General features: G+C 38.2%; 4 protein-coding genes across 10 annotated transcripts; 3 read left to right on the top strand and 1 right to left on the bottom strand.

Annotated features, from left to right (window-relative positions):
- Positions 1-16952: 16952 nt before the first annotated feature.
- bdh2 (3-hydroxybutyrate dehydrogenase, type 2) lies at positions 16953-23916 on the top strand. Its single transcript, XM_023418459.2, has 10 exons — positions 16953-17021; positions 19394-19486; positions 20711-20789; positions 21812-21816; positions 21858-21995; positions 22348-22408; positions 22595-22708; positions 22986-23044; positions 23202-23294; positions 23500-23916. Exons 2-10 carry the CDS (start codon positions 19415-19417, stop codon positions 23551-23553), a joined length of 675 nt encoding a protein of 224 aa, XP_023274227.1. The 5' UTR covers positions 16953-17021; positions 19394-19414; the 3' UTR covers positions 23554-23916.
- Positions 23917-23964: 48 nt separating this feature from the next.
- Positions 23965-35298, top strand: LOC111664034 (sodium/hydrogen exchanger 9B2). 7 transcript variants are annotated; one of them, XM_023418478.2, is made up of 13 exons: positions 23965-24105; positions 25450-25685; positions 26646-26847; positions 27435-27605; positions 29258-29400; positions 29781-29908; positions 31175-31350; positions 31742-31848; positions 32245-32394; positions 32620-32728; positions 33398-33534; positions 33795-33978; positions 34414-35298. In XM_023418478.2, the coding sequence occupies exons 2-13, from the start codon at positions 25581-25583 to the stop codon at positions 34473-34475; spliced, it is 1674 nt and encodes a 557-aa protein (XP_023274246.1). In that variant the 5' UTR covers positions 23965-24105; positions 25450-25580; the 3' UTR covers positions 34476-35298. The 7 variants fall into 7 exon arrangements, with proteins under 7 accessions (XP_023274246.1, XP_023274242.1, XP_023274244.1 ...); XM_023418474.2 differs by having other exon boundaries at positions 33795-34017; XM_023418476.2 differs by lacking the exon at positions 23965-24105 and adding an exon at positions 24232-24518 and having other exon boundaries at positions 33795-34017.
- A 604-nt stretch (positions 35299-35902) lies between these two features.
- cisd2 (CDGSH iron sulfur domain 2) lies at positions 35903-39923 on the bottom strand. Its single transcript, XM_023418479.2, has 3 exons — positions 39722-39923; positions 37253-37467; positions 35903-37129 (listed from the first exon to the last, which is right to left on the bottom strand). Exons 1-3 carry the CDS (start codon positions 39822-39824, stop codon positions 37040-37042), a joined length of 408 nt encoding a protein of 135 aa, XP_023274247.1. The 5' UTR covers positions 39825-39923; the 3' UTR covers positions 35903-37039.
- Positions 39924-41591: 1668 nt separating this feature from the next.
- On the top strand, positions 41592-62060 carry suclg1 (succinate-CoA ligase GDP/ADP-forming subunit alph). Its single transcript, XM_023418524.2, has 9 exons — positions 41592-41733; positions 44165-44265; positions 46994-47110; positions 47354-47566; positions 48105-48162; positions 48741-48824; positions 51563-51714; positions 56727-56915; positions 61638-62060. The coding sequence occupies exons 1-9, from the start codon at positions 41700-41702 to the stop codon at positions 61662-61664; spliced, it is 975 nt and encodes a 324-aa protein (XP_023274292.1). The 5' UTR covers positions 41592-41699; the 3' UTR covers positions 61665-62060.
- Positions 62061-72089: the final 10029 nt, after the last annotated feature.

The raw sequence follows: 72089 nt of genomic DNA, 5'->3' as shown, positions 1-72089 counted from the left end.
TCTAACCAATATATTCACATATTTAACTATTATATACTCACTTTAACAAACTTGATGCAGTTGAAAGTTAAACACATACAGTAAAAGATAATCACCATGCTGTGTGGAAGCGTCTCAGTTCCAACCAGTCACCAAAGTGAAGAAAGAAGTGAGCTCACCCTGACAGGTACTTTTTCTTTAAAATAAACATTTGTATTTTAATGTTGTGGATCTCAATAAACAACAGCAAATATGGGTAAATATTGACCTCATTTCAATTTTTTTTACGCTGACTGTGACTTCAGACATGTTTACAGGGAAATGTCATGTTTTGTTTTTTTTTTCCTAAAAGTCCTTTGTGAATTTGAAAAGTGTAAATACGAAGTCGGTCAACACCCGCTGAAACTCAGAGTTGTGGTGAATCATGGCCCTTTTAATCAGCTTGGTGGGGAACAACTGGGGGGTAAGGCCATTTGAGTGATACTGACTGTTGTCTGTTGTTACATAGCTGCTTTTGTTATTAGTACGACCTCTGCTGTCTCTGCCTTTACAAAGGAAAATGTCTGCTGTGAAAAAGGCCCATGGAGTCGGGGGGGGGGGCGACACACGAAGAAATGCTTTGGAGACACTTGAGTGAAGACTACAATGCTGCATGAGAGCGATACTGGGCAGCAGAGGTGAGCCAACCTGACCTCCAACTCAGATATTGTGGATGCATAAGAAAACACGGGGATTGACCCTGGGTTGCAAACTTGCAAGACCTAAGGTAGGTTTTATTTATGAGTGATAATACAAGCAGGCAGGTCTGGCATTGTCCTCTTATTCTGGCCAGTGAAAAAGTTAACCTGATAAATCTGTTTGTGCTCTCCTGCAGTTTACAGTTTCTACACACTGAAGGCGGTGTTGTCAAGAGATGTGAGTGTTGTATGAATCTCTGGACACAAGACACCTTTCTCACAACAGACATTGTGCGTTGTCAAACACAGATTTAATTAATAACACAGATAGTGGCTCCATTACATTTAGGTATTTTAGCTCCAGGGACATAGCTATGCACCTGATGTCAACAGAGCCATCATTAATGTTATTAGTTACGCCTTTGCTTTTGCTGCGACGACAAGACAAAATGCCTGCTGGAAGAAAGGCTACAAAAGGAGAATTTTAAGTGTATCTATTTATGTGGGACAAAAAAAAAAAGAGCAAGTGATGAAGAGCTTAAATTAAACTGTGTCTGTCTGCAACACATTGTTTGGAAAAAAAGGTACTTGTGGATCTGTTCATGGGTTGTAGCCCCAGGAAAAATGTTTAAGCTCAGCTGCATCTACTTGACGGTGCCCCCATGAGCACTTGATTTGAGAGTAGGAATGTAGAATAATGAGTCTTCAGTGTGAGTTAAATCTTGCGTGACGTGCCAGGAGCCTCAAACTATGGTGAGTCCAGGGGTAATTACAGAGCAACACAGTACATTTTAGCGAGGAGCACCAAAGGATGCAATTAGTGGTTGCTTGAACTGAACAGATGTTTATAAATGTAAATATTACTTAACAAGTTGTGTTTAAAGGTGGAGCCTTGAAACCTCCATATTCACCCATGCTAAACATTGTTCAATCTAGATACAAAAGACAGCATATATACATTTTGCGGATGTTACTATTCAAAATAAGGTACATCTTTTAATTACATACGGTGCAGTTCATATATTCTTGCATGATGTTATTATTCTAAAATTAAAACAGCAGGTCAATTTATAATCGTAATATTATCAACCAACAAATAGAACTGTGAACGCAACAGAGGATTTGCATCTATCTTGTTTAAACACTGTTAAAATTAATCCTCTGCCTAATCGTCTGTGGGTTTTCCGCTGTCGCTGCCACAGTATTCATCATTCGTTTGCCAACATGAATTATCCGCCGTACAAGGATAGTTAAAACAGATTCCATCTATAATCTAACCATAAATTTATTATAGTGTATGAATAAGCACTGGCTTGACACAAACTTTGAAATAATATTTATTAAAATGAATCAGTAAGAGGCAGAGTTCCACATACAGAGTTCCTGTATAATTTACAATAGTGTGGTAACACCCTGGTCATGTCACCGGTCTACCACAGGGCTAAACTGTAAGGCAGGCGGAATACAAATGTCCAGACTGTGCTGCATTTACAGACTCATCAGCCCTCTGCTGATGTAACAGCAGAGGGCTACAAGTTCATACTTGCTGATTGATTTTGATTCCCTAGGCCGTCTGACATACGTGTATGGACTGCGTACATCCCCATTCCTTGAAAACCCTTATATGTAAGGTTTCAGTTGTATACCCTGATGTGCATTATATTTTTATAATGGGACAATATGTCTGAAAACAACCATAATGGGCAAGAGATGTTAATCTATGAATGCAAATATTATGTTTATATTTATGTGGCTTTTCAAAGTAATAGCAGTCCATTAAAGTTGAAATGTTATGCAAGCATCATGCAGGCGCAACAGTGGGTGGTAAATAGTGGTATTTCTCTGAAAAATTAAACTTGAAATCTCATAGCAGTATCACATAAAATTCATGTTCATTAAGGACTCTTAAGGACATTTCTGTTTCAGTGATTAGATTTGTGACTGCTACACAAGACCACCAGTACTCTCCTTCCCCCTGTATATGTAACAGGGATCCGGGCCATCCCTTCCCAGTGAGGAGAATGACACTGATGTTGAGAATGATAAAAAAAATTGTCTCTTCCATGCATGGTGCACATTTACAACTAGCCGAAAATACTGATCTTTTAACAGATCAAATCTCAGTCGGAAAGATGCCTACTCTTTAAACAGGAGTGCAGCAACTTTTCTGTGTGATGCGCTTGTGATGATTGAGCAATGTTGAAAACATAATGCGTAATACATCCACACTCATCACACACACTGCAACATATGAATATGATGATATCTGCATTCATTTATAATACAGCTTTTTCAGAATTTTACCAATATGGTGTTTATCTGTGGGTTTTTTTCAGCGGAAATTGTTTGAATCCTTGAATGGGAATCTGTGTTTTGTGATTTTATATCAGGTTTAAAATAGGTGTGACAGTCATGCACAAACACAAGCACAGCAATGATATGCATGACTAACAACAATCACTTCAATCATACAAGATATATTAAGAGCTTTTATAAAAATTAAATCCATAGTGGTGCTTTTTACAGTGCCATATACCCAGTCAGTCCAACATTATTCAGAATGCAGGAGAATATTTTAACTATGCTGTCATTAGGGTTTATCAATACGAGTATTAACATTTCCAACAATGACTGTCAGAACATACCCAAATGATTCTGCAACATTATCAAAAGAGTGTATCAAAATGTTTTGATGGTCTGTATATAGAGGAGAACCAGCTTGTTTTTAATAAGAGTCAGAGCAGCTTCTACTCTTATTATAATTCCGATTTTATGATTGAGGTTAGGGTCTAACCTCTTCAACCTGTCTGGGCTGTCGCCAAAGTAGAGGCAAACTCTTTTGGTAACCTTGTTAACCTTATCAGTCTCGCCTGCCTGGGCAGACAGAGCTATTCTCTCATTCCGTCATGTTCATTATTAGCAGGGCTCGTGGTGTAGAATGTGCTTGACACAGCCGGTGAAGGTCGGAGAGGTGGTGGACAATGTGGCAGGGCCCAGGGGTAAGCTGGGGAAAGATGAGGAGTTAAGGGGATGTGGTGAGTTGTTGGATGAGGTGTCGGGCTGGGTGAGTTTTTTTTTTGTTTTTGTTTTTTTAATTAATTGTGGAAGGAATCAAGCTGGTGGTTAATTTAACGCCAGCTTTCGTTTCCTCTGTGAATCCTAAAGGTGTGGACGGAGGGGAATAGGAGTAATAAAACAGATCCACAAGCTGATTATCAATGAACTGAGGTTCTATTGTTTGCCTTCTTGGTGCAGAGACTGCTCTGTGAAATGTGTATGAGAGCACTGACTCGTGTATATGAGTGGATGGATGTCGTTATACCAGTACATACCAGTGGCCTGCTGTCAGGGCAATGGATGCAAGCAGTGCTTTCCCAGTTAAATCTAAAAATTGACATTAATTAGGAGATACTGAAGTGATGCAATTTACCGCCCACTTGTGTTGGCAGCAGGGTATTATCTCTGCAAGCTACCTTGAACATCAAACAATAGGTACAACGGCCTGTCATTTTTTTTGTGGGCGTGACTGTGTCTCGTAGACAAAGGCTAGAGCTTGTCATGTGGAGTGGACGCATTGCACATTGAGGATAATCCTCAGATCGTCGACTGGTGATTAGCTGTGGCCAAACTGTGCTTGTCAAGCTGTCCTTGAATCAGTTTCTACCGTTCTGAGTTAAGATGGGTTATGATATTTGAAGCATTATACGCATGTGTAGACGTGTGTGGAAACTAAACCTGCACATTAAACCTTAGAAGGCGGCAGTAGCTAGTAAATGAGGAAACTGCACTGAATTATCATCTCTGTGCACTATCTACAGTAAAGTTTGAAAAGTTTGAGACAGATTATTGTTACACAAGTAGAGCAGCTCCTTTCAGGAATAGCTCAGTACGTAGGTTGTGTGCATGAGAGAGAGCGGTGCAGTGAGCAGTAAAGCTGTGAGCGTACAGCACAAAGTATGAACACTTCAGGCTGTTTGTCAGTAAATAAAAGCTACGACTCCTCAGGGACCAAGTTCCCATGTCTCCCCTGAGCTTCCCAACTACAGTCCAGACAATGAGCCAGGTAAGGAACACTGAGGCAGATAAATGCAGGATTTTGCATTGTCATTGGAGTGTGTCATTGTCAGTTAGTGGTAAATATGTTGAAGATTACCATAAAAAGTGATATTTTTCCTCCATGCTGCACATTTGATATGTTTTAATGTCAGTTTAGAAACAATCCTAAAACTTCTTCAGCCAGGAAGGTGAAAGGTGAAGATGGACTTACAAGTCTAGGATAATTACATTTTAGCATGTTTTGGACAAGTCAGCACAGACAGACAGAGACATTTTTGTGTTACAGCAGCTGGGTAGATATTCATAATAGAAAATAAATAATAATAATACTAATAATAAATTAAATAATAATAGCTTAGCATACCAAGTGGGGAAAATAAACAAAACTCCAGTATAAACAATAAATCGTGCTTTGTACTTGATGGCGCCAAAAAAAAGAAACTGAAAAAATCCCATTGAGTTTCAAGTGACGTTTTGGTCAAGCGCTATGAAGCCTCTCAAAGTCTGTTGCAAACCTTCCTCTAATGCTTGTTCTACAAGATCCCCATCACAAATATTTTTTTCTGTGAGAGGGCTCGTACTGCAAAACCAAAGGAAAGGGAGGTTTCAAGCGTACTCTCGAGCCAATCACTATGTTGGTACTCAAGAACAAAGCCTCTTGTAGAAATTAAGGAAATGTTGTAGTGTGGTATGGGACCTTTTGACATGATTCCCAGGTTGCTAAAATGTTGCTGGCATGGCTTGTTTAAAGCTTAATGCTTCTATCCACAGTTACAGTTCAGCGGTCTTGCAGGAATAATTGTCACTGCTGACATGGAAACAGAAGCCGCATCTGTATTTGACATTAAACTGCCCAGCGCTTCTGCACTTAGTGGGGAGTTGGATGGGTGACTGCATTCACTTTATTTATATGTTCTACATCGTTCCCATCTGTCCATTTTATCTCAGATGTTTCCTCCACTGTTTTAAGTTCATCCACAGAAGCATTTAAATAGTAGAGCTGCTGACATGGTATACATGCTATGTGTTTGCAGTGCTTTGGAGTTTGACAATCTATTTTTTCGCTCAGTTCCACTTTAGTGCAAAGCCACACTCAGATTCAGACTCAATATCTCAATAATGACATTAACTGAAATTTCTGGCTCATTACTCCTTTTAATCTTTTTTTGTCTTGGTAAGATTAAATTGCTGAGTCAACATCTACAGTGTATTCCAATTGTCTGCTTTTCAATCACAGGTTTATGTAAAGAAAAAAATACTATATAATATGCTCTAGTGCATAATTTCATTTAAACTACATTATGGAGCTCATAAAGTAGATTCAGGCGGGAATTTGAGGTCAGGAAGCAGACACACAAATATTAAGTGGCTGCTGAGCACCCCACTGAGCATCTAGCAACTTTAATACAGTATTATTCTCTGTATGATATGCATAATATTTTTCTCAGCAGTTGGTGAAGACCCAGCCACAGCTAAAGAAAGAGTGAAGATTAGATTTACATTCATCAGGCGGTGGTCTGCTGGATTTATACTGTAAGGAGGGAACTGTTCGCTAACATAATAAACTCGTGACAGTTTGAAATATCAGCTTTGTTTTAAGGTTTGCTGCCTCCTAGTGGTCATTGAACCCATGAATGCAGGTTCCAAACACACTATTACAATATTATCAAAGGATATGCTTTTTTTTTTCAATACTTTGTTTATTAGCATTTGTTCATTTCAAATTAACAGAGTAAAAAGAACAAACATACATAAAGACCCTCCCTTGTGCATAGATAGTACTGAACGCTGGGTACTTTATTCTCATTAGCAGGGTTTACCTTTGCCCTGCCTGATATGAAATGGATTTCTGAAGAGAAAAGAAAGCTGCTTTGAACTGAGGCTTTGTGCTAAGGCCAGTTGTTTTCTGGCATAATAAACTATGCCAATAGCCTTTCTGAGTTGCAAACTTTATGCATTTTTCATGAAACTGGTTGTCGTTGGTTTGGTGGCCTTGCAATCAATTCAAAGAAGTGTCAGCTCTAGCATGCCACTCTGTCAGCTTATGTTCCTGGAACCAAAGGGAATAGGAAGTCTGTCAGCTCTGCATTACTATGCAGGAAGGTTTCCAAATATGGACTACTGTTCCTCCCTGGGTGCTGCCTTTAATGTGTGATTGTCAAGTTCATTCATTAGCTAGTTAGACATGTAATAATGCAGACTTGCCTATAGCGTTAGTAATACAAGTGTTGGCAGTACAAGGACAGGAGGAGAAGCCTTTCTGTACACAGTGACTGTAATATTTCATATAGAAAATGCAATTCTATTATCACATCAAAGGATATTTATCAGCAGTGCACAGGACTAAATGGGCAGTATCAAATCACTGACATCACTGGTAATGGTTACTCTTCTGGTTCTGCTTGGCTGCGGACGTGAAGGATTTTCAGAGAACGGCACAGCTTTGCTCAGCTCCTCTGACTGGAACATGTAGTATATGGATGTGAAATTCTGCTACATGCACAATAGTGCAGAATGGCAGCAACCACAAATGTGTGCCTGTTCTTTGATGATGCTGACAGCATTTACATGGTCACCCTGGTTTAACATGTAAATAAAATCAACACTAAAATAAAATAATTTTTACATGCTTTTCTGATAAGGTGGATAACGTTCATATTCACCGACAGCGAGTGTTCAGGATATTAGGCATCCTGTCCTCCTCCATCAGACTTTGTTTGTCCACTGAAGGATGAAAGAGCTCCTTGGATTTTCATCCTGCTGTTTGTCCCCAGCTTAAAATAAAGATGAGACAGGACAAGTTAGTTCAACAACAATAAGCAACACCGTCAAAAAACCCTTTTCTCGATAAGATTAACCTGTGGTTTGTGTTATAAAACATCTAGCACATCCCAAAAACCTCTTGTCAGAGAGGTTTATCATGAAATCTACATTTCTGGAAAAGGTAACAGATAAATTATAAATACAATATATACTAAGACATTCAGGTGCTGCATGAGGCAACACTTTTTCATTAATTATTTAAAAAAGTTACATTGTGACTTTTGTGATATAATGATTTTATGTTACTGCCCTCAAAATTGTTTGCAGCATCCTCCACCTCACGATCAGAATCATTTGCTTGTCCTGTGAACGTTCAGTGTTGCCAGGCTGCATTAGTGGTCAATGTACTTTTCATTTTCTTAGTCACATTAAACTTCAGTCTCTCCACCTGAGAAGACTAATACTTGACTGCTGTTTTGTATTGGAAATCAGAGAGGACAAGAATGAAGTCAGAGGAAAATGAAGTTAAGATATTTTTGGAACATAATTCTTCACCATGGCCACCTTCAAGTCATCATTTCAGTTTTTATTGATATGGCCCCAAACCACAAATCTACAAGAGCACATACTTAGATACCATCTACTGCAGCTTGTTTTCTTCCACATTCATGATATCCACCGATGCCAGGGGTATAAGGTCTGTGGGTGACTTGGTGAAAGATGGCATTGTGATGTCTGTTGATTAGAGAGAAATGCAATCTTCCTCAGAATACTAACATTATTAAGTTGCATCGCAATGGTTCTTCTCTCTGGGCTGTGGAGGGGTGCAACTGTTCTGGGCCACATGACTGTATTTGTCATACAAGCTGGGTGCTCTGTCTCACTCCCTCGTGGAAGGCTGGTGCCGTTCAGGGTTTGGTTTGTGTTTAGTTAAGGCCTGACATTACAGGAAGTTTAGGTTAGCACCATTTTTCCTCGCACCCAACACCCACACTTCACTACTGATTGACCTACTTTGTTCTGCTCATGTGGAGTTATCCTTAATACATTTCTTGTTGACTTATGTTTCACATCAGGTCTCTTTGAAAAGTTGACTTTGGAAAGACTATCCTGGATGAGTTTGGCCAACCCCTTCAGGTTGTTTATCTACAAGAGGGAGCTGCTATTTAAGGTTATACACAAGCTTCAGATTACTCCAGTGAAACAATAAAAGGATTTTTTTTTTTGACTTGTGTGGAGAATGTTTCCTGTGTTGAGGTTAAGTTGGAAAAGAAGGCACATATATTATTTTTGTCATGTTCCTTCATTCTTAATTGTTTGACCCTTGGAAATCAATAAAAACAATTCTGAAAAAGTGTGTGTTTTCGAGTGAGCTATTCTTACGTGTACTTCTGAAACTGCACCCAGAGATTGTGTTTTCACTCTTGCCCTTTATATGACACCCAAAGAAACTTTTAATCCTGATTGTCGGCAAAATGTGCATTATTTTCAGATAAACTGTTCTTAGATAAATACCGTTAGCAGCCAAGTGTCTCATGGCATGAAGATACTGACATGTTAAAGCTCCTTGTTGCCCCTTAAGAATCTCGGTAAGTTCCTGTTCTGTTCAAAAACAACAGGAAAGTATCAGTGGAAAACACACAACCCCAAACTCTGAGACTTCTACATAGAATTTTAATTTTCTGTTTCTGTTGATTTTCTGTTTACTCGATTTCCCTCAGCATCCAATTTGAAGAGCCTGGACTATGCTCCAAGGGCAATGATTTTATTTTGGAATCTATTCACTGTGTTCAAAGCTGCACATTTGTTTTGATTTATGCAGCTTTATCTCTCCCTTTTTGAAAATTCAATTAATGTTGTCACAGTGAAATCTGTGTGCCACATATTTATGACAGAAAAATAAGAATTATATTCAATTGAGAGAAACGTGGCTTAAATGTTTGGCAGTTTACCATTATAACCCTTTATCTTAAGTTAATGCAGTTCTGAAAGCATGTATGTAATTCCCACATGAAAACGGCTACCTAGATTTATTTTCTCTGAAAACACACAGTCAAGTGTTATGTCCTTTTTTATTGCAGTGCAAGATAGTTCCTGATCAACAGTGACAAATAAAGCACAGGATCTTTGTCTGATTTCTCACATTTGGAGCAGCGTATGGAACGACAGAAACATTAATCACAACAGTTTTTCTAAGTGATTACAATCAGTATGATAAATAGACCTCTGAGTAGAAGGCATTGATTTTTTACATAGATGTCCTCAGAGGCAGGGGAGAAGTTATGTCAGGGGTAAGTTTGCCAACTCTGTATAGAAGATGAACCGAGGGGAAAAATCGTCTCTGTTATTTTGGAAGTTTTCCACTTACTGTATTTTTAGTGAGGGTGCACACATCCTTCAACAATGGTGCTTTTTGCTTTCACTTCAAATCTAACTTTGTCAAGCTTGAGTGATTCAAACACAAATGTTATTGTTAAAAGACACACAACTCATCATGTGCCAAACCTTCTCCCCTGGAGCTGCCTCGACTGTTTTGGCCTGTTCCCCAAAGCCCTCGAGAAAAAGTTATGGATAGAGATCCTGACAGCCAAATGTCTCACAGAGCAAATTTAACTACAGTTTAAAATTGTGAAAGGACAATATACATAAATGTGTATAGGTGGTTCTTTGCCAGAAACATATATTCATATCTAAATGTTACCATATATACAGCCGCAGTCTTCCTTCCTCCATTGTGGCAGTTGGAGATTAAAGGAAGAGTTACACGTTTTCAGAAATGCTCTTATTTTCCTTTTTACCCAGAGTAGATGAGATGATTGACACCAAGGGAAAAAGCAGACAGAACAGGAAAAAGGCATGAGCGTGTGGGAGCTAGTGCAGCTAGTGGCCTATAGCGTCCCACACAAGTCGAATATTGCAACTGGCTATTGTTTGCCAAAAAAAATATTTACAGCACCGAACTCCCCTTAAAAACACAAATTGTTGTTTTAAAATATTTATTTGTGAATGGATTAAACAAAGAAGCAGTATATATATATATATAGATATTTATTTTTTATTTTTTTACTGTGGACAGTTCTCTTGTTTCCCTGTGTTTTCAGTCTTTATGCTGTGATAAGATAATCACATCCCAGCTCTAGCGCCACACTTAACACCCTGACAAGAGAGTTGGTATTGTTCATTTCATCTAACTTGCATCATGAATGCAAAATAGCGCATTTCCCAAAAATAGCGCATTGAAACGATGCCTTTAAGTACATTACACCTAAAGTACTACAGCTGTTGTAGACTGTAGCAAGGTTTTATTTATTTGTCCCAACTCACCACTTATAGCATTTAAACCATGTCCAGCAACAAGCCTGCTTCACTGACATCTGGCTCACCACTGTCCATAATCCCATCTCTCAGTGTTCACAGCACTGAAGCAGATATGAGTATTAGTATGAAAACAGCTTGTCAGATGCCAGTGTGAGGAAAATAGCAAACAAATGAAGGCCTCAGTACAACAGATGGGGTTATTTATTAAAGCTGGTGATATATTTCTGCTTTGGAATCAAGTGACATTTGAAGCCGGAAATCTAAATTTCTCACGCTCCAAATGTCCTGGCGCTGCTTGAAATAAGCCTGTGTAAACGGTAGCTGTGTGACTTTTGGGTGGTAATTTTGATGTAACAGGAGAAATACAAACAATCAATCTTTACTCAGTCTTCTCATATTCCCCCACTGATAGAATCCAACTCTGGCAGATTGGAAATTGTTGATGGGAAAGCTGAAGTTGATGGATCCAGCAAATCTATAGCAATCAATGTCAGTTCTCTGTCCAAGGTTGCTGCCGGATCCCTTTGCAAGACACTGAGCCTCTTACATAACCTGTCCTCTCTGAAACCTTTTAACAGTTGAGGTCATCTAAAATGGAAAGTCTCATGCCTTTATAAGTGAAACAGACAAAAATGAAAATAATAAAAGCTCAAACTCATTATGTCAACATGTGTTTCAGTACACACAATATAATTTATAGTTCACATGCAAATTATTGCATACATCAAATAGGAAACAACATTGTAGCTTAATTAAGCAGATATTTACCATCTTCCAACACTACATGTATACTTCTTGGCATTGAGTTGCCTTTAAGTTAAGCACTATGACACTCAAGAGTCAACATACTGTATATGAAAATGTGCTGGAAGTAGCTTCAAAGCTGCTTGAATCAATATTTTTACAGTAACAATGGGTCAGAGAATTATTCATTATTTAATAGGCAATTAATTAGGGATGCTAACACATTCACCATCAAGAATATAAGGTGGTTATGTCAGGGGTTGTTTTTCCAGCTTGTTGTGATTCAGCAGGATTAAGCTAATTATTATTACTACAGTACATTACATTTAGACATGTATGTCTAAAAATAGCCCAAAATAATGAATAATTAATCATTTCTTTGGTGTCTCATCTGTATTATTTATGCTGCTTAAGTCAACAATTCTTTTTCAAGATGACAAATGAAATTGGTTTAAGATTAGATTGCATGTCATATTGCCAAAAGTGTGATTAGCACACCCGTCGCTATGGGCGGGCCATAGGGGGCCTGGCCCGCCCCCAAAAATGCTTGTGCACCCCCACTTGAGGCACAGATCTCTTAAAGAGATTACTTTAATTCTTATCTTATATTATCATAGTAGCCAATTTTGTGTTGAGAAATACTAATGTTGTATTATTTATCATTAAAACATTAAAAATATAAAGAAACAATGGTGTGATTTTGTTTGATTGATGGGAATGTACACTGCAACAGCCTATCACGGCCTTACTGAAAAGAAAGTTACGCTATGTACGTGACGTAGCCTGCGTCAATGTAGCCGCTCAACAGTAACCGCGCATTTTTGAAAGTGAAGCTGGATGAGTTTTCACCGGCTTACTATTACATTTCTAGTTCATCATGGATATTCGTAAGTGGTTGAAAAGCCCACCAACAGTCTCCTCTGCCAAATCGGATACGACACCGACGCCTCCTGATGTCGTTGGAGAAGGAGACCGTGGACGACAGTCTGAGCCCGTTGCTAGATGCTCCGTGGAGCCCGACCCTGGGCCTGGCAGGACCTGCAGCGGCCACGGAGCGGAGGCTACCAGCAGGTCAAGTGCAACCGCGACTGGGGCACAACTGCCTGTTGGATCAGTGGGTGTGAGTGACCTCGGCACGGACAAACCCAAACAGGTTGTGTTGAAGAAATATCCAGGCAAAATGTTTGGTTCAAAAAAACGATCATTTTCCTCTAGCTGGTATTTGAACAGGGACTGGCTTGTGTACTCGGTGGAAAAGGACGCTGCATTTTGTTATGCCTGCAGGAAATTCAAATCTGTATCATCGGACGCGACCTTCTCCATTAAGGGATTTAATGATTGGAAACATGCAATTGAAACAGGCAAGGACTTAAATAAGCATGCAGCTTCAAAAGAACATTTAGCCTGTGAAGCAATGTGGAGAGATTCAGAAACACGTAGAGAGACAGGGAACGAGATTTCCACTCTCTTAAATTCAGAACAACTGGCTCCCAACAGATTCTACATGTCAGCCGTAATAGATATGCTGGAGGTTTTAGTGGTGAATCAATTGCCGCTACGTGGAGATAATGCTGGTTTTAGATAGGTTTAAAGTCTCTGTGCGTGTGTATGTGCGTGCGTGTGTCTGTGTCTAATGGCAATGCATATCCCTCTGTTGACTACTTTAAAATGCAATGTTTGAGAGATGCTTCTGGTGTTACATCTAATATGTTATATAGTTCAGTGTTTTATGGATATTCATAACGTTGCTTCTATGTAATGCATTGCTTTAAACTATGAGGACTGATGTTGTCGGCTATACCTGGTCATATTGCTGTTGGTTATGTTTAACGTGATGATTACATGATGCGCGAATACAGTATAGGATTATTAAAAATATACGTACTGTAGGTTAATAATAATTGTGCCCTCCCATGCATTTCTTATGCCCCCCTTAAGACTGATGTCTGGCGACGGGTCTGGTGATTAGTCACACTTGAGTAAAGAAAGAATCCACCCTGGGATAATGTAAGTGCACAACTCAAAAACGTCTGACCAAACGGAACGGTTTGGTCAGACTTCCTCTTCTCATGGCACCCAGCGCCACCTATAGGAAAGGAAAATAATAGCAGGAAGTCAAACCTTCAGGGGCAAACATGTCAAGTTGCCTTTCACAGCCAGAAAAGCCCTGGCTGGTAGCTGAAATTTGAACCCCTGAACCACCTGCAGGCAATCATTTTTATAGCTGCTTTTTATACCTTTCTGTCGTACCACTCAAACATTTCAGGTATGTATAATGCTTAAAGTATATAAAACACTCAAACATACTTAAAGATCCTATATCTATTTCCCACGTAGGCTATAAACAGAACCTCTCACATCCTCACTTTATGCTCTCAGGAACAAACGGGTTAGGGATATATTACCTTCGATCCATTGTTTAGATTAATAAACTGAAGAGCTCTCTTGAGACAAAGACTACTTTAAACACTGTGTATATACTGGAATGGCTTTACATTGTCTCATTTGGTTCAAACACATCATATAAATCTTGCACAGGGGCTTGACAGATTTGTATTAAATGGATATATAGCCTTAAGGAGGAAAGTGCTTTAATTTTATACTCCAACTAAATCAATAAGTCATTAGGGGTTTGTTACAAGTCACTTATAAAGCAGTTCTGTACTAATGCATAGATCTTGAAGGGGTACTTTCGTTTTGCACGTCCATAAGATACACAAAGAATATTCAAAATCAGTATTCAGTCAAGATATCCTGACTCTTAGCCAATAGCATGGTCCTGTCCTACCCTAAATTTACTTTAGTCCAACCATGGCGTGAGCGTAAAAGTTAATTAAACAAGACAAAAAAATAATGAAGGATCACTTAGGTTACGTAGTTAGGTTTTCCCAGAACTTTCAACTGTATCACATGGTATTTGTCTATGGATGGAGTTTGAAGATTGTAAGAGGCAATTGAAGGCCCTGGAAAAAGCTAGTGACTGAACCTTGAGGCTTTTGGCTTCACAGATCTTCACAGATTCCAAGGTCATCCTTGATGACATCATACATCTGAGTCCAAAAATGTGATTGTCCAGAGGTGAAGGCTGCTAACCCCATTTGTTTGATTCCTTATATATCTTCCTTCTCCAGTGTATAGCAGACTATTAACTTGCCTTTGAGTGTGGCAATTTGGAACAGGTATGAAAACTTTTGCCTTTGGTCTAGTGTTAAATAGTTTGTTTCAAGCATGTTATGTCATAGATGACAAAGCTCCCCCTGATATGTAAAGTTATATTTATGTGAAAAATCAGTGGAGTGCTCAAAATTACATAGACAAAAATGGTACTATATATAATATGAATAATGTGTAACACATTAGGATACCCCTCAGAATAGACAACAAAGCTTTTGGTATAATAATGTACCATACCAATAAGTGACCAGTGTCAGAGACTGCCATGCTGTAATAGGTCAGGCACTCTATCTTTGCATGTTACTGTCTACTGATTGAAGTATATCCCTCAGGTGTGGAGCATCATAGCACTCAGTCCACTTATGAAGATAATAATGGTGACCTCACTCCCCCTAGGCCTCCTTCAAGAACAAATGCTGGGCTGGTTTAGCCTGTGGCAAAGGTAAAACTGTTCATGCATATCTTATCATTCAACAGCCACATAATGTCCTTCAACAGGTCCATATATTTCAGTCATGATTTGCAGAATGTTTACCTTTACTGTAAAAAGAAAGTGATGTTAAGAGCTATAGCTACACCCATAAGCTTTCACTTATCTCTAGTCATTGTGGCCATGGTCTGGTAGATCTGGTTCCATGCACCTGTTATGTTAAATGATTTTATTTATATGATGATAAATTTGCATTGTAAATAAATAAAAAATTCTAAGCTGCTTATTTAAAATAGCACTTTATATAGAAGAGGTGATGGAAGTCAGTAAATATTCTTATGCAGTGTGAATAGGGCTCTTTGATGTCATATTAGCCTAAATATTTGCATTCAGTTGGCAGTTTATTAGATGCACCTCACTAAAACTAATGCAGTCTAGTATGCCTGCAACAAAACCTCAGCAAATACCATAAGTTAAATCAAGACTTCTCTAAAATAGTCTCAACACAAACTATACATGAATAAGGATTTATTGCAGGAGGACTGTATAATAAACCTTAACCAGCATCCCCCATCATTATACCAAGAAACTAAAGATGGCACAGAACAGTGACAGATGTGTTCAGTTTAGAGCCATGCATCTCACATAATATATTAATATAGACCATAATATACATATACATACATACATAATATGGCCACAGAGTAGTGTCTTTGAAGAGCAAAAATACTTAATACTAAAACACTTGATACTTGAAGGACAAAACTGGAACATAATGGGTACTGAGACTTAAAAATTGCAGCGGACCTGCTGAATCACCAGAAGCAATGACATTTTGATTTAAATTTATAATGTTGCTCACTTGTGTTGAGAATGAAAAACAGAGAAAGATTTTCACTCTTGACCTTTGAAACAGCAGAGGATAAAAAAGTCTAATCTCATGGTCCATATAAATGCTGCTCTGGAGCTTCTGATTATGACACATGATCTTCATCAACAGTTTTTTTTCTTTCTTTCTTTTATGCATTCTTGATCTGCTGAGTTCAAGCTCAACCATGAAGTTCATTTTTTTTTTGCCTTTATTCATCAATTTCAAGATGGATAAGCACTTGGATGATATGTGTACATACATACATATATATATATGCCGTGCATGTTGTGTGTGTACATTTATTGTGTCTATTAATTCACCCTTTTAAATCAAATTTCAGATTTCCATTTAAGTTAATTTTTGTCTTTTGCTGGACTTCTGTTGTATGATTGTCTGACTTGGATAAAAAGTCAGCATTCTCAAATCACAAATGGTGAATCATTTGTAGTTTACAATGAGGCAGTAATTAAGCTTGTTTTTATATTCTTTCCACAAACCATTAACCCATATGGAAAATAAAATTAGTCCCAAGCAGAACTTTGTCCAGATCTCAAAGGTCAATTTCCGAAGACAGTGCATTTCAAAATTGTTAACAAGACAGTTCACAGTTCAAAAGACTGAAAACACCAAAATCACCTGATACTTTAGTTTTAATAGCAGTCGTTGCAGAAAAGAAAAGAAAAGAAAAGAAAGTATTAAGTGCTGCTGCTTTTAATAGATTGGAAAATGTAGCTAAAATACTTAATACAACGCCAAATAAATAAACTATCGTGCAGAAGAATTATTTGATGGACTATAATCCAGTCTCTTAACTAAAAAAAAGATATTTTCAGTTAATAACACAGCATTTAGTAAAATCTGTCACTGCACTCACTTGTTCTCTATTTCATCTTCTCAATATACGATCTGTTGTCACTTCCGGTTTGGGAGCCAATAGGCATATAAGCAGAAAATCACGTGTTGGGCTCTCCTGTTCTTCGACTTTCAAAGCGTCGGACCTGAACATAGGGTGAGTTATCAAAATAATGATCTTTTTTAGTCGGTACTTAACTTTTCTGCCTATGTAGCGAATATGTGCCAGTTCCGCAGTGTTTATCACGTTACAACGACGAGCTACAACCTGTCAAAACACTGTGCTAACTCAGCCTACTGTTGTTGTTTCCCCATAATTGAGCAACTCGGCATTGCGTGCATGGGGCTAACCCCACAGGCTATCCCCACATATTCCCCACAGGCTAAACACAATTTTCATGCTATTTTATCCAGTCACTGGCCTTTGTAGAACAATGATATTCTAAGTCTGGGTTAATGCATGACAAAAACAGGGTACCTGAAGGTGTTAAAAAGTCTTCAAAAGCAATGAAATCAGTTCACAGAGTTCAGGCATTAGGGTGTATTAAAAAGTTCTTCATTTCATTTATAAAAGTCTTAAATATTTTCTCTTGCCTGCCATAGTGAATAATGTTTCTGTCTGTGCTGTTGGGAGACATTGTACCCCTATAAACTAAAAGTTGGGTTGTTTTGGTAGTCACTTTTTGCAGTGTGTCAGTCCCCATCAGTCACTGCCACTGCTTGTAGCTAGAGGAGCTAAGAAAATCATCATTTCAATTTGGACAAATGTCAATGTTAGCAGTAACTTCATAAATAAATAAGTTGTTACCTGAATATTATGACCTTCATGAAGGTAGAATTTGGTGCAGAACTGCTTGCACTGGTTTCACCTATGTGTAACTCTTTAGTAGTAACTTTAGAAGATTTGTGTAACTCAGACTGCTGAAGCCCCATATTCACTTTGATTGGAAGCATGTTGGGAAGCAAGTAAACCCTGTTAAATAGTTCATGTGGGCACCTTGGCAGAAGGTGGCTTGCAGTCACAGATCAGGCTCTTATCAGCAATATATTTGCATATATACCTGTAAGTATATTTACTTGCATGAGATGAAATGAGGTGAGAGTCCACTGGGCTGCAGGCAGGTGGGGACAGTGTTGTTAGAGAGAGTCAGTTAAATAGAAGAATCCTCTTGCTCTGGAAAAACAGAGGAGTTTTTTGACATCAGAGCAGAGAATCTTTTTCCCCATGTTCTCAGAGTCCTTTAAATGCCATTTGGCAAGCAGGCTGTCTTTTACTCAGAGTGGATTCTGTCTAGCCGCTCTACCGTAAAGGCCTGATTGATGGACTGCTGCTGAGATGGTTGTTCTTCTGGCAGGTTCCTCCATCTCTGCGAGGGAGTTCTGAAGCTCTGTTAGAGTGACTGCTCATTTCTTGGTCACCTCCCAGACCCATCTTGTCTGGTTACTCAGTTTGGCTGGATAGCCAACTCTAGGAAGACTCTCTTCCATTTCAATATTTCTGAAGCTCTGCTCCTGGAAACACTCAGCTTCAGAAATGGTTTTACATTCTTGCCCCGATCTATACCTCGCCACAAAACTTCAACACGGAGGTCTACAGAGAATTCCTGCATGAATTACACACACAGACGTGTGCTGTTCTAAACTATGTCAAGTCAGCTCAGTTTGGGGCTGGCTGGTTGCGAGGAGTTTTGTGTGATTTAACGTTTATTATGGCAAAGTATTACAGAATATTAGAATAATACATTGATTAGTCTATCCTTGAAGATAAAAGATAAAACGAGTGGTAAAACACATTTCCCCACAGGGCCTTTTACTGTAGGTTACATGTCAATGTGAGTGATATTGTAATAAAATGAACATGAATATTTATAGCCTTAGACTTTCACTCAACCTTGTGTCTGTCAGTTATTATTAACTACACAGTCATTATGGACAATTGCCTTATGAATTCAGATTCATAAGATCTGGTACTATGTAATCAGCATTAGAGGTCTCATAATACATACTAATCAATGGGTGGTCACTTATGATTTTTCTGTAAAGCTGTATGGCGTTGATTGCAGCAGCCTGCTGTCAAACCATATTGTGTCTCTGCTCAGAAATGTCAGTTGTTACTTCTTGGCTTAACAGAGATCGTTCTTGGATTGAGTTCATCTTTGTGGATTTTCTTTTCTTATGGCAATAAAGTTTGACATTCAGAGGGTGGTGCTGTTCTCTTTTTATCTCTAACCACAGTGCCTTTGGGTGCTCATTCACATACAGTGCTGTAATATGTGATATGTGTAATATGTCATGAACTGGGTATATGTTTTAGCCCTGATATCTTATTTCCTGCTAAACATTACAACAGCCAATCCGAATTTTTAAAAATAGAATCTCATTTATTTTAATCAGTGAATTGTTTGTGAAGGTTTATTTAAACATAATGAAATAATAAATGTTCACCACATTTGCAAAGATCTTTTTCATTCTTAAGATGGAGCTTTTATCACCAAATCAATCTGTTGTTATTGTTCATGTTTTGATCAGAGCAGCAGTGGAGGGAGCACTATGGGCCGCCTGGACGGGAAAGTGATTGTGTTGTCAGCCGCTGCGCAGGGCATTGGACGTGCTGCAGCAATAGTAATGAGCTTTGATAAGTACTTCACACTGATATCTTTCATACCAAATCACAGAGGAAAATTCTTTATTTAAAAGCTGTTGTTTGCAGACTCAATGCAGTGTATATATTTACTTCATTACATACAGTAGTTCAATCAGTTCATGTGTATGCAAATGAAAGATTATAATGTTGCCGACATTCCATAATATCTTATATCTTCTGTACCAGCTATAGAGAAGCAAACATTTATTCTTGCAAATTACAAATCCACAAAGAAATATACAAACTCTTATTTTTTAAAAAAAAAGAAAGGGAAAAAAAGAAAAAAAAAAAAGAATCATAACATTGGTTTATAGAAACAACCGTTTTCACCTTGCATTAAGATTATAGATTTTTCATTGTGTATGTTTCCAATATGCCATCACTCCACATGTTTGTGCTGTAAATAATTGTGCTGTATTAGTGATTCTTGAGATGCAAACACAGGTTCAAGACAATAATCGTGCACAATTCTCTGCTGATGTTTTTGGCAAAGAGACAGTGGACAAAACACTTGAAACACACATGACACATACTTGTCAAGATTGGGTCATCATCACTTCTATTACCATAAGCGATGTCTTTAAGTGTGTGAAACCGAGCCTTGTGTTACAGTGATTTGTGTTGTGTGTGGTGTGGAGGAATTTCAAATATAGAGAGGTCTATTTACACTGTCTCAGATCATTTATTTATGTTCAAATCACATAGTATTAAAGGCTGCATGTGGTGTGAAGTGTCTATTGAGCATTTTCTATTTCCAAAAGTTGCCTTTTTTGTTGATGTGGTCCGCTCAATGATACAGCCACTCTATCAGCTATTACATGACATGGAGGTAGAATGGATTGGAATTGGGAGCTGAAGGACTAAGGTTAGATATTGACATTCTGTGTCTATAGTTACTTGGTAATAAGATCTAGGTGTCAGCACAATTATTGCCTTGGGTCAGAGGGAGGGACTTTTTGCATTCAGGCAGCAATTCAGTTTTGAGATGTAGAAAAGATTACCTGCCCCTCATTGTTCCCAGCCATCAGTTTATTTCATAATCAAAAGCTTATTCAATAAAATGGCTTTGATGTACTTTAGAATTTAAAGATATTTGCTTCAATCGTATCTATATTTTACAAGCGAATACTCAGCTGCAAATGTTACATTATAAACAGTCATTGTGGAACGGCTTGTGACTGACTCTGGTTTTCCAACTGTAGGCATTTGCGAAGGAGGGAGCTCAGGTCACAGCCACAGACATCAATGGAGAGAAGCTGAGGGAACTGGACGGTACTCCAGGTAAGATTCATCTCTGTTGGTCTGCAGCTGCCATCTGCTGGACAACCAGTGTGATGCAGCCAAGATGGCTGAGCCAAAAATGTTTTTTCATGTTCTTTCACAACTTCATCATGATGATCATGTACTGACCAGTGTAACTTGGTAGCTATTAACAAGATACATTTGATACATTTCCAAAGTTTATCCTGGCAATTCTCTTTCTTGGGTAATGATTAGGTCTATAAAAAAGTTATAAAAACCAAAGGATACCACTTTACAATAGGACTACCCTCGTAAAGGATTTATGAATGGTTTATAACTAGTTTAATTAGCTTGTCAACACTTTTTAAATGATTTATAAGCTGTTATAACACAAATAGTGAGCCCACATGTATTTGTACTGTTAAGCCTCATATCTCATTAGTTACTGAGCTTTCTTTGTTTTCTCCATCATCCAGCATTTGTACCTGCTGCTTCATCATGTTACATCATGTCTGATGTTTCTTCCTCTCATTTTTACAACCATTTGTTTATCAGTTACAAACATTTGTAGCTGGCAAAAAGGAGCCTTATTGTAAAGTGTAAAACGTTTCACCATCTATTAATGAGTTACTGTAAGGCTCATTTTACCATTTATAAATGGTAAGTTAGTAAGTAGTAGTTACTAATTAGTATAAAGCATTAACTTGATCTTGCCAAATAGTGAGTCTGCATCAATGTATGAAAACTGTGTTATAACTTGTTTTTAAAGTGGTACCAACCGAAGATAGAAGAAACAGCAAATATCATATTTGGCCTTTTTTATGTTTGATTAATAGATTATCAAAATAGTTGATTTAATTTTCTCAGTCGACTAATCTAATTAACTGACTTGTAGTTTTACCTCTGAAATTGTATCCAAATTGATTCTTCTTTTTTCTTTTTTTTTTTTTTTTTTGGGGGGGGGGGGGGGGGGCTTAAGCTGCATTTTAACTAGCATATATTTTTTGGGTTCAGTAATTCATTTCTCTTGTGCCCTTCTATGTTTTGATTCTGACTGTCAGATGAGGTATTATGAACCACATGTTAGGGCGTATTTTACCATTTTAGCTCTTTGTCATGTGTTGTATTACATACAGGTTTGTGCACCATGGCTCCATCTTGGACTGTGAAGAGGCCGACTGGGACTTCACAATGAACGTGAACGTCCGGAGCATGTATCTGATGTGCAAGGCTTTCCTGCCCAAGGTGACCTTTGGCCCCTTTTCCCTAATACTTAACACAGTTTATCCTGTTGTTAATAGAATGAAATAGGTGCCGTTGTAAATGGAGTGACATATGCTTTTATTTTGTTCCCATCCTTTGTTCGCTGGGATTAGCTGTATTACTCCAAGCCTGTGACATGATGGGAGGTGACTGCCCAATCACTAATCCAGCTTTAGCTGCAAACTGACCAAACTGTCTCGAAGGGGAACTTTAGCTTGGATCATAGTCCTGGTTATGTAAAAATGTAAACCTAAGTTTATTGCATCATTTTCATTTTCATTTCACCAATTATAACCTGTTTGTTTTCCAACTCTGATTTATTTTGTCGTTCTAGATGTTGGCAAAGAAGTCCGGAAACATTATTAACATGGCTTCTGTTGCATCAAGCATAAAAGGTTAACGATATTCCACAGAACTTTTCACTGTACATGTTTATAGAACAAATAAATACAAATAATAATAACAAATAATAACAAATAACTCATACATTGAAGTATGACCATGTACATTGTAATCCTCTTATCATAGATAATTGCTTTGCGTGTGTCTCTGTGTGAGTGACATGTGTTTCTTTGACACAGGTGTTGTGAACCGGTGTGTCTATAGTACGTCCAAGGCTGCAGTGATTGGGTTCACCAAATCTATAGCGGCTGATTACATTGAGCAAGGCATTCGCTGTAATTGTGTTTGTCCTGGTGAGTTTCAAAAAAACTGTGTCCTTTTTATTTAAGTATTACTAAAGGTTACTGACATTTTAAGATACCAATGTTCTGTAGACATCCTTGAGATCAAATTAAATTGATGGTTTTAGAAAAACTGAAGGGCTTGTCATGTTTGAGGAAAGTGTATTTCAAAGATTTATAAGCCTTGAGTTTGTCTCTGCTGAGCAATTCCAAATAACAACTTTATAAATAAGGGAGTATTAAAGCCTATTATACTTATTTATTTCTATATTATTTTATATTTTCTCAGGGACTGTTGACACTCCATCACTGAGGGGTAGGATCCAGGCCCAACCTGACCCAGAACAGGTACTGTCTGCTCTGATGTACTCATTTTCTCCATGTTAATCTGACAGTAATGCCTGCATGAGTCATGTAACAGGTACATCTTATCTTGGTTTCCACGAAATCCTTATGGCTGAGTATTGAAGATAATGAATGCTACAACTGTAACCCCTCTCTGCAGGCATATAAGGATTTCATGGCAAGACAGAAAACTGGCAGAATGTGTACAGCTGAGGAGGTGGCGCACCTGTGTGTCTACCTGGCCTCAGATGAGGTGAGTGCTCGCTCAGTGTTAGTTAGCTCACTGAGTTAGCGCAAAAATGCAATGTATGTATGTGGTATATTGACAGTAAATGAGAGTGTGCCCAGTATGCAAGCATAACCCCAATGTAACCTTTTAATACTCCAAAGATGTTACTTACATCATTATTTACAGTAGTGAAATAATCAACCTGATGTATGTCTTGTGTCCTCCACAGTCAGCCTATGTGACAGGGACAGAGCAAATCATCGATGGAGGATGGAGACTCTGAGAAACCTGTGGCAAGCTCATCATGTGGAGACAGCAAATCCCTGAACCCAAATAAAGTGTGCATTAGTTGATGATGTTTTTTTTTAATTAATTTTGGACATTAGACATAGATTTTGAAGGAAGATTTTGCCATTGTCCAAATTCAGTCTATGCTGCAAATGTGTCCATGTAGTGCCAAAATACTGACATTGGCAATTGTTGACATTGTGATGAATTGACTATATCACAGATACAGTATAACATACAGTACATACAATAAACATCTATTTGTAATACTTTTTAATTCAAAGTAATCTGGGTGATTCTCAATGTGATTAATTAATAATGAAATGTGTTTACACATTTATTAAAACGTTCAGCAATACACTTGAGTGATTTTTCCATTTGAGATAACCCCCCCTCCCTTTACCCGGCGCTCCTGTGCTCGGTACATACATGCTTGGCCATCACTAATCCGCCTCATTCCTACTTCCCAGCTGGTCTATCTGCTACAGCACTGCCAGAAACGTTGCCGCCTATAGCTTCCAAGAGATGACTGTGTGTACGATATGAGGTGAGCTGGGTTTTTTTTTTTTTTTAAAATTATGTTACATGTATGTGGGAATGCAGTCAGAGGAGTCAGGAGTAGCGGTCACTGTATATAGCTAGCTACTGCGCTTTTAAATGGGAGTGGAGAGTTCACTGACAGCTGTTGGTAGAAGCACACAGGCAGCCACTCAGCTACTGGTGATGGATCCAATATCGGACAACACTCAACACTTCCTAACTTTTAAGATATACCAGAAATGTGTCCGAGGAGGAAGTCAAATTGAACGTCACTGTATTTTCAGACGGCAGGCTTAACTGTACCGTTGGCGTTAACCTTGATGTAACGTTAGCTTACATTACAGGGACTTCACTCAACACTCAGGTCAACATAAAGATATTACTGCATCGTGTGCCAAGCCGACGCCATCTCACATTTGAGTAGGTTTGTGAAAGGATTGCTAGTTAAAGAACAATCCAACTACATCGAAGAAATACGTTGTTACGAGCGTGAGTTAGTTGGCGGTAACGTTGTCCGATAATGGATCGCCTGGCATGGTTTATCATGAGGGACGGATTTGCTCCTTCAACAGCTAATTACTGTTACGCTAGCTATGGTTTCAGTTGTCCACTGTTCCTGCACGTGTGGGTATGGAGCCTCACTAACGAACTGAACTAAAACGCCAAGTCAACCCGTCCTCTAACACGAAGTTTATTTAGCTGGTGAGCTAAATGGCTACCGAAGGATAGGTTAGTTGTGTGTAGTTGCTAGTTAACTCCTACCTACTGGAGCTAACGCTAGCTGGATGTGCCATATGGTCGACCTATAAGCATCGATTAGTGTGGTCTGTTCACAAGTGGATTAACCAGCGTCTGTCACTAGAGGCAACTGTCAAAACATTGTAGTAGCGTTAGGTTAGTGCACATTATTTTTCCAGCGTTTGTGTGGAATACAACTTACAAAAAAAAAAATATGAGCAGATAATGTGCTTTTCCAGTATAAGTAGATAACTTACTGCCCTATAAGTTTGTAGTTGACACAGCTACTAACACACATTAGGCAGCGTGTACTGTCACCCACATATATTCTCATTTAGGTATTAGTCATCTGGCTTGGACTCTAATTTTCTCTACATCATCAATACCCTATGCCCAGAGCCAGTGCAGTTTTTGTAAAATTCAATGAAAACCATGTCTTTAAACATGGACATTTTAATGTAAAACCTGTATGTTTGGGGAGATAGATCAGTGTGTGAGATTAAACTTACTTCATGTCATGCCAATGTCCACACCTGTACCAACATAACTGTGCTCCATGATTAAGTAAACAATAATTTGTTTTCATACTGATAAAACCATGCTGTATGAATAGGAGCCTGAGGTCAGAACTGGACATACAGAAGCAGAAGTGAAGGAACTGCCCATCAATGGCCAACCCCACCCCTCAGCTTGATGTACTGTGACAGAGAAGTGAGTAGACCAGAAACACTGTAGCTGATTGCCATGGAGGACACTCAGCCCAAACCTGCTACCCCAGAGCCGAGCCCTGCACCCAGTCCTGCTCCTAGTCCAGCACCCAGTCCTGTGCCTGCGGCAAACCATGTTGAGGTAAAGTAATTTTATAATGATAATCTCTTACACTACTTACTCTGGTGTAAACTTGTTGTATTTAGTTTTTTCTTCCTCAACAAAACTGAAAGGTGTGCTTTTAAGCCTGATAATTGGTTTTTGGTAGGTTGTCAAATTACTTTATAGGTTTTTTAATATTCACTAAATAAGAAATTTTAAGCCACATATAAATGATGTTGTGTTATGTGGTTCTAGTTCTTTATCATCCATATTAGTCTGCTTTTTGTTGTTTTAATGCTTCAATTTTGAATGCTCCCCTCTAACCTTGTTAAATGAATTGTCTGCCTTAAATCATTTGTTCGTCATTTGTGAGAATGAATTGAAATGCAACCAGAGGCAAAGTCAAAACTTTGTGCCAATGTACCCAAGTGAGCAATATGACAAAGAGGGTGTTCTTGGAGTCACAGTTATCAGCTTCTTGGGCAAGTTCATATCTTCATTCTCTTATTTGCCAAGAAACAGTGGCTTGTAATCTGCTGGTATGACGTACCTGTGTGTCAACAATACTGACAGAGGTTTCGCAATTAGTATGCCACAGGAACATCCACCAGTTTTTTCAATTTATTTTTTTCCATAAGCACCGCATTCATATTTGTGTCAGTGTGACACCTTAGATTTGACGCTCTGTGTAAGATGCTTCATTTGTTTTGACTAGTTTGACTGACCACTCCAGATAATAAATGCACTGTGGTGAATTTTGGTGACAATAGTAATTTAAGTAATTTGAAAGCTATTTTTGTTTTTTTCTCAACATTTTTTCAACAAGTGAAAAGAATACAGTTGGACAACACTCACCTCATATTTTTATGAAAAAACGTTGCTGGCAATTATTTAAAAAGTTGAAGCTGTAAGCCAAAATACCTTTTTATCATGCATTGTCTTTACAGACAAGGTGTTTATCACTGGCCTGTCCTTCATGTCCTGATTCTTCCTCTCTAGCACTTAAGTGTGAACCAGATCCAGGTGGTGGTACGGCGCTGCTCCAGTCCAAATGTTACAGAGGAGACCACCTATTTCATTCCTCGAAACCCTGTGGTGGATGCCGGCACAAACACAGACCCACCAGTGGTCTGCTGCCCCTTGCTCCGCAGGTTTTGCCCTTGTCCACCAAGAGGCCTCCTGGCCTCTCTCATTACCAAAGGTAATAAAGCAGTGGAGGTCACCATGGCCTTTTTCCTAATATTTCTCCCAAGATTAGGAAAAACAGCAGATGACATAACTTTCTTGTATGCTCTGAAATCTAATAAATGCAACCATGTTGTAAATAAATAATTACAAGTATACAGTACAATTATAATTAATAAATATACACACATTAGTATTTATAGTATTATACATTATTAATAGTATTAACATATTCATTCATTCATTCATTCATCCATACATACATATATACAAATGGTAATATAGTAAGGGGTTGGACCGAGTGCTAACCCTGATTACTACTGTAGATTTATGTTCACAACAGCCTGTTAGAATGGATGGGTAGTCCATCAACACTGAACTCTCAGTACCTTTATCTGTTCAGGGAACAGCATTGTTTTCCTATAAATGGCATCTGAGGAAGTTTTTGAGATATACAATTGTAACACAAAAAAATGTCTAATAATTAATTTATCCCTCGCTTTCTTACTCCCCCACTTCTTTCTTCTTGTAATGTGTATAAGGGAATGATCATATCATTGTTGGCATTAATATACTAATGTCATTCTCCTCTGTCCCTTCCAGTCCTTTTGGCAGCTGTGCTCTTTGGAGTGGTTTGGTCTATCACAGAGGACGAATGTCTTCCAGGGGGAAACCTGTTTGGCATCATAATACTCTTCATCTGTGCACTTGTCGGTGGCAAATTGGTGGCTCTCATCCGTCTGCCTAAACTTCCACCATTCCCACCACTCCTCGGTAAGACAGAGAATTCAGTGGTCATGTTTAATGCACTGGTGGGGTTTATACAGGCGTTTATTTCATGTTAGGTTACACAGATTCCCTCATCAGGGTGATACTTAGTAGCACAAGAGGGAAGGGAAATGCCTGCCAAGTTTCTGTTCAGAACAGTTAGACAGATTAGAGTAATGGGTGCACTGTGGTGTCATGACGTTACCCATAGTGGTCCCAATCTCTTAGTCCAGATACCTACCTGTGTAACAGCCCTACCCTGAGTATTCAATACAGTACAAAGAATTGTATTTGTTGTAGTTCAATAAAGTCAGTGTTAGAGCAACTTTTTAAATAACTACTTTTTAAAGAAGACTCAGATTTGACTGTAAGTTTCATGCATCACAGTGGAAGCACTTGAAATAATCTAAAACAAAGCTCCAATGTATTTGAGAAGCTGTTGATTGACATAAATTGGCCAAACAAATATTAATGTTCACCTTTGTCATTGATGGAAAAACAAAACAAAAGGGAGTTCTGATTAACTCAACAATCATATGACTCACTTGCTCCATTCTTAGTCAAGTCCAAGGTAACTGCTGGTTCGTCTGTTTTGTTATTCTGTATTTTGCTTCTATTTTTCGTATTGTTAGCCAATACAATTATCATCTTGTTAAAATGTTTATCAGTGATCCTTGTATTTATTCAGAGATGTTAGGAGAAAAGCACAGTTTGATGTCTTCACTAATTAAGAAATTCAAGCGATGTGAGCTTTGATTAGATTCTATTTGAATAAGCCTGGTTTACCCAAGGTGATGTGCTGCCATTATTTTACATCAGCAATGCTGACTTGTAATAAGTCAGAGCATTGATCAAAAAATAATATAAATTTCTTCTTTCCTAGCAATGGTTTAAATATAATTTATTATGAATTCCTGGTGTCATGAATTGGGAAATGGATAAAGTCTCTAACTGCGCCCCTTACAAGATAAAAATCAAGGAAACTGGAGCCACTCCCCATTTACAATTGACATCAAAAGGTAGAGTGAAGTGCAACTTGGAGTTTATTTCTCTCTAAACTTCACTTTCCTGTTTTTCTTTTCTTTTTGGGCAAGTCCTCAAAAGAGTAGCCTAGTTTACAAGTTCAGTGTCTATTCATGTATATTGAAATATCTTTTGGCGTCAACTGCCGTGAGGGTTGCTGTCATCGAAGAGTCACTCGTCTGACCTGACCGCACTCACTAACAGTTTTAGATATCTGCTATGTACAGTATGTGTTCTTTCTCTTATTATAGTTCATAACTGTTTGACATGCACATCGGTGATGATAAATCCCTTAAATTTTGCATCATTTCACTATTCTTAATATTGTGTTCATTCCTAATAATGTAATATTCCCTCTTAAGTTGAAAGTTTTTAGCAGAACAAATTAACAGTTGAATCATGAGGTTTTAGAGTAGGTTTGGATATTGCTGAAATTTGAAATGTTAGTGTTATAACGCAGTTTCCACAGTCCACACTGAGCCTCATAGTCTCAGGTGTCCAGCTTGAGCATCCAAAGTTCAAAAAGCAACAGGTGGGCTTTGCTCTCGTTCTGTAGCTGAGAGACCGTGCTAAAGAATAAACAGTATTTCGTGGTAGAAAGGATAATCTTTCCCCTCACACCGTGTGTTTTGTAGGTATGCTTCTGATGGGCTTCATGCTGAGGAACACCCCACAAATAAAGAAGGGGGTGAAGATTGACTTCAAATGGTCTGCATCACTTAGGAACATCGCCCTGGCTGTCATTCTGGCCAGAGCCGGTCTCGGGTTGGATCCCACGGTACGTCTCATACTCCCCTCCTGGAGCTTAGTACCTGCACACAGAAATGTTTAGACATATAATAACTATGTTTTAGTCTTATCCCTGTGTATCGCCGATACTGAAAAATATTCCTGTCACTTCTACTGTTTAATTATTGACCCTACAAATTTTCCAAAGTAATGACAAGTCCTGAATAGAAATTCCCAGTTTCTTCAGATTGTTTACCTTATCTGACCAGCATTAAAAAAAAAAATCCAATGTTATAAAATGAGTTAAACCGAGTAAATCTTAGCCTTGGTGAACTAATCATTTAGAACTGCAACATCACATCACTGTATATCTGTACAGAATTTCATTAATTACATACTCATGAAGTATGCGTGTGTCTGTGCTGTCAGGCTCTGAAGAAACTTAAGTCCGTGTGTCTACGTGTGGCAGTTGGGCCATGTGTGATAGAGGCTTGCACCACAGCTCTGGTCTCGCACTTCCTCATGGACTTGCCCTGGGTGTGGGGCTTCATCCTTGGGTAAATATAACACTGCTCACTTTCCTTTCTGTCCCCACTCTCCATTCTCTACTCAATTAGGAGAGACAGGCAGACACATACAAATTTAAGGGAACCGTTTCCATTGTTTTGTGAATGTGCAGAAATAACTTATATTTAATATTTAAATTTCAACATTATTTTTTGACAGTAACAGCAAGAGGCCAGGAGATTCAGTTTTGCATGCAGCAAATCCAGGGAACCTTCAGTTGCTCTTGAAAATGAAAAAACAGAACAAAGGCATTCTTCAGGTATTGTAGGCAGAGCAAAGGTACAAGTTATATTAAAAGCCTTTATTTAATCCGGCATACAGATCTAGTTTGACCTCACTGGGTCTCTCTTTCTCTGTAATAGTTCTTATATCTTCCTAATAGAAAGAAAATGATTTATGTGATTTTTAATTTACAACTGATTAGTATTTGCTCCATACTTCCATTATCTGCTGTGTGAGCAGCGTTTTCTTCTAGTAGATGATCGTGGAGTGAGCATGTTAAAATTTAGAAATAAGACATGGAAGGTTGACTAACACTGTACAACTCACTGCACCTACAAGAAGCATGTTTCCATGGAGCAGAGAATGGAAACACATTGCTCCCTGAGCGTCACTAGATCACATTACACTCCCTAATCTACACACAGTTTATTGCTGAGTGATGTCTTTCAGGGTTGATGATACAACAAATTCATCTACTCTGAAAAAAGATGTGTCTATGGTTGATGGACTTTTTTTTTGTCTGTGAGGCTTTGTGTTTCTTCCTTGTTCAGAATCCATGTGCCATCAAAGGTACATGTCATATGGGGCTTTATTCACTGATGACCTGTTCCCCCTTGCCTGTTGCTTTGCTTATCAGTGGTTGGAGGGTTGAAAGGGGCCAAAACAAATATTTTTGTTCTGTGCAACTCAAATGTCCATTTTTGAGGCCATTTTCATTTTAGAAACGAGAAAGATTACAGTGATTATAAAACATTGTAGTAATTTTTAGTAACTTTTTTCCTTTTGAGATTCATAGCAGAATTTTAATAAGACGTTTTAGAGTTCAAAATCAAGTTTATATTTACAGCCCGGTATCTCATCTCAGATACAGTGTAAAGTATAAATACCTGTTTCACTCTGCTTCATTGTCTCCTTTTCTGTATCTCTCCAAGTGTATTCAATGGCTTTTGGGTTTTCGAAAGGCATTTTGGTATTTGTTACATCTTTGTTGGAGTAAGTATATTCATAAACACTCAATCTCCTCCACGTTGTAGCTTTGTGCTGGGCGCTGTGTCTCCAGCAGTGGTTGTTCCCTCTATGCTGCTGCTGCAGAAGGACGGATACGGCCTGGAGCAGGGCATCCCCACCTTGCTGATGGCTGCTGGCAGCTTTGATGACATTCTTGCCATTACTGGTTTCACCACATGCTTGGGCATGGCCTTTGCCACAGGTAACCTGCATATGTATGTGTTTGTGTGTGTGGCGAAGTGAAGGGAAAAGAAAAGTGCTGAATATATTGTTCTGTTTTTACAACACTACCTTATCTCCAGGGGAGTGGCATCCAGCGCAGTGTGTAGGTCAACACTGAGAAGCACACAAAATAAGTAACTTTCATCCGTAGTTTGTCAGGAGCTCAGCAGAGGGTGTAAGTGAGCTCTTGTTGAAACGTTTTTTGTGCCAGTCCACAGTGCAGTTGTACCATAATGTAAAGTCTCTGTAGGGCTGCATTCAACTGCATACAAAACTCTAACTAAGACCGTAAATCTTCACATATCTTTAAGACGATCAATTCAGTTAATTGTATTATATCAACTGTATATTTTATCTGCTGATCCTTCTAGGCTCCACTTGGTACAACCTCCTTAGAGGGGTACTGGAGGTGGCTGGTGGGATGGTTGCTGGTATTCTTCTTGGCTTCCTCATCCAGTACTTTCCTAGTGGTGACCAGGTAGGCATGGTGTCAGCAGCATTACCATGACATTAGCCAGTTTTACCACTGCTTAGTCATCCTTGCAGCACAGCCTGTGAAACCACAGCTGGTGTATGAAACAACCTCAGAAGAAGCGACAAAGTCGGTGAAGTGTTCTATATCTGATTAAAAAGTCTGTGGGAAAGTATACAGGGTCAAGAGTTTCCTTACAAGACAGATACGGCTGTATCGTCTTAGCTCCAGAGATGTGTTTTTATAACTTGTCACACTCAAGACTTAGAATCCTTGAGTATTAATCAGTGTGGGATGAAGATTATATAGACTACAGAGTATATTGTTTGTGAATTTTGTATTAACAGATTTCATTATACTGAAATATTCTGTATGTAATCAGTGACTGTGTTTTTCTCCTAGAAACACTTAGTGATTAAGCGTTCCTTCTTGGTGCTGGGTCTCTCCGTCTTTGCTGTGTTCGGCAGCAGTGTGGCTAGATTTCCTGGCTCTGGAGGCCTCTGCACCCTGGTGTTGGCATTTCTGGCCGGGCTTGGCTGGGGGACAGAAAAGGTAATAACACATGCATACAATATCTGTTGCACATACTACATTTTTTCATGCCTTGATCACAGTTGTCCATCTCTGAAAATGAATTTTGAGGTAGGCGGAAAAGTACATTGCATGAGTGTACCGCTCCCAACCTGTTGTTCTTCGTCAGTACATTAATTCATCTGTACACAGCTGCATGTCAAAGACAACCGTACTAAACATGTTTGTGGGTTCTTTTTTCTTAAGGCACATGTGGAGGAAGTGGTAGGGTGGGCATGGGACGTGTTTCAGCCTTTACTCTTTGGACTCATAGGAGCAGAAATTCAAATCTCTGAACTGGAGGGACGCACAGTTGGTGAGATGACCACACACGCACACTTCAAAATAACACAGTGGGATGGCTGCTGTGACTGTGAGGGATTCAAATGTGACTGTATGGATGTAAATGTATTTGCATAGCCAAAAATGAAGCCTAGGGAGAGTTTTAATCTCTCTATCTGTAAAAACTAAAACTTGAGTCAGTGTTGGCACTCCAATACTGTACTTCCATAGTTCCAGCGTGGGAGTTACTTATGAAACAGATCTTGGATTCCTTAAAGAAAAAACCTTATTCCTGCCAGAATAAACACAACAATTTTACGATCATCACTACCCAGAATTCACTGACACAATTTCACAGCATCATCTTCTCTAGGAATATATTTGTAATGCTGATATACTGTATGTATTTGGAATGGTGTACAGAATATTTGTGCTTTGGGAGGAACTCTGTGTCAAGGACAAGAACGTGCTTAAACTCTCTCTTTGGCTCATTAAAAAGGAGCAGATGTGGTGAACATTATTAAAACCTCAACGTAACTGTTCAGACTGTTTGTCCTTTTGAGAAATGTGTTGATCCTGCTGCAGTCACTTTCCCAGATTGCACTATACTGTGCTCATGTTGCACCCACACTTCTAGTGATACAAAGTAGCAAAAAATCAGTTAGGGAATCTCTGTATGACTCTTGTCTGTTTGTCTGTGTAGGTCTGGGTATAGCATCTCTGCTCATTGCCCTCCTGGTTCGAATCCTGTTCACCTTTGTGTGTGTGTTGTGTGCGGGCTTTAACATGAGGGAGAAAGTGTTCATAGCCCTGGCGTGGATGCCCAAAGCCACAGTGCAGGTTTGTCAGTACTGAAATATTTGTCTAGAATTATATTTTGTGCTCAGGGTCTGAATTAAAGGAGTGTCTCTTTTCCAGTTTTTGTTGCACACATCAGCAGATGTTTTCCTCTGTGAACATCTGAATTAGAAGTACATACACTGAAATATTATGTGTATGTTATATTTCAAGTGTTCCCTTGTGGTGGTGGTAAATGTTTGGGTTTTTTTTTTTGTGAGTGAGCAGAGAGGAAACACTGCTATTGTCTTATTCCCCTTCAGGCAGCTATAGGCTCCACAGCTTTAGACATGGCCAGAACAAAGGAAGACAAGCAGCTGCAGAAGTACGGCATGGATGTACTGACAGTAGCCGTGATGGCCATCCTTCTCACAGCCCCTGTAGGAGCTCTTATTATAGGGCTCTCTGGACCTCTCCTGTTACAGAGACCGAAGAACTCAGCCTGTGGTGAGCGAGTCAAACCCAATTTATCAGCTTTTTTCTTAGGTAGGTAAAGTCCTAAATTCAACAATTCAACTCGGCTCAACAACCCCGTCCAGTCTCGCTTCGTAGTTGTCGGAGTAGAAAATATCCTTTCACTGCAAAGCTTTTGCCTACCTCACCTTTGTGCTACCTGTGTCCACTCAGACAAAGATTTGCATAGCTTTAGACTGGCTATTTACTCTTGTCATTCAAGCCTTTGTATCTTTTACATCCACACAACAGTGGCATTGTTGCTGTTAGTGTAAGAATATTGGATTAACCACAGCGTAGAAATGCTGCTCATGAATGCAGACTTGTCTTCAGCACATTTTTTTTTGTACTTCCTGTATGCATGTCTTTACGCTTTTACTAAAGCTTTTCTGTTAAATTGTCCTCCCTTGTCTCTTTCCCATCATGCAGGCACTGCAGCAGGAGGTGAAGATGATAGTGAAACTCCCATCACCTATGAAAGTACTCTCTGACACCACCTGTCTTCATCCAGCAAGCGAGGACATTTAATGAGACTTTCGGTGTGCATTCACACCTCGGATATTTGAGCTTTCTTTTAGCCACCGAGTGGCTCTCTTTGTCTCTCCATCTGCTGGTCAGCTCCTCATGCTTTGCCATGCTGCAGGAACACATGAATCATACTGTATTTATAGGCTCTGGTGGTTTCCAGGTCAGGTCTCAGGCTGCAAACAAATGACCCACATCCAAGCATCTGCACTGTCATGCTGTATGTACAGTATACAAGGGGTGGTTTTGGTTTTAATCCCAAATGAACGTTTATATATGCATCTATATATAATATAATATAATATATATATATATATCAGTGCGGGTGAGTATGGTTTACATTTTTGTTAAGGTGGCTATTCTTCCTACCTGTCATATTCATTGAATCCTATATTTGGCCATTTCCCATTTTTTATGACATCTCTTTAAGCTATTCACTTTATCTGGACTTGAAAAGGTGATAATGCCGTATTTTATCATAAGCCATTTCCTTTGGAGGGGTACGTAATTGAATGTACTGACAGTAGCCGTTTTTTTTTTTTGGTTTTTTTGTATTAAATTAGACTACACATTTAACACACATTGAAGTTTTTAGTTGTTTTGCACTCAGTACATTTTTGCAGCTATGTGTTTTGTGTATTATGCGTATTTTTTATTACAATATGTATTAGCTGTTTGTCTTGATAATGAGAAACAACTATTAGCAATTATTTGAGATTTTACAGCATTGAGTAATAGTTTTTCACCAGATATTGTTAAAACAATAAAAAAAGAATACCAAGAATTGTCCACCTCTCGAATTTTATTGTGGCTATATGTAAAGTACATTTCTTCAAGCTGGTGAACCTTAATTCATCTGAGCAAGTTTAGGATTCAGTTAGTTTTTTTTTTTTTTTTTTACCTGGAAAACTCAGTGCATACACCCACCAGTACTGATGAACTCACCAAATGGCTTCCTACAGACATCATACATTTGAAGTGTTGTTGAACTGATTTCTTGACCACAATAGTTGAACTGACAATATTCCCATCGGTCTGTAAATAAATATGACTAAAATACTCATAACGCCTGTCCTCCAAATGACCACCCTGGCAGAGGTAATTATTACTTGTGTTTGTTTTAGTAGGTATTGCTCTATTGTTAAATTCTTTTCACAATTTATTTAGTGACTGACTCACTTAAAGTTTATGAAATACTTAAACAAGAGAAAAACTTGAAGAGAAAAACATAAAACATGATGAGTAAAAATTATCCTGGAAAAAATAAGTGACAGAAACATTTAGAAAGGAGTGTACTCTGTTTCCCCTTTCATTCATATACACTTTTTTGTAGTAGGAACGGAAGTGAAGTGTTCCCCAGCCGTAACAGTGAAAGAAGGGAATGAAGCAGCGGTTGTGTTTTTGCCAAGTCTGTTGAGTTAAACACCCTGACTTACCCTTTGCACAATTTACATTTCAAATGCAGAACGAATGAATTCCAGCCGTTATCTTACAAAAGGTTCATCAACACACAGTCACTCATCATGAAAATATAGATCAGACAATACAAATCATTAATGTATAAAATATTTCTGATGAATTGAAAAGGAAATGCTCCAGCAGGAAGTCAACTATATACAGCCATTCTGACAATACAGAGGCAAAAAAAAAATAACGGTACACAGCAAAGATATTGCTGCATAAGTTACATTGTCAAACCTCAGTAGGGTAGTGAGGTTAAAACTGTATATAACTGGATATTACTCAACTGCGCTATGATTCGAAATGTTTGAAGGCAACAGAGTTCAACAGAAAATGTAAAACTCAAAATGTTTAAAGGCTATGAAAAAAATATACTGAAGAATACTAAGTAGCCTCCCATACACACAATAACTTATAAGAGAGTATTTCACATCCTGACAGTACGTTAATATTTGGCACACAGAAAATCTGAAGCAAGAGAAAGAGAGCTAAAAAAAAAAAAAAAAAAAAAAAAGACTGGCTGTTAAATAACAAAAGAATCGTCCAAACTGAAAACATACAGTGCAAAATGATGATGACAGGTTGGACAAGTATTAAGTATTTCATTTAAACAACCATTTAACTAGGAATTAATGTTTCCCCTGAAGGGTTCAAATTACTGAAAGTCAACATAACTGAGATTATGTTTCAAGTTTTCCGCTCAAAGTGGTCCCAATGCTTTGTCATTGATTCCAACTAGATTGAGACATGACCATAGTTGAATTTACAGTCATATAGAAAGGCTGTTCTGATAACCAACAAAAATGACCATAAAAAAACAAAAAGAAACCCGTCCTAACTGCACAATGCCATCAAAGAACCTGATATACAGTTTTCACACAGCGAGACTGTGGAAATGTGTATTTTTATGTGTTAGGACCATTTCAAATAAAGACTCAAGTTCACTTTTCTGACCAACATAAACATGACACCAAGATCAAAAAAAAAACAAAAAAAAAAAACTACAGACTTTTAAGAAATGAAAACTAAAGACTGGGGAGGTGAGAAGATAACTCCCATTAGCGGTTGATTATAGTATCTTCTTTTTGAGTATGAGCGGTCCCACGTTGTCTCCAGTCAGCTCATTGTGCTTTAAGTGTGACTTGTCACAAACAGGAAACTAAAACAGGAAGCAACTTAATATTAGCTGATCAGCAAGACAGAAACATACATACATACATACATAAACTCTTACAAAAACATGTATGAATAGAAAAAGTCAGGAAATAACCTCTCAACTTACAGTTTTGGAGCGCCAGCAGCGACAGTAACACACATTTGCACTGTTCAGGTCCTCGATGTCTATCTCATTGACAACTTTGGGGTTTTCTTTCTGGATCTTCAGGTTGATCAGGCTGTCTCTCTGCTTCTTCTTCTTAGGCAGAAATGGGCGAATGGTCAGATAGCCCAGCAAAGCCAGGATACCCAGGAGTGGCAACAACCGGAGCCACTCAGACACTAAAGACACATCACATTCACATTAGGAAAAATACAAGCATTACTATGAGCACAGGCGCATGTTCACTCCTGAAAACTTTGTTTCCTGCAGGCTGGAAATGTAGTTGCGGTGTTTGGCCCTATGGGGATGTGTGGGGCTTCATGTGCACATTGGAAACTTTGAAATCTTACACTTCAATTCAGAGCTGACACAACTTAGCAGCCGTTTTGATTTTTGAAAATAATAAAAAAATAATTTTGATCGCATCTGGGAAACAACCACAACACTGACAGTTCACCTCTTATCCTCATTTCTATTATACTGAGTGCCATCTCACACCAACAGCTACTAGAGCCCACTGAACTACACTGAGCCCAGGGAAGTGCTTTGGGAAAACCCATCATACAGGCCACCATACATGGAAAAGACAGACAAGTGAAGCACAGTGAGGATTAACCACAGTTATATAATTTTACAATTAGCTACGAGTTAGACCCCAGCTCCTGGAACTTTTGATAATACTCTTATGGCAATTAAAATACTTTCAATAAAAGGATTTTGATGCCTAATGGGACATTGCTAATCCTTAATCTCTTTATGGAATTATATTCAGTGTATTTTACATGTAGGAGCACTTACTAAATCTGAACTAACTAAATAAGTCTAATGTCTAACTTAAGACAAAAAACAGAAATGGGTTTTATCTTCAGGCAACATCTGGAAACATCGAACATCAAACCGAAGCTCTGAATGCTAGGACTTTAGCAAATCCTAATTAATTAGTACTACAATCACATTACTCTTTTATGGCCTTCTAAGAGAAGTACTATTCAGATGTTTCTAACACGTCATTTGTCACAAAAATATTTAACCAATGCATAGCTAGCTCTGCTTTTTGACTTTTTTGAGCTATTTTTAGACTAAATTCGACACTTTCCAGCGGTCTGTGTTGGCTGAAAGGTCAAGCTGAAGTGATTGATCAGCTTCAGGATAGACTTTCACTGCAGTATCCACTCACACTCCTTTATTTAAACATTTTTATTTTGTTTACTATTTCAGTGACATGCTGACTCCTGCTGTTGAACATTTCCAAACACATTAATGCATTAGCTTTTGCCTTTTGTGTTAATAGGTGCACAAAGTCATGTTTGGAAATGGTGTGGGACAGTAAAGGTTTATATGGAGACATGGGCCCACAAGATTTGTGAAATTTATAGGTATGCACTGATCCAACTTTTTATTTCCTAATACCTATGCTGACACCTAATCTCAGAGAATCTGCAGAAAGGGTGGATCCAGTACCAGTGCTCTTTGCCCCAAATTTAAACTCTCACTGCATGAAACTCATCTGAATCATTTTAATGTCAGGTATCAATTGGCAGCAGCCTGCCATGACTGAATGGATGTAATTGATAGCAGAAACCCTGACTAGCTCTGATCATGAAATTGTATTTAATGTGGATTGGTCACATCATAGCTGCTACCCTACCCCATACCCTACTCTAATCAGTAAGAAAAACCCAATATCTCACATTTGAGAGGGTGGAACCATTCATTTCTGGCATCTCTTGCTTGAATCATTTATGAATGTATGTAGATGAGCTGATGAAATAATCAACTTCTCTTTTACAGCGCTGTTTTAACTAACAGCTTAATTATCTGGAAATTTCCTGTTTTGTAGGAATGATGAGATCATGGGTCCAAGGATGGGGTCACATTCCTGAAAAGGTTGTCAAACCAGGATCTTGACGCAGAATGTGTTTTGAGACGACATGTACTGAACCCTCAACTCCAGGACTGTCATGCCTGTGCATCACTTGATGGTAAAACAGACTGAGGTGGGTACATTTTGTACAAGAGTCACACAATCGTTAGATTTCCAATTGTTGGGATTAGCAGGACATGCTGCAACTTTTACGATGCAGACACTTAATGGTTAAGGTCATAACTGTGTCCACATTTAACACAGAGGCAAACTTAACTGTGCAGTGTTGCATTTTAACAGGTAGTACTTTAAGGTCATTGTTGTTGCTAAACAGAACTACAAAATAAAACGAAACGAACGAAATTTACGAAGGGTTTAGCAGAAACTAAGCAGCAGTTGAGGACATAGCACAGGTTTGGTCAGACACTCAAACACACACTTACAGCGCGTGTGTTTTCGCTTGCAGGCTAGCTAAGCTGCAGAGCTCTGTGCTGAAAAGTGTCCCCGATGAGTTCAGAAGTCATCTTTACAGGACAGTCAGAACTGCAACACAGCTGCTGCTAACTTACCTGTTAACCTTGCAAATCCACCGATTGTCTCCGGTAGCGGAAGCCTCTTGAGGTAGGCTGGAAGCTGGACTTTTATTATCTTTGAAATACTTTCTAAAACCATCTTGAATTGTTCAAATGGGCAGGTTTGGCTTGAATAGTTCCTGGGGTTCGTTTATGTCATTGCGTTCATTTCTGAGCGCATATTGTCACCGGTACGTACACCCCTCCCATGAAACTTGAAAACGACCGGAAAAAAGCGTAGACGGTTTCGTGAATACACGTAATATCGACCTATGACGGTAGAGAGTGTAACCAATCAGCGTTGGAGGAGTTGGTGGCTCCTGATTGGATAACTTGAATTCGGTGTGACGGAGCCATGGAGCATGGATGGAGGTGGTTTCTACTTAAAGTGATCCCAGTAAAATTGTGTTTTTAAAGACGTATATAAAGTAACAAAGGAGAAAAAACACAATAATAAAATATTTTATCTTGTGACAAAAGCAGTTTGTGACATTGTGTGTTAATAGAAGAAATATATTTGCATGTATTTAATATTAAATGACACACTTGCGGTATATGTATGCGTAATGTTATAAGCTATAAACTAATACAAACTTTGATTTTGTAATGATTAACTGTTGGGAATACATGTTCCTCATGATTAAATACATATTAATTAAAGTTACCTATCTCTAATCATTTGATCCCTATTCCATATTCCACAGTCATGGTTTCACCTCACTGGATTTTTCATCACTGGATACATTACATTTTTTGCATAACTTAACAACCCTGCTTATCAGGCTGTAGAACATTTTCATCATGATGGAAGAATAAAAACTCACAAAACAGAAATACTCCAGGAAAGTTTCAGTACCTAAAAACTATTTACAGTAATTACAGTAAGTGAATAAATGCACTTAGTCATATCAAGCACGGACTCTTTATGATAATTGTAATTATACACACAACATACACGGTTAATTAAATTCCTGGCAAACTGTGGAGAATCCTGTTCTGTTAGCTCACCATGGTCACATTTTTATATACAGTTTATGGTCACATGTCATAACTTACAAGAGGAAGTGCTATAAAAAGTGACAGTGACTCTTCATTTAATGCCAGCCACAAAGCTGCTCAAATACTAAAGAGCTAAACGTTCCCACAGATTAATGTGTCATATAAGATTTGGTTGTATGTATATGTAAATAAATAAATAAATAAATTATCCTTTTCCTGAAAATATGTGGTTCCTGGCTGTCCTAAAAAAAATAATGTTCACTGAACTGGATTTGGGGCAGTTTGAGAAAAATCACCATTATGACATTAGGCGTAGTCAGACTTTTAATTAAGTAATTAAGCAAAGATTCCTTGACCTGATCACCCATGGCTGCATGTGAGAATTAATGGAAATGGAAAATTAAAATTTAGAATATACAGTTAAAACTCAGGAGAAGGTTTTAAGAGGACCTTTTTCCACAATTCTTTCCAAGGTCAAGAATGAATTTGAATAAATCTGACCATTATTATTATTATTATTATTATTATTATTATTATTATTATTATTATTATTATTGTTGTTGTTGTTGTTGGTGGTGGTGGTGGTGGTGGTGGTGTTGGTGTTGTTGTTGTTGCTGTTAGCTAGGGGTATTCAGGGTGACATTTACTGAAATAATCCTGCTGTGCCCTCTAGTGCTGACAAAGCTTTCTTTCAAGTACTCTGTAGAGAACTTCAATACCCAGAAGTCCGTGTGAATTTATGCAGCCCACTATATTGCCCGGAAAAATTTCATTGCCGATATTTGTCTTATGTACTAAATTCACAGGTCATAAAAAACAATATTCAGACAACTTTAAGTAAATCTCAAATACCCGGAGTTCGTTATGAAACAAATATATTTTAAAGCTGATTCAAAAATCCACGGGGATATTCACAGTCAGCTAAAGTACGTCTGTCAGGTCTTCAGCCTCCGGTGTCATTGGTGAATGACCGAAGATGTCTCACAGCAGGTTGTTTGCCAGGCTGCTTTGTAAGTATTTTTAACAAATCATAGTTTTAATCACCTGGAATATCCCACAGTTTAGTTTATGTAACAGAAGTATATTCGTAGGGTCTGTGTTGTACATTAGCTGAGCTTTGCAGGGTCTCACTGTCTCTTGCACTGGCTAGCAAAGCTCCCCTGGGTTGGCTGTCAGTTAGCTTCAGGGCAACTTAGCCACATTAGCCTGCCGACCGAATATACTGGTAAAGCTAATTGACAGTTAGCCAGCCAGCAAGCTAACTAGCTAGCTTTGCGCTAACGTCCAACCGAAATCTAACTTTAACCCCCAGGCCAGGGCAAGTGTTGATCTTTGCCCTTGCATGTCCTCTCCACAAAATGTACCGTGTCCACTCACTCTGCCCCCGATGTTTTGTCAATTTACTTCTTGTTCAATTTTCACTCAGCAGTGACAGGAGGCAGCCAAAGTAGCGGTTGAGGTAGTGTGTCTCCAGCCTGTATGCTCGCAGCTCGCTGCATTACAGAGATTTGACATCTAAGCTTTTTTTTTTTTTTTAGATAGTGCTTTGAATAGAATGCAGTTGGTGTAATTGGTTTATATTAAGACTCAACGTTTGTTTAGTAACAGTAATTTTTTAGGACACTGAGCTTAAGTGAACTTTACACAGTGTCATTGATAAGTTGTTACTGAGGCACAGGAAGAAGACCAAAGTTCAGTCATTCAGGGGGAATAATGTTCATGTATGTCAGCCTTGTGTTGCACTCCTGTCAGACTGCACACAATGTGAAACCAAAGTATGTCATTTAGTCAAATCGTTGCTTAAAGTTGAGTCCTCTGAAAGAAGTTATTTTAGCTTTAACACCATACACATGGTCACATAGTCATCAAACTCTTTCTTCTATGCACTTTGTTTTCAATACCTGTATGTAGCTTTTATTTAATACCTTTTTCTTGCAGGGATGAGCTCATTTACATTTAATAAAGGGCAAATCTATTTGATTAATTTAATTGGCTTAAAGTTTTTGTGCACTTGTGAATCAGACTAGTGAACTGAATAGTAGCATTCAGCGTCCCCTTTGCTTTAGGTGTTTAAGGAGCAAACAGCCCCGTGTGACATTTGAAAAGCTAGAACCAGCAAATGTTTGGCCTTTTTGCTTAATACATTGATCAAACAATGAAATGATCATCAAAATTTTCATTTTCCACTTTCCTCTCTGTTGATTCAAGGATCAAGTATCTATCTATCGGAATTTACTTTGTAGTTTAAATTCTGTCCCCAATATGATGCATGCAAACATGTTCAAGTCACCGAAGCAGTGCTGCAAAGAAAGGCGGCTTTGGTTTAAAACCTATGAAACCACATTAAAGGCTCAGAGTAAACATCCGTCTAACCAGTTACTTTGTCTGTAGTATCTCATTGTGATGTTGTGAATGGTGCAGCAGCATGTTGCTAGTTGTATCTGTAATGTAAGGTTGTTATATAACACTCACTCTCACAGTAGAGTTAAAACTTGATAGAGCCTCCTCAATTGCACTTTGACCAGAATGTGTCTCGCTACTTGCTGTGTCTAAGACTTGGATTTGAAGACAGCTGTGTGACAATTCTGTCAGTCTGCCATGAAGTCATTTGATACAATGTCAAGGTTTTAAACACTGATTACTCCAGTTCAGAAGAATGTTGAAGGGCACCATTGCACTGTAGTGAAGCAGTAATATTCCACTTCAAAAAATATTGTTTTAAATACAGTACAGTTACCCAGCGATTTGCCAGTAGTGCCCTTTTTTGACATTAATAGCATTATCATACTCAGGAATCTTGGCGAGACCTTTGCAGTGAATGATAGCACAACACTTCCAATCAGTGTAATTAGACATAATGTGTTCTCGTGTCATATTTTCTTCAGTAGTTGACACTATAACAACTCCAATAAGCTGTAATAAGCAACCATCTCTAATTAAAAATTATGCGCGGCAAGAAAACCTAAGAGTGTTTGTGGTCACAGGTGCAGTAAAACTCAGCTGTCAAGTCTGAGAAAAATAAAAATTGTCACTGAGCAACAATAAATGATAGTTGCAGAAGCAAAGAAACTGTTTCCAAAACACTGCAAGGTCTACAGTAAAGGATCATTTCTTGGAAGAAAAATGAATAGACCACTCATGTTTTAACTTTACTCTATTCAATGTGAAAAGAAAGGTTCCCTTTTGTTGGAAATATAAGAGAAACAGTTTTTTGTTGAGTTTTTCCTCTTCAAAGCATATTAAATTAATATTAAAGAAAGCTTAATGTCTATTTTGCACATCTTAATGAATGGATAAAGGCTTTATATGCATGTAACAGGACAGGTATTGCCCTGCTTTTCTGTACACAAGTGGATAGGAAGATTTGATTGTTTAAGGTTTTGATGATTAATATTGATCTGTGTATTGTCACCTAAAATCAGTCTGTCTTTCTCCAATCAGTGCAGCAGAGTGGAGTCAGGCACTGTTATACTGGATCAAGAAAGAACCTCTACATCAGCAAGACTACCAAGGTCATCTGCCAAGGTTTCACAGGGAAGCAGGTTTGTACTGACAACTTATTACCATTAACATATTTTTTAATTATTGCTTCACATTGGATTAGGTAACTTTAATGTGACATCTCACAAACACACACAATTCCTCTTTTTCGGTGTCACATTCTTTCTGTATGAAGAACAAAAAGTCAGTTTGTTTGAACAAACAGTTCATTGTCCTATAATTCAAAGATTTTCTCAGATTCTCAGATTTCAGATTCATGATCTGTGTAAATGCTAAAAACCTGACCTTGGATCAGTTGATAGAGTTGTGATTTACTGCAGTTCACTGTTGTGAGAGTTTTTTGTTTGTTTGTTTTTTGTTTGTTTTTTTTGCTTTAAAGGTCTCTAAATCAGATTTGTTCTTGTTTTATTTCTGTAGATTTTTTTGGGTGGAAAAAAATAAACTTTCATTTTTACTTAAACTTCAGTTTTTTCCACATGACTACCCTTAGTCATTGTTTCAGTCAATAATAATAACTTTGTGTGACACATTGTTGATCCTTCCAGTTATTTTTCAAAGGTATGAAAAAGTGCAGGTGATTCACTTCAAACCACTTCCAGTCAAGGAGAATAAAAATCTTGGCAAGTCTGTTCAACAAGCCAGAAACACGGACTTTACAGATTTATGTCCCTCCCTCTGTCCTTGTGCACATTCCATTTTTCATCTTCCATTTTCTCTTCAACATAATAAAAGGTTGTTAAATATAGTTCCAGCGAACACTCTGGGTAATTAGAAAAGGATGAGGAATGAAGCAAGTGCTATTGAGTGCACATTTTCATGTCTTTCTGGCTTGATAAGCAAACCATTTTTCAAATTTATTGTCCCAACATTTGCGATAATAATGACTGGCAAAAACAGCAAAGTTAGCAGGGTGAAGGAGTACATTACATTTGGGGGAAAAATGCTGATTCATAGCTTCTAATTCCTCTTAATAGGCTAGTTATAATTTTTACATTAAGGTCATTTATTTGCACTTGTAGTTATGACCCTTGGCTACTTTATCTACATTGTTTCAGCATCTATTCAGCAATAATTAACTGACTGCAGACTGATAGGGCCTATGCAGCTGAAAATCAGTTCATACCACCTTCATACACTCATTCTGGGAAAGTACCATTGAGGTAATGATTTCACCCTCCAAAATACATTCTCCTCTCTTTACTGTTATAACCGCTTTATGTTGTTTTTTTTTTGTATCAAATGGGCCCTGGATGAAATATTTGTACCAAACACAGAACAGTATGAACTACAAGTACTAACACTTGGCTGATATTCGAAACACCAATATCATGTCTTTACGCATACTGTATGTGTTCTTCACATTTAGTTTTTCCATATACACTTTGTGTAGGCTTGTCCCAGCTCTTCATAGAAGTTTTATGTTGTTCAAACTGGGTGACATATTCAAACTTTAAACTGCATTTTGTCTGACATATTTGATATCTATGGGTTTTAACAAAGTCTGGCTGTACAGCATGAGTTTGTACTGATTTACCCCCCACCCCACCCCCGGTGGATTTGTGAGATGTAAAGGGGTAACAGTACAATTCACAATACAGGTTGACATATAGATAGATATATTGGATCTTTCTATATGTTTTCCAACAAGTAGCAAGAAATTGTCAGACAGAGATGCCAGAATATGTTTCAGGTAATTTAGAAAATGTGTCTCCATTACACCGTTCGTCCCCAGAGGGCACTGACGAATTTATTCTTCAAATGTAAAAGCTTTCCACTCAGTACCTAGATTACCCACAACTCTTAATTGTCTTAGCAAAAATGTTTATGTTATGAAATAAAGTTACAATTGGCTGATATATCTTATACATGACAGCGTATCACTGATGTATCACATTTATTGGTATCAGCCTCAAAAGTCCATTATTGATGAGGTTATAGTGTTGTGTGGTAAAGAATAATATGTTTGGAATAAAGTAAAACTACATCTATATATCTATCCTGTACCATTATTAGCATGGATACATCATGCATTCATAGTGTCTGTGTGCTTTATCACTTCCATTGGTGTTAACTGCCACCGCCCCAGATATATTAAGGTCCTTCCTTCTCCAAAAGTACAACACAAACTCACCAGATGTGCGTTAGAAACCAAAGCTCCAAAAACATGGGCACTGTGTTAGCATGGGGACTGTCTGAGGTTTAAATATGTTTCCCCTGACAAATTAAGAAAAGCATCTGAAATGCAAAATTAATTAACAAATTAGATGTGTTTCGGATTGGGTTGATGCAAATGAATCGACTTCATGACTGTCAGGAATAAAATCCTCCGACTGTGGCAGCCATTACAGGTTCCCTATTGCCTGCATGGAGGCGACAGTATGTCAGATATTTTCTTGTAAAGTATCTTTCTTTGGAGATATTTTTCAGTCACTGTTGGAGAATATCCAAAGCCGCTTTTGATTTGTTTTTTCAAATGTTCTGCAAGGAGATTAAACTAAGCTTACATCATTATTTATCTGTCAAGAGCATTTCGAGTCCCTCTCATTGAATATATTTACCCGTTGCTACATCCCTAGAAGAACCCAGCCTCACTTCTGTACCCATCCCTTTACTCAGAGACACAGGTGATTAATCCTGGATGGCAGCATATTTCCTCCTTCCTCTCTGTCTGTAATGATATCTCAAGGTTGACACTGCAGAAGTGGCTGTACCTTACTTCATTACACACTCGTACAGACACTGACTTCATCTTTCCCTCTTCCCTTATAGGGAACGTTTCACAGTCAGCAGTCTCTTGACTATGGCTCCCAGTTAGTTGGAGGTGTTTCCCCTGGCAAGGGTGGTAAGACGCACCTTGGCCTGCCAGTCTTCAACTCAGTCAAGGAGGTATGTATGGCTCCTTATCCCTCTGTGTTTGTGTCTGTTGTGTAAATATATAAATATATTAAAAGATAAAAACTGAACTATGTGATATGGAGCTGACAGATTTGCAGCAAATATCCTGTAAAAGACTGCAAAGCTTTTTACAGATGTTTTTTTTAAAGAAACATTAGGTGGCAGTATTTCATAAGTTTAAAATTTCCCTTTTTTTTTTTCTTTTCACCAATACCTTTTTATTCCTTACCTCAGGCAAAGGAGGGCACAGGGGCAGATGCCACTGTGATTTATGTACCTCCTCCGTTTGCGGCAGCAGCCATCATTGAGGCCATTGACGCAGAGATACCCCTGGTGGTGTGTATCACTGAGGGCATCCCCCAGCAGGACATGGTGAGAGTCAAACATAAGCTCCTGCGCCAGGGCACCACCCGCCTCATAGGCCCCAACTGCCCAGGAGTCATCAATGTAAGCTCACACACACTCTCTCGCTCTCTCTCACATACACAGACACACACACATTGATGCACATTTTGTTTTTGTTTTTTGTTGTTGTCTTGGCTGAGAGGGCCGAAAGCACAAGCTCCCTCTCAAGGGTCCAGGAATAATTCAAATTTAATGCATTAATATTCTGCTCAGTCAAACTAAAACCTTAAAGGAGCATGATTTTCTTATACTGTTGCTTTTATTTGTTTGTTTCTGTGTTGGTGGTCGCATTAATATTATTGTTTGGATTGAGTAATACTTTCTGGATTTTAGTGTCTAGCAAAGTTTGCATTTGGACCAAGAACAATTAAAGAAGTTATCCTTATTATACTATACTAAATTGTTCTTTTGCAAAGAGAAATATTTTGTTCAGTAAAGAAAAACAAGTTAAACAGGAGACTGAGTTTGAAGGTGAGGAGCTAGTGTTCACAGGAATAGTGAAGTTAAAAAAACAGAATCGTATGTGTGAATGTCACAGTAAATGGTCTTTAATTAAAGTTTAAAATGTATTCATTTGCAGCCTGGAGAATGCAAGATTGGGATCATGCCAGGCCACATTCACAAGAAAGGAAGAATTGGTGAGATTTCCTAATTTGTCTGTGAAATCGCACACTGTATATTCTTTGTAAGCATTTAATTTATACAGAACAGTATAAGTTGCTTTTTAAACGCTAAAAGTGATATAAGAATATTTGCTGAATGACAGCTTACAGGTTCCTTAAATGCTGACTGAGGTCCAACTAAAAAAGTGTGATGGAAAAGAAAAGGGAAAAAAAAAAACGTAAATCATACTAATATCTTCCCAAATCATTTTCTTATAGCACCGTACTTAAATCCTAGATGTAGCTTCTGCTGTTGACAGCTTGATAAGCAGTGTGTGCTGCTGCTGGCCAGTGAACCTTTACAGGAAGTCTGTTTGTATAGTAAATCGACTGCCATCATTTTCAAAGCTTACGCAGAACAGCTGTTACAGAACTCTGTTATGATGGTGATCTTTTTTCTTTTTGCTGTAACATTAACAACAATTCAGGTTGGACAGAAAAAGACAGCTGGATCTTATATCATTTTATCACCCTTGATTGCAGCAGTGGCTTAGTATGGTTATTACCAAAAAAATAAAAACATCAAAAAAATGTTTTCTCAATCTGTCTTTCAGGCATTGTGTCTAGATCCGGTACCCTGACATATGAGGCCGTGCACCAAACTACACAAGTGGGCCTGGGACAGTCTCTCTGCGTTGGTAAGATAGCAGTGATCTGTGGCATATTGAATTTAAATATAGCACACAGTGACACAGCTTTTAGTGTTATATCCAGACATTATTAACACAAGCAATCAGCTTGAAATAAAATAACCAAGTTTGCAAGAAACTTTGTATGACTTCGTGGGTTGTAGGAAAAAAAATTAGGAGATTTAGAAGACCTAAGACCTGAGTTACAAGACATAAAAAGAGACGCTGTACCAAAAGATGGGTGCTGTAATGTCTCTATACATTTTATCTTTAATGATTTCTCCAGAGATACAAACTTGTATGAGCATCTTCCTTGACTTCCTGGGAATTGTAGGGCGATCTACCTCATTCACCTTTCACTAAAACTCATTAGATGCTGATGCTGATGCAAGTCATTTTATGTCAAAAAAGCCACTTAGCAACTATCTGATCATTGCTTTGAATATCCCTCTCAGATCTGAACATTGAAGTTGTTGCTTTCTTTTTAAGGGCTCTATTGAGATTGAACAGGCACATTGAGTGGCAGATGGAAGTAGAAACTTTTTAAAATGTCTTTGTCCTCAAAATCTTGAAAAAAGTGAGTTTCGTCTCTGATCCGTGGTCAAGCTAATTTTTGTTCTCTTCACAAACCAAAGGGGGGGAAATTTGTGATTCTACATCGCGTAGTTGAAACTAGACGGTTTCAAAACTGAACGACCTTGCTACCTTGCTATATGATCATCCTCAATAGATGCATTTTGCTGCCTCTTGTTTTCCAAATCATGATCTTTTTTGATGCAATTGAACTTGAATGTCACAAAGCAGCTTATTTATTTGGTGTCAATGATTCTGCAAACAAAGCCTTAACATTATGAAACACTGGGAAATAGAGGTTGTTTTTTTAATGTTTCAAAAGCTGTTAGATTCATGCCAGGTTTTGCTGTATGATTTCCAGGTAATAGTCATTTCTGCAGCTCCCAAGTACAGATGTGGAACTTACCATTACTGCCTGTTATTACCTTGTTTTTCTTCCCCACGAGTTCTCACAGTCGTATTTCTGTAATTTACTGTCTTCGACTGTGGATTAGTAATACATCCAGCTTCATAGCACAGCTTGCAGCTGAGATATTATTATGTTTGATTGATTATTGATGTTATTATGGTACAATCTTTGTTGCTGCCTTCAAAAACAAATTTAACTAAATTATATATTCATCAATCTTATACCAGCTTGTTGTCATTCTCACCTAACTGTACCATTATACCTAACTCTATTAGGTCTTGGCTACACAGCAAATATAAGATTAACTCTTTTTTAGAAGAAAAAATTATTTTCACTGACTTATTTGCCACCAGAGAATCTGTATTAAAGAGCTGGTTGGACACCCGAATTAACTGAAAAACAACCTGACTTCATTATTATTAAGACATTTTAATTACGAGTGTCTTCTAGCCAGACTTCATGCAGCCAGCGCCGCAACAGTATTAAATATTGTAGAGTTCATTAAGGGGGTTTATTAGTGGTTCTGCTAGCAACTTCTTAAATCTGAGAATGACCTAGGGGCTACAGCAAATTATACTTAGTACAATATTTAATATCACTGTCATCATTGTTGCTAGTAATGTGGTTCTCTTTTATTATTATTCATGTAATCTTTTTTTCTTTGTGTTGGCCAGGTTTTTTAATGGTTTGAATATAAATTTAGGTGACATTTTGTCTGTGAAGATTTGTCTTGCAAAGGTTTTGCCCACGCTTTTATAGATCCTGGTGTAATTTTCTGTGGAAATGATTCTAAAAAAATATTATTGGGCTCTTCTGTTTTGGAAAAGCTTCATAAGTCATGGTCCTTGGGTATGAAAGGAAAGGCATCATTAAACTACCATGCAGAGATAAAAGTGGTTTGGCACAGTTATCCCATTAAACAAACTTTGTGAAGAGACTTTGAAGTAAAATTGAAAAATGGTGTTCATTTAACCTCAGTCCGATTTAACTTCTAACAAAATGCGGATCATCTACAGTGATTTGGGAAAGTATTCCAACTCCTTCACTTTTTCACACAACACACTGATTAAATTTAAAGTGGCTACAATCAGCATTTTTATCTCAACAATAAATAATGTGATTATTTGTATGTGAACCCCACAGAAAATTATCACCTTACTCTGTAGCTCCCCTCACCCCTTTCTTTCAGCTAATTGTTTTGGTTGTGCAGGCCACAACTGTCCTGCCCCGATTCACTTTCCCAACTCTCATAGAGTCGTTTACAGATGTAGTTGTTAAACAGCAAAACCCTGTTCGCCACCAAGCTGCAGACATACACCATCACAGGCCGGATGGTAAACATAGTGGAGCATTTAGCAGCTGAAGAGCCTGACATTTCCCTCAGGAGTTAGTGAAGACCAAAACAGACATAAAATGTAGGATTTGCATTTGGCAGGACACCAGAAACTGGTGTTGACTTCCAATAGATCCTAATGTTGGGTAAAAGGGAATAAAAAATTAGATATGAGATACACTACAATCATTCTCAAACCAAATAAGTTTGGAAACATTTAATTTGCTCATGGAACAATTGATGAGCCCAGTGAACACCTGTGAACAGTCTCAGTGCTGATCATCAGACCATATTGACATTCAACCTGCTTTTTATTCTGTCCTCAGGCTGAACAGCCATGTGCCATACTTAAATATTCACATTTATCTTTCCTTTCCTTTATCCTTTGAGAGTCTTAAGTATACAACAAGGGTTTGCTTTGTCTCCTGCAAGGTATTGGCGGCGATCCATTCAATGGAACAAACTTCATAGACTGTCTGGAGGTGTTCCTGCAGGATCCCAAGACAGAGGGCATCATCCTTATTGGAGAAATCGGGGGCAATGCAGAGGAGAATGCAGCAGAGTACCTCAAACAGCACAACTCTGTAAGGAAATAACACACTGGACACCCATTATTTCACTTCACTCTCCTTGTAATATCCTCTGCTACAGCGCATCACCTCAGCAGATATATCTGTTCGTATAAAAAATGTATCCTTTTCTGAATTAGCTCTTAGTCATGCCCTTTCAAATCTATGAGTTGCAGTGAACACTGGAATCCATCGTACAATGAGAACAAGGTGGAACTGTGAAAGTGCCCTTTCTTTTTGATCACAGCCTCAGGCTTTCCCTCTGTGCTTTTGGCGCCTGTGTGATTTGTGTGATAAAGAGTGGTAGATGGGACTCAGGTATGATTCACAGGGCATGTTCTAGAAATGTGCAGTGTTTATGAGCAGTGAACCTGTTTGTGATGCCCGCATGTTATAAAGAGCAGTGTGGTGATGATTGGCTTAAGGAGCCAAGTGGCTGAGAACTTGTAACTGACATTTTTAACTTCACCAGGCCTGTACTTGGTATTTTGCTCCTTGCCAATGACTTTTAATCTGTTAATTTTTCAGTGTGTATGTGTTTGTTTCTGTATATGTGTGCGTGTGCTTATAGTGCTCCTGAGCTGAGAAATGGATTTGATTTGCCCTCGGCTGCTTTAATGCATGCAAATCTCCCGCTAGCGTCTCAAGAGAATAACTTCTCTCACTCGACAAATAAAGTACAAACACCGCCACCACACACCACCCCCACTCACCCACCCAATCACCCAGAGTGTTGACAGCGAGGGGCAGTTCAAATGAAACGCATGCATGAAAAAGCCCAGCAGAGCGTGGGAGTAAGCTGCAGATCTTCCGTTGAAAGTCAATTGTGTAGAACATCGTACATAAAATAGCGTGCTTGGACCAAATTTTTTATAGAGAAAGCTCAAAAGAGGACAGGAGACATTGTTTTCACTTCATGGAAAACTTAACTTTTCTTGATTTGAATACATTTGAATTCAAGTCTCCAATACACTAACCTAGGGCAGGTCCCACATATGAATATTGTATTAACGTGAAGCACAGTGTCACTGTAAATGAGCATAATGAAATCTCCCCAAAAAAAAAAAAAGAACTCAAATTGATGATAGATTCTTTCTGTACTCTGATGATCAAGAAGATTTAGCTAACTCATGAGTTTCTCCATGAGTTATTCAGAGAATTGAACAGTTGTAAAGATAAACCTTACAGATAAACCGATATGTTACCTGTGATATGAATTTATAGCCGTGAGCTGACAGAAGAAATCAGTCTGCATGTTGTACAATCATGTATTATAAAACACTTTACTCTGGGCTGTTATGAAAACAAATTCTCACCTTGTAGTGCTTTATTGATAACAACTGCTTAAGAACAGTTGCTTAAGAATTGTTTACCAATCTTTTAAATCTTTAAAGCCTCTAAAAACTTGTCTTTAAATCCTAAATGTTTCTCTAAGACATTAAATATTCATGAATGAAGAGATGCAATGATTAGTCACCTAATTGATAAGTCGATCAACCGAAAATGAACTCAACTGCAGTCGTTTAATACATCTTTTTAAGCAAAAATGGCAAAATATTTGCAGCCTCCAGCTTCTCTCGCATTTGATGCTTCTCTTTGTCAACTGGTGGTAAAATGAATATCTTTATTTTTTCAGTGTTGGTCAGACAAACCTAGTGTTAGTCTGCTGGAAATTTTAACTGGCATTTTTCCCTATTTACTGTCATTTTATAGACAAAATGATTAATCAAAAAAAATAATCGGCAGATTATCAATAATGAAAATGAGATTAATCGTTAGTTGTAGCCTTCAAATATACAACAATCAAAGTTTTGGGGAAACAACATTCTTAGTCATTATTTAATCAGAGTTTAATTCTCAAAAAGTGAGATAATCGGCTTCATCACGACTGTGTGGGTGTGGTGTGACCAGATTTGATTGACGGTGGCCTGGCAACATAAGCAAGCAACTCGCCAACTAACTGGTTCTAGACCTGTGAATTTCCACCCACACCTCAGATTTAAGTGATTTAAATAGGTCTGGTGGTCTGCCCACTGAAGACTATTTGTGTCAGTAGAAGGGTATAACCAACCAATCAGAGTTTAGTGGGTGGGATTAAAATTTTGACACCTTCTCCCTTCATAGCTAGCTGCCTACTTGGCTACGTCCATGTAACGTGTCTACAAACACAGTGGCAGCATGAGATTACAGCAGCTGCAAAGGTGGTTGTTAGTTAGTTGTTGATTTAAAGAAATAACTTTGAAATCAACCTCTTTCTTTAATATTTGTTTTTAAAAAAAGGGCAGCTTCCATGTTGACTGAAAAATATCCGGTAGGCTGGATAAGTCCATGCTAAATTTCAAGCGTCATAGCAAAGGGTCTAAATACTTATGTCCATGTGATTTTTCCGTTTTTTCGTTTTTAGTGAATTCGTAAAAAAATCAAAAATTCTGTTTTCACTTTGTCATTATGACTTATTGAGTGTAGATGTATGAGGGGAAAATTTTTTTTATTTTATTTTAACATAAGGCTGCAACATAACAAAATGTGACAAGATGTAAGCGGTCTAAAAACCCCCTTAATGCACTGTAATAAACTGCCAACTGAGTGTATATGAAATCACCTGTTTCCAACTTAAAAACAGTGAGAGGAACACAGACGCAACAGTAAAGACATTAATATCTCATGTGAAATAAACAAGACTGTTCAAACCTCGGCACAAAATTGTGTTGAAGTAGGACCACATCACTCATTGTAAGAAGTTAATTTAGAAAATAGTTTTTTTTAAGATGCTTGACGCTTCACATTAACTTGACAAATTCTGCCACACTGGACACATTTAGTATCGAATGCTCAGTGAAATTAAAGGTCCAATGTCATGATTGATTTGTGTCATGCAACATTAAATATATTGAACTCCTATTTGAGAAAGACACATTATACCAGAAAGGTGAGGAAGTATTGATTTGAGTATCCATCAATGTTACAGCTGAGTTACTGCAGACCGTTTATCTACTGACACCTTAATTCTGTAAAATTCAAGAAAACAAGCTTATATTTCCCACCAGCTTCTGCTGTCAGATTTTATGATGCAGGACATATTTCAGGGTTCAGTCTTCATCAGTGTCTGCGAGGCTTGCCAACATAATATGGTGTTAAGAAGTCACCTGTATCAAAGGTATGCCTATCATTACCAGAGCTTCACAAGCTTTCTGCAGTCAGAAATAGGTATTACACAGAAAAACCATATTATAATTTGCTTCATGCATATCAAGTAGGTTGGAGTATTTGGCACCTAAGCTACCGTGGAGGTTTACTGATTTTCTTTTTTTTTTTTTTTTTTCTATTTCAGCCTCTTGACTTTTAGCCCAGCCTGTCTCCACTGAGCTTAGCTAAACCCCTTGTAATTCTGTAGAAACAACACTGAAAACTAACGCAGGCTGTAGTTTGGAGGAAGCCTGAGGTAAAAAAAAAAAAAAAAAAAAAAAAAAAGTGTCAGTTGGCTCCATGTGCACGCGCACATGCCAGTTTTATTCATGCCTACCTGTCATATTTATAGGGGTGTGTAATTGTCTCACTTTGGCTTTTTAAGCTCGTGAATACAATTCCTCACCTTGGAGCAGGCTGTTTTGTGTTTATAGAACAAAGCCCTCAACCAGTCGCTCTAGCAGAGGTGGGGGAACTACCCTATTTGTCTCATAATTAAGGTAATATATCTGAACTGCTAACAGTAGAAGACAAAAGACGGGTAGAGCGAATAGTGGTATGACTCCCCTCCCTGTATGCATTGTTAGTACTTAGTATCCAGGGAGGCAGGGATTAATAGAGTAATTAAACCCCCTTTCGTTTGAGGTAGATTTAAAACTTGATTCACATGAGGGTGGTTTGTTTATTCTGAACGTGATTTGACTTCTGAATACTGAGTCGGGTTTGGTGCTAATTTGTTTTGTGCTTACATTTTTCAACGCACAGAACAGATGCTTGTCACATATTTAGAGCACTTTAAAGAGATATTCCTTCTCTCTCTCCATTTCCCTGTTAACTGTGTAAGTGTTAATGTCTCATTAGCAGTGCACTTCTAGCCAAGGTCCTCAACATTTCCCTGGCTGATATATGTCCTGCTAGTCTTAATTATCAAAAGTCATCTCCAGTTTATATTAGTGGCTGCCATCTTGTTCCTGCCAGTGTCAGGGTTGAATTCGGAGCTGAAATGGCAGGAGGAGTGGGTGTCTTTGAAGGACCTCGCTGTGTTGCTTTGGCTGTTGAGCATGCCACATTCACTCTCTGAAAGCAGTCTGCCAGATGAGCCACAGCCTTCTGTTGAAAACCCAGGACTGTGTGTGTGTGTGTGTGCGCGCACAAAGCCGTCCTCTACAATTATATTGTTATTCCTAACTATGAAATATTAGCTGCTGTACGTGTGTGTGCGTGCGCACACACACACACACACACACACACACACACACACACACGCACGCACACACTGTCCGTCCCTCTCTCTGGTAATGATGTTATTGCTGAAGATGAAATATTAGCTCTCTTCACCTTGGAAATGATCTTAACTGTTGAACGTAACATCCATCAATGAGCAAGCAGCATAGACAGGCACTGAGCTAATCAGTGCCTGCATGACTAATTACCATCTCAGAAATGAGATGATATGAAATGGCAGGAGCCTGAGCCTCTATCTGGTCATACACCAGCCCATGCAATTAAATGACTTGATTGACCCTTTGTTTTAATAATGCAGGCTGAGACTGAGATGGCTGGTTAGACAAGCCTGTTATCATGGGGGCACTGTAATAGGAGGACATGGAGTGTTTCATTTCTAATGAATGAATAAAATGCAGGTGCAGAAAATGTATTCTCCCTATTATTGTACATTCACCTCCCTTGTTTTGACTCTTTCCTCCTCCTTGTAACAACTTTGTTGTTTTGCTAACTCTACTCAAATCTTCAAACTTTCCCTTGAGTCTATCCTCCTTTTCCATTATTTTTCACCATATTTTACACTCATATTTTTCTGTCTCTCCCTCTTCTATGTCCAGGGTGCTAGTTCAAAGCCTGTGGTGTCTTTCATCGCGGGGCTAACTGCTCCTCCCGGCCGTAGGATGGGCCACGCCGGCGCCATTATTGCCGGTGGAAAGGGAGGAGCCAAAGAGAAGATAGCAGCCCTCCAGTCAGCTGGAGTTGTAGTCAGCATGTCCCCAGCCCAGCTCGGCAGTACTATGTTCAAGGTGAGTCCTTTCTTCCAGCCAGACATTATCATGGACAAGGACAATAATAATAATTATGATAATGTGATAGTGTTTTGATGGGGTGTGCAAGAGGACAGGAATACATATTGAAGTTTACAGTATAGTTGTAGCGTATAATCTTTAAAAGCTTTACCTAAAAAATCATTTATAGCAATATTCAGTACTTCAGTTCAAAAAATGCTCATAAATGACATTTTGCAGACAGGTGTTATTCCAGTCTCATTCAGAATTAAGTAATTGTTTTTAAGTCTTTGACATTTTACTGGCATGATGTAATAAAGCACTCGTTTTACCTTGCTTAACTCCTCGGTACAGTGCAGACCTTGCTACGTTACATGAATAAGTTTCAGCGCTCTCTTCTTTTTACGCCCTGGAGGAAATAAATCTTCAGTTTTGTTTTGTTTTTGTCATCTTTCAAGATGACTTTTAGCTAAAGTTATGGTGAAATTCCCTTTCAGACAGCACTAATAATGTGTCACCTGACCTGAATACTGTGCACTGATTCACTGATTGAATATATCGGGTCATGTTCAGGAACAGCACTGGCGTTTCCATCAGCCCAACTCTAATCTGAATAAAATGGTTGCAAACATTTAGATCTATGGCTGAATGAAAAAAACAAAAAAACATTGACATGTAGATAGGCCAGAAAAGTCATGCATTTCCCTGAGGGACTTTTGTTTTGAATTGTCACTAGACATAAACTTTAAAAATGCTCAACCACAAGCTAACTCTCTCAAAAAAATATTTCAACTCATTCTAAAACATAATCCAGAATATATTACATTCATAAATCATTTTTACTCTGACTACTCCGTCTTTTCTTGACCCTGGCTTTAGTCTTCATTTTTTGTTGTGTTGCTGTCCAATTCAAATGTACCATAATGTTGGCTTGAGATAATTAGAAATAGAACTTGATAACAAACAAATATCCAAATATACAATTCTTTGCTTCTTTTATATATTAAAAAAAAATGTATTTACTTATGCTTTTAAGAATAGTAGACAAATAAACAATTACTAAGGTCATGTTTCAGTTATACAGATAAATATGCAAGCTAATAAAAGCTGAAAGCCAAGTTAGCTAATGAGGAGGTAATATAATCACATTGTAATAACACTGTAATAATATTTGTCTTTTGGCCCCACAACAAAATATCTTGTGATGCTGGTCACTGGTAGCACCATCGTTCATCATGGAACAGTTACAAATATGAGAAGGTTTACTGGGAACAGGAATTACATTTTTTTTTCTGGGAGTAGCAAGGTCGAGATTGAACTTTTACTGTATGCCGTAAAGGAAGGCGGAAGGCAGAAGAGAAGGGCAGAAATTAATAAATGCGTGTTGACAGTGGCTGAGTTGGCGCCACTGCCTCTTTATTTCAATTTATCTCTAGGGAAGCACTGTTAACAAGATGTATAAAAAGTGAAAGCATGTATTACACCCATTCATCATCTTATACTTTCATTACCACTGCTGGCACTACTGCACGCGAATATAGATTTACACGTGTTTTTTTTTTGTTTTTTTTTCCCCCAAAGTTCAATTCATAATCATTGTGTGTAATGATGAAAAACGTGCTACGCGGTTGCTCATTTTGCTGCACATTGTGTTCATACATCTCTGTTAATCTCATTGACCGCTGTAATAGAAGTAATAACACGTAAGAGAGGCAAGTAGACATAATGCTTTGGGTGTGGGAAACAATGACGACCCCAGTCGCAGCTGTTCAGGTCGTGGAGAGCATCTCTGCTGCTCCTGACCTCCATGAGCCTCGACATGAGTGTTGAAAAACATGAATTTGCAAAAGTGGATACATGCGTCATCATGTTAAATTAGAGCTTCATGAATTATGCATATTGCTGCAGCAGATGTTTTTATGCTAAAAACATGATAAGCTGAACAGAACGACTTGTCTAGATTTATATTCTGTCAAGTTTCTGCATCTAATGTGTATTTGGAATCAAAAAAGATGTATGCTGCATTTTGACATGTTATCAGTAAAATGAAATGGCAGTAGTAATGCTCTCACTTCCAAGTGGTACATGATCAAATGGAACAAACACAGCTGAAGACGCTTTTGTCCTCAGTTACATAAGCCCATCCTGACACATTATTCATCATAATAATAATTACAGATACACACTATCAATTCCGTGGTAGCATAAACAGGATGCAGCATGTTGGTATCATTACTACTGTCTGTTAAAATGATAACGTTTTCATTTCTAGCCATTTGACAATTTGCTGGAAGTAAAATATGGCAAGCCAAATGATGTTTAGTTTTTTCTTTATCCAAACTAAGTGCTGTCTAAAGCACATCTAGAAGACAGGTACATAGAATAATGAAAGCATGAATTAATAGTTCAATACTGAGTTTATTAGAAATATGTTTCAGTCATCCCTAGAGAACAGATAATGTATAATAAGATGTTTTTTTATCAACAGGAGTTTAAACAAGTTCAGACAACCAGTTCATATCTGACATCTAACACGAAAATATCTTCGTAACAGTAATACATTTAAAGTTTGGTTGTAAATATATTTTCATTTCCTATCCTTATCTATTTATTACTAATTCTGTTTTTAGATTTATATTTAATATGAATCTTGACTTGTTTCTTCTTAATCGCAGACTAAGGATGTTTTTGTTTCAATTACTGATGTTGTAGTGGTCTCCAATGTTGATTGGCTATTGCATCTTCTGGCTTTATTATAAAGATATTGCTGTTTTTAATATAGTGAATATGATACTTGATGAAGGCCCATGACTGAATCATTGTATTTATAATAAGACATTGTGAAAGATTTTCAAACTATTGTTTTCTGTTTTAGCTTCACAAAATAGATATTAGTTATTAGTTAGTTATTCTTATTTGCCTTTATAATATTAAATATTCATGACTGATCAAATAACAGTCTAGACAGGACTTTAACTATAAGCAAATAACTCACCAACAGTCATCATATTCTGGTACTAATATTGCTGAACCATGGAGGTCCATGACATTATCTTTTTCCAGTTAAGCCTTGCCCTCTTCAAACCAGTAAGAAAAACATGGATACACAGATTAAATTACAGAAAATATCTTAATAAAATAACCCCAACAGTGATCATGTATGTCCTCGGAATGATATCCATTGAGAAAATATGCGTTCCGGGCCTTTTTCAATTTAAAAACTGTAAGTTGAAGCAAAATTAAATATGCAATGCTTGCAGTGATATCCAAAGGAAGTTTCAATGCCACTGGTGCAAAAACAAGATATCAGAAAACATATGTTTATCTGAGAAGGACCTAATTCATATGCAAGAAGGAATAATTATGACCTTTTACTTGTTTACAAAATATCTGGAACACATAATCACAGCAGCAGATAGCATTATCCTATCCTACTCGATATTCATGCATGCACATGTTTACAGATATGTGTAGACAAACTGAGGCATTTAATCTCCAGTTTCTGTTGCTTCAATAAATTCCAAACTCCAAAAAGTTGACGGCAGCTCACAGACCATATTTACGACGCTTGCACTCCTCATACATCTGGCCTCAGGTGTGTCAAAGCTGTTGTCATTGCTAGCTTGTAAATGCCTTGCTGTTCGCTCACATCATGTTTTCCTTTGCTCTCCTCACTTTGAATCCAGATGTATTTTCAATCGTCCCTTTTGACTGGCAACCTTTACTTTTCTCATTTTACTCCCCCGCTTCCTCTTGAGTTGTCTTGTCAAGTGTCTGAGTCTGTCTCACACAAAGTCTTTTTTTTCTCGCTCTTTCTCTGACACAAACCACTCTAGCTTTACCTTGGTGCGATCATTCCTGTATTGTACTCTTGAGTTACTGTCTGCTGCTGTGAACCAACAGCCACCTCCCGCCTCCCTTTTATCATGCCACTCTTTCCTTCCCATTAGTCTTTCTTTGTCCTCACACTTCCTACGGCTTTGTCCCTAATTAGTGATCCCTTTGCCACTCCCTCCTTTAACCCACCTCATCTGTAAAGCAAAAATCTAATAAACTAGCCACAACTCTCCAATCCACCCAACTGTCAAAATGTCTCCTCCTTTATCTCGTCCTTCCCAGAGAGTCAGGCTTAGGGAGAATATTTTCTCCTCAAGGTGGCAGTAAACCTTCAGGTATCCACAAGCCAAAGGGGAATGAGCCAACATGTGCATGAGTACTTGTGTGTTCTGTAGACCTGATAAATGACATTTGCATTAAGTTCCTTTCCCCCCAGTGGAATGGAAAATTCTCAGGGAACGACATATTCTATCATCCCACAATTTGTGTGATATTTCCCAAATTGAATATGTAAATAGCTACATCCTTTTTAATGGCCAACATAATGCTTCCTCATTTATAGTCACATGGTTGGACTGTGCTGATAAACAGAAACTATAACCACACATAAATCAGATTTCTGCAGATGTGTAGCGCGTATCAATCACAGGAAGTGAGCTGTTTTAATGTTGACAACTGGAACCCACTGACACTTACGCGCTACATGATGTGCACTCTCCGGGAAAAACAACAGGCTCTCCAAAGCTCGCGCCGCCTCTATTTCCCCCCTCAACAGCTGATCTAAAACACAGGATCAAAACAGAGCTGTGTGAATTTTACATGAATAAATCATTCACTTCTGTCTATCTCACTTCATATCACTTTGTTTCTTTTCTTCTTCCTCTCTGTTGTCCATCTCTGTAGGAGTTCGAGAAGAGGAAGATGTTGTAAATTGTGCGAGAAGACACCAAACCTTTTACCCCCTGCTCCAAAATTGAGATGAACAGCCTGATTCTGGAGGTGGATATGCCCTACAGGATCTGTAAACCCTGATTATTTCAACTACAACGCGCACATACAGTATTTATATTGTAATTTCTGCCATGAACTTGTACCTTGCACATAATGAAAGAATAAAACATAGTGTCTTAATGGTATCCTAAAGAACTCATTGTACACAATGTGAAAGCTTTATAGATGTTTTTTCTTCCCCCACATAATGCCGACAGCTGAAGTATGCCATGGTAACCTTGGTGATCTGTCGTTCTGTTATACTCCTTCTGTAAGACATATTCCATCACGCATTTCACTGGCTGTCTACCTGAATAAGAAATATTTCTCATATCATTTCCTTGCCGTGTTGTGTCTATAATTTCTTCACGTGGCACTTTTGAGAAACTGTTGTGTTCTCATTATAGAGCAAGCTCCTCTTTCCCCACGTTTCTACCTTTTTGAAGTAACATAAAGAGCATAAAACTCTACATGTATAAGAGAACAGACAGGGATACAAAAGATATCAAATGGGCATGATGTTTACAAGCTTTCCGACACAACCTGTTCCAGATACATATTATATGCCCAGAATCAATTACCAGGTGAGGGATCAAGATGAAAGCGCTTTTAAGCTATACATCTTGCGTTTTCTGAAAACTCCCTTTTCTCTGGTGTGTATACTGACATGTAAAATCATAGTGTTTAGTTTTAGTCAGGTCTCTATACTGTGAATACTGATACTGATACTATTATTAAGGAAGAGCAGAAACAATTAATATGCAGTTGGTAGATTTATTTAATTTTTAATTTATTTATTGGAAGTAAATCTGAGTAGCCATTAGGTCATTTTAACACCTGGGCACACCAGCATTCAAAATGGCTGAAGTTTGCAGAGATCCTACTGAAATTAATTCAACTTTGGTGACCTTTGACATGCAAATTTGTGCAGTTGAGCACTAACAAGCTGTCTTGTTACTGCTGATCTTTGGGGGAAAGCGAAAAGCTAGAGTCCAAAATGGAGGAAGCTATTGTAGCTTATTAGCTGTGTTGCACCATCCTATTTTATTTAACCTCGTATGAACTGATCCACAAAAGTGGTATGATAATATACAAATATGTTTATATAAGCGTTTATAGAATGAAATGATGCACAATTCTGAGAGCAAAACGCCAGGGAGAAGTAAACAGCCCAGTACAGAAAATCTAACAAGATGTTGCTAGTCTGTTCGCAGCTTTCTTGAAAGCTGGTAGTTCTGGGATGTCAGGGTATTGTTTTCCCACAGGTTATATTCCCTTATATGGTTCCCCAAGGGGCAAAACACAACAGTTCCTGTTTGGGATCAGACAGAACCCAAGTGAATTAAGAGTTTTTTCATTGGATGTGTTCCGGTGGGTTGGTGCTAGATTGGATCGACCGGCGGGATGCTCTAAACCAGGGCTGGCTCGTGGCATAGGGGACATTGGGGTTTCCTAGGGCGCAGAATGTCAGGGGGGTGTCATAAGAATTCCGACAACATAATTTTGTAAATCTTGGTTACAGTAAAAACATTATCAACAAAAACAGCCTTTAAATTACATTTATAAACATACTGCTCCCCCTGAGCTGGGGGTTGACAACATCATGACCTCACAAGTTTTTAATCCATCTTGCACTGCTCTTGTACTGTCTGAACTCTGCACTGAAGGTGGAGGATCATGGGTAACGTTTGATGCTCAATTGTGTGGATCACCCAGCCCAAGTCCAGGACATTCACTGACTGACTGATGGCAATTGCTAGATTGGATCAGCCAGAGGGACGGTTCAATTATTATTAGCTCAAACTGCTTCATAATGAAATGGTCCAAGCCTTCAGGTGAACACAGACGAAAAGACGAGGAGAAAAAGCCCAATACAGAGGTATGTTATGATGTGTTAACATTGAAATGCCATTTTGTGTGTAGACCTTTTATTTGTAGCTAGCTAGCTAAGTTTGTATAAAGCTAATGCTAGATAATGATGCGAGGATAGCTGCTAGACTCAAATACAAATTGAGGGGTATGAATCTAAAAGGAAAATCAGCAGTGGAAGAAGTATTCAGATCCTTTACTTAAGTAAAAGTACCAATACAACAATGTAAAAATACTTACATCATTAATCTTCGACTGTTCCGACTAACATGTTTTAATTGTGTGACAAATCCTTTTTTAATAACAATTATTTTCGTTTTTAGGTAGTTGTAGGAAAAAATACAACCTGTTGCAGATTCCAGTAGTTAAGATTTATTTCCGTCATCATCTTTTGTGGCAAAACAAGTGATTTGATTATGTTAACTTACAATGAAAAATTGTGATTGGTCATTTTTGAGATTTTATAGACCAGTCAATTAATATAGTCAATAATGACAAATAACAACGGAAATTTGTGGAATGGAAGCTCCATGACAAAACTATAGGTTAAACTAACTAGCCTTATTACTGTACACAAATTGAAAGTAGACCGAGTGGAGGAAAATGAAAGAGGAAAATAAGGTTACTGTTGGTTCTGCCCCCCACAGAATCTTTTTAAATTAACACGCTAGGAACAAAAGAGTGTAATGAAGCATATAATGCCCTACACTGGACATCTCTACAGCCAATTCTTATCTGCTCCACAGCAGTCAGCCAAGGCAGATTATTCTGTGTACACATTGTTAACAATTACTTTTTAATCTGCATTAGCGAATTAACATAATGGCTGACAGTGGAACTGAAAGCTTATTTGTTTAGAGGCTCAGAAGTTCTTTCTTGAACTGAAGTTGCCAAGCCGTTTTCTGCTTTGGTTAGTTTCATGCAAGATGTAAAAAAAATGCCAAAGTTTGCCGTCTGGTGTTATTTAATGGCTGGTTTAATGACTGTTTATTTGTTTGTTTGTTTGTTTGTTTGTTTGTTTGGTTTCATACAGCTTCAGTGTAATTTGCTGATTCAAAATGAAAGTTTGACTGTGTCACCATCCTGAAAATTATCAAATAAAAAACGGTTCTCATTGTTGATTTGCATGATGGCAACACAATCAAACATGGAGGAGAGAACAGAACAGGGTTAACAGGAAAATGACTTGTGAGCATGCTGTTGATGTACACTATTGATCCACAATGCAATGAACAAAAGACGTGGAGGTTGTACTTACACCTTACATGCAAATTGTGGATTAAGGAAATGGCTTCATGAACCCATGACAAAACAAAAATACAGTATTAAAACTTTGTGTTTTATGATGGTTATTAATTCACACCATATATTCTTATTATGTACTATGAATTTGCTGCGTTCATATTGTATGAGATGGATGGAAAATAGAGACGACAAAAAAAACTGACGTTGTTGGACAAGTCAAGATAGCAATCTGATAGCAGAGATAATGTGACAGAAAAATCAATGATAAATCAGATACATTTAATTTTGTTATCACTGTAATGACATTAAAGTCACAAAACTGTTAGTGGGATTATTTAGAATTAGTTTTTTCGGTGGTTCTAGATTAACCAAGTGGCCATAGGAAGAATGGCATCAATGTTGGTAATTTGTAGGGAAAGGTTGGATCAAGCTTTAACGCTTTAAAAAGATAAGTGTACTTCAGTGGAAACCTATCACCAAACACTTTAGTATTCGCCTAAAAAAAGGATAAAGTTCTTGCTTTTGATGAAATACTTCTGAGTGTTTGGAATTAAAGTGGTCTAGAGCTCAAGTGTACTCCTCTACTTCACTACTGGCCATCCCTCTCCACTATTCCACTTTACTCCAAAACAACATTTTTCTTATTAAAGTCTTAGTAAGTTCACCTTTTGTTATCCTTGGAAGTTTCTTTTTAGGAACCAATTTCAGCTTTCTACTTGACAAACAAATTAGTAATGATGACAGGTGTGTTCAATTTTGATGTCATCCTTTTATCCAGAGGAGATAACAATTTATTCTCCCAGACCAGAGAGTTAGCTGTATTCATAAAACCATGAATGGCTAACTCAGACCCACCCACAGACCTACTGCAAAGGCCTCATTACCAAGAGAGGGTAAACCTCTGCCGAGTCAGTCGCATGAATTGAAGAAACGAGAATATTCCTCGGAGCAGACGGTAGCCCTAATGAACTCAACAGGGTACCCTGCAAGTGCCCTCGCACATACAGCAACACCTTATTACTAATGTATGTGAGGCGAAGTTGAACAGTGCCAAAGTGCCCAGCATGTAAATCAGTCATTTAATTAAACAGTTGCTAATGAAACAGACAAGATAAATCTTATGTTAAGAGGTAAGAGCTCTTTTTTTTCTAAATTTCCACACTGGCTGCAGGGATAAGTAGAAACTGACACGGTGCATACAGTGGGTCATTAATGTTGCCATTGAAATGTAACAATAGCAAAGGCTGATACCTGCCAATTAGGATAATTATGTTTCTGTACCAAAAAGTTGTGCGATCTGGAAGCTGTTCAGGTGCAGGTTAGATTTGTTGCTCCTGTTTGTAATTACCTGGTTTGTTGGCAGCATCCCTCAATGAAGTAATCATCCATTCAGAGTCACATATTGCTCTTTTTACCCTGAAAGTGCTGGTGATGATTGTCAGATTGTTTTATTGATATCATTGATCCTACCTGATGCTGCAAAGTCTGGCTGGCACAATTTCCATTAAAGCATTTGAGAGCAGCAGTAAGGACGAGAAATAAAACCAAGGGGCTTGACAGTAGCAATTTGCATGAGGCAGTATTGTTTTAATAGAACCACTGACTTGAGATTGCTTTGGGAATTGAGGGCAAGAATGAGGACAGAGGAGCGGATGTAAAGGGATCTTGGAACAGAGCCCCATTCTTTTTTCAAGTCAGCTGTGGATTGGCTTTTTCTTCAGACAGAGGAAAGGTTTTATTTGTCTGGCTTATGATGATACAAAGGCACAAGACAATGTTTCATACAGAGAGTAAGCTGCTCCCTTTTCATAATTTATGTTTTGATGAAATCATTCATATTATTGGCATCTGTTCGATGAGACTGGCCTTGTTTTTAGTTTTATAATAATTTTAAAAAGGTGTCCATGGGTTTCGAAGCTGTTACAAAATTTGAATTAATGGTTAATAAATCAGTGCCTAATGCTTTATAAATCTGCTATAAGCCAATTCTTAAAGGAATAGTTTGACAATTTTAGAAACATTATCATGCAAAGATTTGGTGAAAAGATCAATACAATTGTCAGAGCTGTACTCTTAAATATAAGGCTACAGCCAGCAGCTAGTTAGTTTAGTTTAGCACAAGGATTGGAAACAGGAAGAAACAGCTTTTGTCTTCAGGGTAGAAAAATCTGCTCTAACATCAGCTAACTTACTGTTACTGATACTATGAATGTGTTCAGCAAATGTTGCTATCGCTAGTTGGCTTACTGCCAGCATTGCTGTGGAGCATGTCACGGCAATGCTAGCTTGAGCTTATGGTTGTAGCTGGATTGTTTTGGGTGTTTTTTTTGTTGGCGGTTGTGTCTTAAGGGGAACTTCTTACAGTAGTGCTTCTTATTGTTTATTGGCTGCTTGCACTGGGCTTCTTGACACCTTGCTGACTGAAGTGAAGGGAGGACTGAAGGTGTGGCTGATGAAACATTTGTTTTGGTCTGACATGCTGGTGGTCTAGTGTGATATCTAGTGACAGTGACAATCATCTACAGAACTTTTAACAGTAAGAAAATCTGCTAATCTTTTTCATCATGACTGCAGTGGTGTGATCTGATCGGATTTGACTGAGGGTGAGCAAACAATCCACCAACTGTCAACAGATTCAGATGTTGCTAAATCCTGATTGGTGCACACAAGTACATGACATCACATTTTAACAACTCAGCCCTGCCAACCTTAAACCAGTGAGAAGTGGGAATGCCTATTTAAGTCTTATGCAAAGTACTTTGGATTTCCTTGCTGCTGAAAGTGCTATACGAATAAACTTCAAAATTGGTTAGTTACGGTTCTTTGTAAAGAGCATCTTATTAGAAAATGGTGCTGTGCTTCTACCTTGCAGTAGAGAAAAGGTGTGGATTTGGAAAAAGTAGGAATGAGTTTACACGTGTCCCCGTTGGTGGCCGAATAATGACTATAATGGTGAGCTCACATGCTGGGTTATCATGTCCAACCAGTCGATGCTGTGGCTCCTCATCAGGATTCCTCCCAGTGGGAATGGCAGCAGTGTGGGCTAATCCCAAGGAGAGATGGGTTTTGATGTGCAGGGGTACATTTTGTGATACGAACACAGGTGGCCTTTACTTGGGTTGTCAGCCACAAATGGTGTTTGCAAAAATAGGAACAGGACTGACAAGAATATGAAATCTAAAAAGCAGTATTAGGCCTTGACAGGACCATTACAATTCTTATCATGTGTGCCTCAGTATCATTTCATGAACCATCTGCCCCCAACATTACCCTGTTCCATCATCTTTATTAATGCCAACATTTATTCATTTTTTTTCCAACTCGCTGAAAAACACACAAGCATAAGACACAGGCCTCCTCATACTCATGCTTTAATGCATTTAGCTGAGGTTACAGAGGGGTGTATAATGAATATAAGCACCTCTGATCCTGTCATGTTTATTAAAGTTTCAGTTTAGGCATTGGTTTGTCTGCAGCCACAGGATGAATGTATTTCTACAAATGTCATGATTAATAGTTCCGGGCAATGCCTGAGGATGTGAGATGCTGTACATGAGGCACCATATAAAGTGCAATAATCCGTCAACTTTAAAGAGATAAACAAAATAGCTTTACCCTCAAAGGATCTGTAGAACTTCTGTGCAAACGCTTTTCGACTGTGTCACGGTTTTATTGATCCCCTTGTTGCTGTTTTGTGGACATTTATAGTCAAACTCGGCCCTTTCACCTGCTGTCCTCTTCAAAGGCCCTCTGGGCCTTCATAAACACAGTCCCGCTGATGATAAAGATATCGTAACTTCTATTTCACCAAAAGGATGACTGAAGAGGATGATTACCGGCAAGAGCTGCCACAAACCGAGAACATCTCTGATTGATGTATTGATCGCAGCCATGGAGTCCCTCAGAGCACAAGGGTAAGTTTACTTGTGCTATTGATAAGAGGAAGATTGAAGAACATCACATTTTGCCGCAGAACGGCTTCCTAACAGCTCAGAGTCTCATCAGAGAGTCAGTGATCTCCTCCTGTAGCTCATTCAGTCCCTTATAGCAGACTGCTGTAGAGTACCTCCTCGCTGCTGCCTATCCATCATACCTGGAGTGTACACAACAGATCCAGTAATGTTACACTTAACACAATTTAAGCTTTTCTCTATGTTGTGACTTTATTAAATTTAGGGGCAGTGTAGGTATGGTAGGGAGTCTCTATGGGCACGTTGATAGGTAGACAAAAGTCCAAAGAGGAAACAGCTCCTGTATAACAACACTTTTGAAAAAGGCTGAGGGAGAATCTCCTGCGATTTAAAGGTCACAGGTTTGATGCCTGCAAAAGAAGAAAATGGGAGCATTTTCACTGGCCTTAAATCCAATAGGGAGTCTTATAATATCCCAGCCTACTGGTGAGATATACCTGAGCAATAACTGACGCAGCAGTCTGGTAAAATACAGTCTGCTCATGAGTGTTGTGTGTGTATCTCAGGGTATGGCAAAAAAATATTATACTGTAGTTTGTTGCTCCTAAACTTCATACACATAATCAAAAACTTGGTCTTGAATCTAGTTTTCAAAGAGTATTAAAACATTTACTTTCTTTCAAAGAGTTAAATGGATGAATTAATATAGGGAGGTTGAGGGGTGTGTTATGATGGGGCATGTGATGGACCATAGGTGAGCATTGCACACCGATTCCCCCACTTGGTGATGGCCGTGACGCTTCTGAGCTTTAGAGGTGCTGCTGGGTGTATTTTTGAAAGAAGAAAGTAAGGTTAGCATTAGTTTTGGATCACCACAACAATGGCGGAAAGATTTGTAAAGAAACTCATCATTCACAGTTTGTTACATACCAGCGATGATGTTGCAGCTGCCATTTTTCTCTGCCTTGATCTCAGCATTGACACTTTTGTAACCTCCTCAAGTGTCGCCAGGGTTTCTGTTTACATTTTTTGAGTTGGTAAAGAGCAGTGACCTAATTCTCGGAAAGAAACTGAATAAGCACAGTTCCCAAAATGTTAAACAATTTCTTTTAGACCTACATTATTTCAGCTCAAATTGTGCTTTCATCATAAAAATTCCTAAATTGATTATTATTATTAATTACCACACTGAAAACTTTGGCTATGTAATATTCCAGGAATGTATCCTGATAATGAAACTGAATTAACTTTGATTGATAAATGAATATTTGTCACTACAAAGACATTTTCATTTGACTCTATAGGCCGTGATGTGCGGTTGCCAAGGGCAGTTAACAGTTTTGACTCATGAAATAACATTTATAGCTGCATCAATGTCAGCAGTTCACAGTTTCTAAAAACCAGGGAAACAGCCTTGAATGGGCACCTTTGAATCTGAAAGGTAGGTGCTGTGTCAAAGGTGTGGAACCAGAGATGGCTCAGAAAGTTATTGTTGCCCTAGTGACCCGTCCATTATAACTCAACAGATCAGCAGTGTCACACCGGATTCTTGTTGTATAAATGTACTTGCTGCAGCTGCATAAAACAAGTAAATTGATTTAAGCCTATGCCCAGCTAAATCTCTTTGAATTTCTCCATAACCCCACACTTCTTTATATTATGGCGCTAGTGGCCTCAGCACTGGAATCAAACACTAGACAACGGTCACATTGCTTTTTATTTGCAAGATTTCTCATTTCAGAACAGACAAGTCACAACCTTCTCATTTAAATTCTGTTTTTATTGCTCTTAATCTTTGTCTGTATATTCTGACTGGTTTTGTAAGGTGTAGCCTTTAACTCACAGCTCACTGTGCCGAAAAGTGGCATACCATTAAAATACACAACTTTGGATTTTCTCTTTTTTACTTATTTTTCTTGGGAAAGTCAGCTGAGCATGCTTGCTCTTTTTCAGATATGCCCTGCTTAACATTCACGGTACAGTTGCACACATTCACGCCTGGGAGCTGCTCAGCACTGCTGCAGTCTTCAACTGTTGACCACTGAGTGTCTCCAGTGGAGCAGCTAAGGTTAAGTGTCTTATTCAAGGGCATTGGGACGAAAGTAGTGACAAGCCCTTTAAGGCCTGACATGACCCTCGCCTTTTACTTTGCTTTTTTTTGTTGTTGTTTATTTTGATGTAGCTTTTTGTAAAATAAATATACATAAATACTTGAGGGGAGGAGGTTTAACATTCTCCACCCTGAAAAAAAAAGAAAAGCAAAATGAATATTAATATGATTTTAAATTCTTGTAGAAGATAGATTTGCTGTTCTTGATTTTCTTGACCCTTGAAAGCCACCACAGTCTTTCTCAAGCATGTCTGTTTATTCATCTTTTTTTCTTTGCTCTGCATATCTGCCATGTTGGTACCGTCCCTGAGGTTTTGAGCCAATTTTTTTTCACAGCAACTGCAATAATCATCTCTATGGTAACTCATTGAGAATGCTTTGCTGCAGTGGAAGCAGAGAGGACAACATGCGAGGGGGGGAGTGAGACAAGCTCTGAGCTTTTTCATTTCATTTTCAGCTGTTTTCCAGCCATCAGTTATTCGTCCATGTTTTAAGTCCATCACTCACACTCACTTAAGAATCCCCAGATCACATCAAAAATGGAATTGGTTGAATGCAATTTTTCTGCCAAACCTGCTCTATAAATTAAAAAAAAGAAAAAAAAAATCAAGTTGTGCCGTCAAAAATAATTCATTCTAATAACATTTCTGACAGGAGAAGCAGTGCTGCTTGTCTTCCAAACCAGCCTGTTTTTATCAATAGCAATTACAGGGAAAATACATGGTTTGACTTAGATGTGCCGTCATGTTTTTGGACATTGAATTTCCCTCATAAATATCTCACCTTCACCATCAATCAGCAAGCTAGTTGTAGTCAGTTTTACATTCAGGTCTGTTGTTGAGATATAGGGCTGTAAGCGGTTGTGCTGGAGTCACAGATGAATAATCTATGTGTCCACTAAATTCTGCTTTCATCCAGCTGGGAAATGAATACCAAACTAGCAGTGCTCAGCGAGGTGTGGGACTCAAATCCCTGGCTCTTTACTTTTATCTTTTGGTGCAAATATTTGTCTCATGAATTTCTCTGCCAACTGTTCCCAGAGATATTATATCCCCAAGATAGAGCACAGGTTCTCCTCGACATTTATTTAAATCTTTATTATCAGTTCAACCTCTCCTTAAAGCTCTTAGCTCAGGGAGTATTGCATTCATACGTTTGCTGTTGGAATATGTACATAGGGCTTCTGTGCCTCCTCTTGGTGTGAAATATATTGGTGTGCAAGGAGTCTGA

Source organism: Seriola lalandi, unplaced genomic scaffold (genome assembly GCF_002814215.2).
Source record: "Seriola lalandi dorsalis isolate HSWRI2012SDOR001 ecotype SW California unplaced genomic scaffold, Sedor1 jcf7180002054582, whole genome shotgun sequence".
Taxonomy (NCBI): Eukaryota; Metazoa; Chordata; class Actinopteri; order Carangiformes; family Carangidae; genus Seriola; species Seriola lalandi.
The sequence above is the reverse complement of the archived record's forward strand: the minus strand, read 5'-3'. Positions and strand labels throughout refer to the sequence as shown.

Bases quoted from the DNA above. Each gene is read 5' to 3' on its own strand.
- bdh2 (XM_023418459.2), top strand. From the start codon at position 19,415: ATGGGCCGCCTGGACGGGAAAGTGATTGTGTTGTCAGCCGCTGCGCAG. The intron at 19,487-20,710 runs GTAATGAGCTTT...TTCCAACTGTAG, and splicing joins TTGGACGTGCTGCAGCAATA to GCATTTGCGAAGGAGGGAGC. The intron at 23,295-23,499 runs GTGAGTGCTCGC...TGTCCTCCACAG, and splicing joins TCTACCTGGCCTCAGATGAG to TCAGCCTATGTGACAGGGAC.
- LOC111664034 (XM_023418474.2), top strand. From the start codon at position 25,581: ATGGAGGACACTCAGCCCAAACCTGCTACCCCAGAGCCGAGCCCTGCA. The intron at 31,351-31,741 runs GTAACCTGCATA...TGATCCTTCTAG, and splicing joins GGGCATGGCCTTTGCCACAG to GCTCCACTTGGTACAACCTC. The intron at 31,849-32,244 runs GTAGGCATGGTG...TTTTTCTCCTAG, and splicing joins ACTTTCCTAGTGGTGACCAG to AAACACTTAGTGATTAAGCG.
- cisd2 (XM_023418479.2), bottom strand. From the start codon at position 39,824: ATGGTTTTAGAAAGTATTTCAAAGATAATAAAAGTCCAGCTTCCAGCC. The intron at 37,468-39,721 runs GTAAGTTAGCAG...ATGTGTCTTTAG, and splicing joins TGGATTTGCAAGGTTAACAG to TGTCTGAGTGGCTCCGGTTG. The intron at 37,130-37,252 runs GTAAGTTGAGAG...TTCCTGTTTTAG, and splicing joins GCTGCTGGCGCTCCAAAACT to TTTCCTGTTTGTGACAAGTC.
- suclg1 (XM_023418524.2), top strand. From the start codon at position 41,700: ATGTCTCACAGCAGGTTGTTTGCCAGGCTGCTTT. The intron at 47,111-47,353 runs GTATGTATGGCT...TCCTTACCTCAG, and splicing joins TCTTCAACTCAGTCAAGGAG to GCAAAGGAGGGCACAGGGGC. The intron at 56,916-61,637 runs GTGAGTCCTTTC...CCATCTCTGTAG, and splicing joins TCGGCAGTACTATGTTCAAG to GAGTTCGAGAAGAGGAAGAT.